Below are 72,089 nucleotides of genomic sequence, written 5' to 3' on the forward strand. Positions count from 1 at the left end.
TGCTGCATTCTAACAAGGTGGCTCTTTTAGTTTTAGGTTCAAGTATACCCCAAATAAAGCGTTTTTATACTTAGCCACAATTCCTGTCTCTAGCCAGGGAGGCGGGTCCTCACTCCCCAGCTTGGCCAGCTCCTCTGCCGTCACTCCAATCTTCCTGCGCTTTCGGTGCCGCCCCCTCAGCGCCGTTATCGTTTCAAAACCGGCGCCTGCGCTGTGTACTGGTGTCCTGCGCAGACGCAGTAAGCTCTGGCCATCTGATGTCCCAGCCAGGCTTGCACACTGCGCCTGCGCGGGCATCGCGGCCAGCCACCTTTGGAATCCCCGCCCCGCACTGTGTTATGCATTATGCACAGTGCGGGGCGGGGATTCCAAAGGTTCCACCTATACAGAATATTCCGTGTAATGGCTGATACCAGAGAACAAAAGACATCCACAGAACACCAGGATGGATCTGCTGCACAGCAAATAGCTGTAGGACCTGCGATGACGTCACTGCTGTTGTGAATTCCGCTCTTGGGCTCCCTCCGGTGGCTGTAAGTGGCACTTTTGTGAGTTCTGCTCTTGGGCTCCCTCCGGTGGTTTTGAGTGGTATGGCTGCTTCTTGGATTTAGCATCAGCAGCTGCTTCCACTGATCATCTTTCTGGCTCGGCTATTTTAGTCTGGCCTTGCCCTCAATCAATGCCAGTTGTCAATTGTTCCTGCTTGGAGTCACGGCTCTTTTGGATTTCCCTGACACTCTGACCTGTTCAGCAAAGATAAGTCCTTGCTTGTCCTTTTGCAGTCCACTTGTTGTGGACTTTATTGTTCAGCATATTCTATGTTTTTCTCATTTGTCCAGCTTATCAGTATGGATCTATTCAGCTAAGCTGGAAGCTCTGGGCAGCAGATTTTGCCCTCCACACCTTTAGTCAGGTGTGGAGATTTTGCATTCTCTGCGGTGGACTTTTTCTAGTTTTTATTACTGACCGCACAGTGTCTGTCCTGTACTATCTATCTAGCTAGAAGTGGCCTCCTTTGCTACATCTTGTTTCATTCTACGTATGTAATTTCCCTCTCCACTCACAGTCATTATTTGTGGGGGGCTGTCCTATCCTTTGGGGGTTTTCTCTGAGGCAAGATAGCTTTCCTGTTTCTACCTTTAGGGGTAGTTAGCTCTTAGGCTGTGACGAGGTGTCTATGGAGTGACAGGAACATCCCACGGCTACTTCTAGTGTTGTGTTAAGATCAGGAACTGCGGTCAGTATAGTTACCACCTGCTCAGAGCTAGTCGCATGTCGCTCCTAAATCACCAATCCACAACACACTGCCATGTGATTAGGGCAATCACATGGCAGTGACGTCATCGCAGGTCCTACACCTATTTGCTGTGCAGCAGATCCATCCTGGTGTTCTGTGGATGTCTTTTGTTCTCTGGTATCAGCCATTACATGGAATATTCTGTATAGGTGAAACAAATATATACTGGAGAAAACGTTTTCCGGGGATTCGAAAGGTGGCTGGCCGCGATGCCCGCGCAGGCGCAGTGTGCAAGCCTGGCTGCGACATCAGACGGCCAGAGCTTACTGCGTCTGCGCAGGACACCAGTACACAGCGCAGGCGCCGGTTTTGAAACGATAACAGCGCTGAGGGGGCGGCGCCGAAAGCGCAGGAAGATTGGAGTGACGGCAGAGGAGCTGGCCAAGCTGGGGAGTGAGGATCCGCCTCCCTGGCTAGAGACAGGAATTGTGGCTAAGTATAAAAACGCTTTATTTGGGGTATACTTGAACCTAAAACTAAAAGAGCCACCTTGTTAGAATGCAGCATTACTGCTGCACAAGTGGCTCTTTTAGTTTATAATGGCTGGAGGGGGGTGACAGTGGCCCTTTAAGATTAACAAACTCTACATCAGTGTCTTCTTAAGTATTGATTATCATATAAAGAGTCAGTAGGTGACAAATTAGTTTAATTCTTATGCATAGAAAATAAGGTAGGAGGACACCTAATTATTTTACATTCAAAGATAGATTATTTTTACAGAAGCAAGCACTGCCATGGGCACGGCATGGCGCCATCGTATGCAAATCTCTTTCTCAGCCTATAGGAGGAGATTTTCCACAGTAGTCCCCAGGCCACTTCCCACATGCAGTGCTAGTACAGATACATTGATGACCTGTTAAAAATAATAAAAAAAATAAAAATAAATAAAAAATCGAAAAAAGTTTAAATTACCCTCCATTCGACCCATTCAAAATAAAACAATAACAAAATTAAAAATACACATATTTGGTACTGCCACTTTCAGCAATGCCCGATCTATCAAAATATAAATATAATTAACTTGAATGGTAATCGGCGTAATGAGAAAAATAATCGAAACTCCAGAATTACTTTTTTTTGGTTGCCTCAATATTGCAATAAAATGCAATAACAGGCGATCAAAAGATTGTATCTACACCAAAATGGAATCAATAAAAACATCAGCTTAACGCGCAAACAATAAGCCATCACCCAGCCCCAGAGAATGAAAAATGAAGACATTACACGTCTCGGAAAGTGGCGCTTTTTTTTTTTTTTTGCAAACTTTGCATTTTTCTTTTGACCACTAAAATAAAACAGAACCTATACATGTTTGGTATCTGTGAACTCGTAATGACCTGGAGAATCATAACGGCAGGTCAGTTTTAGCGTTTAGTGAGCATGGTAAAGAAAAAAAAACAAAACGAAATTTGTGGAATTTTGCCTTTTAGCAGTTTCACTGCACTTTGATTTTTTTTTTTCCTGTTTTCAATATACGATATGGTAAAACCAATGGTGAAGTTCAAAAGTACAACTTTTCCTGCAAAAAATCAAGCCTTCACGCGGCCATATTGACAGAAAAACATTAAAAAGTTATAGCTCTGGGAAGACGGGGAGGAAAAAACGGAAACTCAAAAACAGAAAATCCCACGGTCGTTAAGAGCTATTTGTCTTACTGCAAAAAACTTGCACATTTTGCAAAATGTCGCAAAGTTTGGCAAAAATGTTCTGCTTTATATAAAATCAATCTTGGTGGAGGCTGCTGTACATTTCCACAAACATTTTAGTGACTTTTCAAAAAGTTTAAAATTAAAAAAAAAAATCGCATGAAAACATCTGTAAAGTCTAAACCCTGCCCACAAATGCTTAAAACAAAACAGACGCACACAAAACAGGGAGTTTAGGAAAGGTACAAATGAAAAGATGATCATGGTGCAAATGGAAAGCTGGCAAAATCTGCCCCAATCAATGGTGAATCGGCCCCTTCATCTCTAATGAGTAAGTCTGTTCTCCGCTGACATCTGCTTATGATCAGTCTGTCTCTGCCATCTCTAATCCATATTTTCCTTTACAGAAGTTCAGTTCTCACATGGCGCGGTCATTGGCCTGGTTATTCCCATCATTCTTGTTCTTGCTGCCATCGACTCTGCAATTTCTTCTACGTAGCAAGAAAGTGATCAGGCCACAAGCATGAAATGGTTTCACCAACAGCTGCAGTGTCTGACAGAACAGGCACAGATTCTGGGTAGAGTGCAAGAGACACCTTCTAGTGGGTAGAAAGACCCTGCGCTAAAGCTGTAATATAACTGATCCGTATGTGCACGATGCGCAGCGACCTTACAGAGGCCTGTAGTATGCCAGCATGCAAGGATGTGTGACAGAGTGGTGAGCGCAGTGCTCGTGCCAGGAGTCCGGTGATGCTACCGGCACATGTGAAACACATTCCCTAGTGGTGTGCAGCTTACTTCTGGTAGCGGTGAGCGCAGTGCATGTGCCAGGAGTCTGGTGATGCAACTATCTGGAGAAGTGGAGAGCACGGTTTGTGTGCTGAGCCTCCGATGGCGCTGCAGGATTACTGCGGAGGGTAGGACGGCAGAAGACCTGGGGAGCGTCCTACCGTGGTGTCAGGTTCCTTCCGTGACCTCCGTAAGCCAATGCAGTAGACTGGCGGTGCGCTTCAGCCGAAAAGCGCAGCCCCGCAGTGGCAAGGTTGGAGGTGGTCATGGTCTGGGTGAGGTCACCAGAACTGGGGGACGGGTGCATGAGAGGGTCAGTAAACCAACACGTTTCAAAGGACTCAGTCCTTCTTTGTCAGGGCTGCTGACCCCACCTTAAACCCGGCCATATATATATATATATACATAGACGTGCGCCCCCCACCATGTCCCACTGTTACTTATTGTTGAAATGCGCATCTAGTTAAATGAGGACATGTGACCCATCTGCATATTCAATTATCTACTTTTCATACCCTGTTTTCCCGAAAATAAGACATCTCCCAAAAATAAGACCTAGCTGTGGTTTTGCAGAACTGCTAATTATAAGGCCCCCCCCCCCCCCCCCCCGAAAGTAAGACCTAGCAAAGTTGTTTTTTGGTAGCATGCCCGCTAGAACACCAGAGCATACAGCTGTGATTCTTTTTCGCCCGCTGCCGTTGTCCCCTACCTTTACTGTCTGTTGCAGGACATGAAGACCGGCCGCCAGCCCCGATGTTCCGTTCTGCGGCCATCACTTGTAAAGGTGCAGGCAAGGCATCAAGAGGCCCGTCGCCTGCAGCCTTCCCTGTTGTCAACTGTCAGTCTGTCGTTAACCCGTCTCCTGCTGCCATACCGTACTGTATTCTCCAGGGCCGGACTGAGCATCGGGCACTTCTGGCAAATGCCAGAAGGGCCGGTGCCTGTAGTGGGCCGCTGGATCTGTTCCTGCTTCCGGGGCACACCACGCAACTACGGGATCTCCCTCCTGCAGTGATGCCACATGGATGTTCCCCTGTACTGTGCATGGGAATGGGATGGCCGCTCTCCATTCAGACAGGCAACACCGGCAGCCTCCGCCCGCAGAGCATGAGCACACCGTCAGGGAACCACGCACAGACAGCACAGAGTGATGACGTGTGAGGGCGCTGCGGTCACCCGACCACGAGGGGGCATGAGCACTCATCCCCTGCAGCGCCGGACAAGTGTGTGAGGTGCCGTGCCGCAATAGTGATTGCAAGACCCCGATGACTCCCACACACATTAGGCCCCACGCACATTAGGCCCCACACACATTAGGCTCCACACACATTAGGCCCCACGCACATTAGGCTCCACACACATTAGGCTCCACGCACATTAAGCTCCACGCCCATTAGGCCCCACACACATTAGGCCCCACGCACATTAGGCTCCACGCACATTAGGCCCCACGCACATTAGGCCCCACGCACATTAGGCTCCACGCACATTAAGCTCCACGCACATTAGGCTCCACACACATTATGCCCCACGCACATTAGGCTCCACGCGCATTAAGCTCCACGCGCATTAAGCTCCGCGCCCATTAGGCCCCACGCACATTAGGCCCCACGCACATTAGGCTCCACGCACATTAGGCTCCACGCACATTAGGCCCCACGCACAGTAGGCTCCACGCACATTAGGCCCCACGCACATTAGGCTCCACGCGCATTAAGCCCCACGCGCATTAAGCTCCACGCCCATTAGGCCCCACACACATTAGGCCCCACGCACATTAGGCTCCATGCACATTAGGCCCCACGCGCATTAGGCTCCACGCGCATTAAGCTCCACGCGCATTAAGCTCCACGCGCATTAAGCTCCACGCGCATTAGGCCCCACACACATTAGGAGCTATCACACACTTTAGGCCCATACACATTAGGAGCTCCCATACATATTAGGACCCACACACATTAGGAGCTCCCATACACAGCGTCAGACTGGAGCACCTTGGGCCCACCAGAGAAAATCATTCTTGGGGTCCACTATGTAGCTTCATAGAAATAAATACAAGACCACCAATTGTGCAAAAAAACGCCCTAATATCAGGGTATAATATAAGGTAGTACACGTCTTAATTATGTAGAAGGGGTTGGAGTAGCCCCCTCATAGAAAATAAAGTAGACCCCTCATAGGGTACAATGTATCCCCCTCACAGAATATAATGTAGCCCCCCCATAGAATATAATGCAACCAGCCTCAGAGTATAATGCAGCCCCCTTAGAGTATAGTGCAACTCCCCTCATAAGGTATAATGCAGCCCCTTCATGGAATATAATGTAGCCCCCTCATAGGTTATCACGCTGCCCCCTCTCATAGGGCATCATGCAGCTCACTCCCCCCATAGGGCATCATGCAGCTCACTCCCCCCATAGGGCATCATGCAGCTCACTCCCCCCATAGGGAATCATGCAGCTCACTCCCCCCATAGGGAATCATGCAGCTCACTCCCCCCTTGCCCCATAGGGCATCATGCATCTCACACTCCCCCTTGCCCCATAGGGCATCATGCATCTCACACTCCCCCTTGCCCCATAGGGCATCATGCATCTCACCCCCCCCCCTTGCCCCATAGGGCATCATGCAGCTCACACACACACACCCTTGCCCCATAGGGCATCATGCAGCTCACCCCCCCCTGCCCTATAGGGCATCATGCAGCTCACCCCCCCCCCCGCCCCATAGGGCATCATACAGCTCACACCCCCTGCCCCATAGGGCATCATGTGGCTCACACACCCCTTGCCCCATAGGGCATCATGCAGCTCACCCCCCACCCCGTAGGGCATCATGCAGCTCACCCCCCCGCCCCATAGGGCATCATACAGCTCACCCCCCCCGTCCCATAGGGCATCATGCAGCTCACTCCCCCCATAGGGTATCATGCAGCTCAATGCCCCCCACAGGGCATCATGCAGCTCACTCCCCCCATAGGGAATCATGCAGTTCACTCCCCCCTTGCCCCATTGGGCATCATGCATCTCACACCCTTCCTTGCCCCATAGGGCATCATGTATCTCACACACCCCCCTTGCCCCATAGGGCATCATGCAGCTCACACACACACACCCTTGCCCCATAGGGAATCATGCAGCTCACCCCCCCTGCCCTATAGGGCATCATGCAGCTCACCCCCCCGCCCCATAGGGCATCATACCGCTCACACCCCCTGCCCCATAGGGCATCATGCGGCTCACACGCCCCCCTTGCCCCATAGGGTATCATGCAGCTCACACCCCCCTTGCCCCATAGGGCATCATGCAGCTCACACGCCCCCCTTGCCCCATAGGGTATCATGCAGCTCACACGCCCCCCTTGCCCCATAGGGCGTCATACAGCTCACCCCCCCTGTGCCATAGGGCATCATGCAGCTCACACACCCCCTTGCCCCATAGGGCATCATGCAGCTCACACACACACCCCCTTGCCCCATAGGGCATCATGCAGCTCACACACCCCCCTTGCCCCATAGGGCATCATGCAGCTCACACCCCCCCCCCCCCTTGCCCCATAGGTCATTATGCAGCTCACCCCCCCACCCCATAGGGCATCATACAGCTCACCCCCCCACCCCATAGGGCATCATGCAGCTCACCCCCCCGCCCCATAGGGCATCATACAGCTCACCCCCCTGCCCCATAGGGCATCATGCAGGTCACCCCCCCCCCCCATACAACCAGGACTCAATAATTAAAAAAAAAAAAAAAAGCACAATACTCACCTCTCCTCCTCGCTCCCACACTGACTCCAGCAGCGGCTCTGCTCCGATGTCAGGAGCTGCGCTGCTGTTGGCCTCACTCACAGCAGGTGCGTGATGAAGTGATGTCATCACGCACCTGCTGTGTGTCAGCGGCGAGGGGAATCATGGGAGAGGGAGCGTCATCTGACGCTCTCTCCCCATTAATGAGCGCTGGGGGGCGGCGTTGGGGCCGGGACCCCTGGCTTACGGCCCCATAGCGGCCGTGTGAGCTGGGGGCCCCTGAGGGAGCAGGGGGGGTCTGCGGGCTCTGATAGCGGGCAGTGTTTAGCTGCAATTTGCGGCAAACGCTGCCCGCTATTGTAGTGAAATGAATTCACTCCTCCCCACGCCCACACACATTAGGCTCCATAGACATTATGGCTTTCACATGTTGAATTTTAACACCCAATACAGTTTACTCTTCTTCCCACACATGCACAGGGCTCCCTGGTATCTGTAGTTCCCCACAGCTCCTCGGGGTCTTGCAATCAGTATTGCGGCACGGCACCTCACACACTTATCCGGCGCTGCAGGGGATGAGTGCTCATGCCCCCTCGTGGTCGGGTGACCGCAGCGCCCTCACACGTCATCACTCTGTGCTGTCTGTGCGTGGTTCCCTGACGGTGTGCTCATGCTCTGCGGGCGGAGGCTGCCGGTGTTGCCTGTCTGAATGGAGAGCGGCCATCCCATTCCCATGCACAGTACAGGGGAACATCCATGTGGCATCACTGCAGGAGGGAGATCCCGTAGTTGCGTGGTGTGCCCCGGAAGCAGGAACAGATCGAGCGGCCCACTACAGGCACCGGCCCTTCTGGCATTTGCCAGAAGTGCCCGATGCTCAGTCCGGCCCTGGAGAATACAGTACTGTATGGCAGCAGGAGACGGGTTAACGACAGACTGACAGTTGACAACGGAGAAGGCTGCAGGCGACGGGCCTCTTGATGCCTTGCCTGCACCTTTACAAGTGATGGCCGCAGAACGGAACATCGGGGTTGGCGGCCGGTCTTCAAGTCCTGCATCAGACAGTAAAGGTAGGGGACAACGGCAGCGGGCGAAAAAGAATCACAGCTGTATGCTCTGGTGTTCTAATGGGCATGCTACCAAAAAACAACTTTGCTAGGTCTTACTTTCTTGGAAGGCCTTATATTTAGCAGTTCTGTAAAACCATAGGTCTTATTTTTGGGAGATGTCGTATTTTCGCGGAAACAGGGTATGAAAAGTAGATAATTGAATATGCAGATGGGTCACTTGTCCTCATTTAACTAGATGTGCATTTCAACAATAGGTATCAGTGGGACACAGTGGGGGGCGCACGTATATATATATATATATATATATAGCCGGGTTTAAGGTGGGGTCAGCAGCCCTGACAAAGAAGGACGGAGTTCTTTGAAACGCGTTGGTTTACTGGCCCTCTTGCGCACCCGTCCCCCAGTTCTGGTGACGTCCCCCAGACTATGCCTCTCTCCAACCTCGCTACTGTGCGGCTGCGCTTCTCGGCCAGATCGCACCGCCGGTCTCCTGCATTGGCTTACGGAGGTAACGGAGGGAACCTGACACCACGGTAGGACGCTCCCCAGGTCTCCTGCCGTCCTACCCTCCGCAGTAATCCTGCAGCACCATCGGAGGCTCAGCACACAAACCGTGCTCTCCACTTCTCCAGATAGCAGCATCACCGGACTCCTGGCACGAGCACTGCGCTCACCGCTACCAGAAGTAAGCTGCACACCACTAGGGAATCTGCTTCACATGTGCCGGTAGCATCACCGGACTCCTGGCACGAGCACTGCGCTCACCACTCTGTCACATCCTTGCATGCTGGCATACTACAGGCCTCTGTAAGGTCGCTGGGCATCGTGCACATACGGATCAGTTATATTACAGCTTTAGCGCAGGGTCTAGACTCTACAGACACTTTGCTGACCTCAGCCATATTTTAAAATAAAGAATTATTTGTTGTCATTTTTTGTTCTATTTATATTTTTGCTATATTTTTTATGTAACGATTTTATAACCCTAACCCAATCTCTAACCATACCCCTAACCTTAGCCATAGAACCATCCCAAATACAACTCCAAAGCCTAGCCTTAAGGTACCTTCACACTAAACAACTTTACAACGACAACGATCCGTGACGTTGCAGCGTCCTGGATAGCAATCTCGTTGTGTTTGACACGCAGCAGCGATCAGGATCCCGCTGTGATATCGCTGGTCGGAGCTAGAAGTCCAGAACTTTATTTGGTCGTCAGATCGGCGTGTATCGTTGTGTTTGACAGCAAAAGCAACGATGTCAGCAATGTTAAACAAGGAGCTAACGACCTGTGAGAACGATAAGTGCGTCACCGTTACGTCACAGGATCGCTCTTGCATCTATGTGGAGCTGCTGTGTTTGACATCTCTACAGCGACCTAAACAGCGACGCTGCAGCGATCGGATCGTTGTCTATATCGCTGCAGCGTCGCTGAGTGTGACGGTACCTTTAGTCTGAATTCTAAATATAAGGGTACCGTCTCACAGTGGCACTTTTGTCTCTACGACGGTACGATCCGTGACGTTCCAGCGATATCCATACGATATCGCTGTGTCTGACACGCAGCAGCGATCAGGGACCCCGCTGAGAATCGTACATCGTAGCAGATCGTTTGAAACTTTCTTTCGTCGCTGGATCTCCCGCTGTCATCGCTGGATCGGTGTGTGTGACACCGATCCAGCGATGCGATCGATTGTAACCAGGATAAACTTCGGGTTACTAAGCGCAGGGCCGCGCTTAGTAACCCGATGTTTACCCTGGTTACCACTGTAAATGTAAAAAAAAAAAACACTACATACTCACCTTCTGAGGTCTGTCCACATCCCTCGCCATCTGCTTCCCGCACTGACTGAGCGCCGGCCGTAAAGTAAAAGCAGAGCACAGCGGTGACGTCACCGCTGTGCTGTGCTTTACGGCCGGCTCTCACAGTCAGTGCGGGAAGCAGACGGCGAAGGACGTGGACAGACAGCGGAATGTAAGTATGTAGCTTTTTTTTTTTTTTTTTTTTTTTTTTTTACATTTACAATGGTAACCAGGGTAAACATCGGGTTACTAAGCGCGGCCCTGCGCTTAGTAACCCGATGTTTACCCTGGTTACCCGGGGACTTCGGCATCGTTGGTCGCTGGAGAGCTGTCTATGTGACAGCTCTCCAGCGACCACACAACGATTTACCAACGATCACGGCCAGGTCGTATCACTGGTCGTGATCGTTGGTAAATCGTTTAGTGTAACGGTACCCTAACTCTAAACCAATCTTTAGCTCCAACACTGTTCAAGGTCAGACAGAATATACAATTGTAAATTCAGTTCTTCATACTGATTGAACACAGTATTGAATCATATGGACTGCACTTAATTAAATTCTGTCATCATCCATGTGCTGCTCATCTCCTGCCATTACTTCTGCTGCTTCTGCACAGAGCAGCAGGCAAGATGAGCCTGTCATCATTAGCTATTGCGGTTTGCATAGGCAGCGACTAAAAAATAAAACAAAGGTCAGTTCATTATATTGAGCTTTGTCATTTTATTCATTGCCTATGCACTGCATGGTAGGTGATGTCAAACTGATTTTGCCTGCTGTGCTTTGCAGAAGTAGCGTCAGGCGTGCATTGACTGCACCACACACACACAACAGTGGAGCTTGCGGACACTGATCATTTGACAATTGGGTTGAATGGGGATGGGACTACTTTTTGCGGCCCCAAAACCCACAAGAAACAAAATGAGCAAAAACCCTGCTTTAGCTAAATAAGTAAAAAGCAAAAGTGCCTTTAAATAACAGGGTTCTGAGTAATACTGTTTTTGATTAAAAATAGCAAAAAAAATGCCATCCCACCATCAACAAAGTGACCCAGATTTTGACGACTCCTACCCGGTCTAATGTTAAAACCTTAGCATGTGTCAGAGTTGACCTCAGTGTGTGAATAAGGGCAGACAAAAGGACCGGGTCACAACTTATGGACACCAGTCTGGGGATCACTTTTAAATGTAATTTCCAGCTCAGGAGAGGGAGGCCACACCCGGCTTGCACAGAATGCACAAACATTGAGCTTGGTCTAAGTTGGTATACATGCAGCACATAAACACATGTTCACATTGGCCATAAAACATACAAAACTTTTGCGGCCCCGTAGACTTTTGCTTTGGGGGTCAACGGCCTCAGTGCCCCCTCATCCCCCTTCCACACTATGTCATTGCTTGGCACGGAGCTATATGATTAATGCAATGCTGGAAGAGAAAACAAATGTGACGTAACACATTGCTTAGCCAAAGGACCAACTAGTAAGTTAACTATCAGACCACTTAGTATCACCATCCTATTTTATACTTGCCCACAAAGTAACAAATGATGAATCCCCTAGTGTATTCTAGACCATCAAGTGTTATTCCTCTCATCTGCTATAGACCACCAGGTTAAACAACTCAAATTTCATACATCTCAAAAGAAGGGGAGCTCAACCTGACAACCAGAGAAAATGACATTTACCCATTGTAAATAGTGTGGGTGCATTTGGTGGTAGCTTACAATCCTCCTTCAGAATGTGTAGCTGTAACAGAACACCTGGCTCCGCAGGGGGTCAGCCTTTTCAGCTGCAAAGTCCAAGAAGTGTCGTTTCTCCTTGCGGAGATTGACATGCTAAGCATGCCGAGATGAGGAGACTTAGGCTATGTTCACACTTTGCGGGTTTTGCCGCGGATCCGCAGCGGATTTGACACTGCAGATCCGCAGCAGTTTTCCATGCAGGGTACAGTACAATGTTACCCTATGGAAAACAAAACCCGCTGTGCACATGCTGCGGATTTCCGCGGAAAAAGCCGCGCGGCTTTTCTGCGGAAAAAAAGAAGGAGCATGTCACTTCTTGGTGCAGAATCGCAGCGATTCTGCATCCATAGAAATGCATTGATCCGCTAACTTCCCGCATGGGGCTGTGCCCACGTTGCGGGAAGTTAAGCGGATAATGTGCAGATGGTACCCGGGGTGGAGGAGAGGAGACTCTCCTCCAGGCCCTGGGAACCATATTTTGGTGTAAAAAAAAAAGAATTAAAATAAAAAATAATGCTATACTCACCTCTCAGCGCTGCCCGCGGCGTCCGGTCTCAGTTGCTGTGCCGAACAGGACCTGTGGTGACGTCGCGGTCACATGACCGTGATGACGCCGCGGTCACATGACCGTGACGTCACGAAGGTCCTTGTCGGCACAGCCGCTTGCAGCGCCGAGGAGATCGCGACGTCAGAGGGTGAGGATAGCCAATTTTTATTATTTTTTACATTACTATTGATGCTGCATATTGCTGCATATGCAGCATCAATAGTACAGGAGTAATCCCGCAGCGGAAACCGCGGAACAAACCGCGATAAATCTGCAGGGATAACCGCAGCGGTTTTGCCCTGCAGATTTATCAATTCCGCTGCGGGATTAACCCGCAGAGGAACCCGCAAAGTGTGAACGTGGCCTTAAAGCCGCTCATCTGGGAAATATGCTAATTATGCAAATTGTCTCTTCAGAGAGGAAGAGAACTAGAACTCTAATGCCACCTATTGGACGGTAGCAATCCTACAAGTCAATGTCGACGTTTTAACGAGGATTGTCACATGACTTAGGATAATAGCAAAACCAGAATCTCAATTTGCAGACACTGTGTTTCGGGGTACTGCCCCTCGTCAAAACTCACAGCCCAACCAGCTTAGCTAGCATCCACAGGTGGTCTTACTGTGTATCTGTTTTGTTCAGTCAAATAGGATTTCACAAGAAGAATTTGGCGTTATCGTACATCCTAACCACACACCGGTTACTGTTTTAATTTCTTATTCTTTTGCTTGTTTGTCACACTTAAATGTGTCAGATCACCAGACAAATGTAAATATTAGACAACAATAACACAAGTAAACACAATATGCAGTTTCTAAAAGAAAGTCTGTATTATAAAGGGAAAAAGAAATCCAAAGTTATAGCTCCATTTTAACGCCTTAATGACCAAGCCAATTTTGACCTTAATGACCAGGCTAAATTTTACAATTCTGACCACTGTTACTTTATGAGTTTGTAACTGTGGAATGCTTCAATGGATCCCACTGATTCTGAGAAAGTTTTTTCGTGACATATTGTGCTTCATGATGGTGGTAAAATTTCTTCAATATGACTTGCGTTTATTTGTGAAAAAAACTGAAATTTTGCGAACATTTTAAAAATTTCACAATTTTAAAACTTTGAATGCTTTTGTCCTTAAATCAGAGAGTCATGTCACACAATATAGTTAATAAATAACCTTTCCCACATGTCTACTTTACATCAGTACAATTACACAGGTCTGCGACTAAAAAGCTGTTTGATTATTTTCATCTAATTGCCATGTATTTTGGTGTGCTGAAAATGAAAAAAAACATTGAAAAAAATCCTGGATGTCGGGATTTGCCACAAAATGCAAAATTCTCTTCAAATTTAGTATATTTTTCTCAATTTTGGTATTTTTATCTTAGGGTTTTGAAAATCAAAATGACAATTAATTAATTCACATCAATGCATTGAAGATATACAATGCCAAAAAAATATAACTTTCAAAGAAAAGAACTTTCAGAGTGAGCTAATGAAACCAGCATCAACAATGTTGCAAGCTGAGCGAGCAGACTCTGACATGCCCGGGCTTGATTCGATTGTTTTATCTTGGTTCTCGCCTGTTCACACTATTTCATCTCAGTTCGTGTTAGCTCATCATATTCAACTGTGTTTCCCAAAATTAGCATTATGGCTCAGCGGAAGTGTATTAATTCGCCTGACAGTTTCTGTTACATTTGTGGTGAATATCCTCAAAAAGAAGGGTGGTTTGCAGTTCAAGCGGTTGTGGAGAAATTTTTAGGCAATAACAAAGACCCTGACTACAAAAAAATCGTCGGATGAATGCTGAAAGCATTTCAAGCTTTAGGTTGCCTGATGAGTTTGAAAGTGGATTTCCTCCATTCCGACCTTGACAACTTTCCTGAAAATGTGGGAGCTGTTAGTGAAGAGCAAGGTGAGCGATTCCACCAGGACATTAAAGAGATGGAAAGAAGATACCAGGGAAGATGGAGCATTACAAGAATGGTAGACTACTGTTGGACGCTTCAGAGAGACCTTCCAGATGCTCCTCACAAGAGTAAATGTACCAAGAGAAGCCTCGCAGGGAAGAAGAAGCGATGTTAGTGTGTGTTAGTGAGCTCATTGCAGTTAGAAAATGATTTTCATGAAACATTTGTAATAAAAAATTAATTTTATGAGTCTATTTACATTTATTTTGAGGTATTGTCTTATTTAACATAGTTACTTAAATTGTCAGAAAACGTGATGTCCTATGACAAAACGGAGGTCATTTTCAGATTCAGCGCACTTAAAAACAAAGATTATGTGGAATAACCAAAACGGCTCTTGAAAGCATTTTTTTTGCAGACCTGTGTTATGGCAGCAATTTTTTTTCAGGAAGTTATAAGGGTTAAAAGTTGACCTGCGATTTCTCAATTTTCCAACAAAATTTACAGGACCATTTTTTTTAACCCCTTCATGACCCAGCCTATTTTGGCCTTAATGACCTTGCCGTTTTTTGAAATTCTGACCAGTGTCCCTTTATGAGGTAATAACTCAGGAACGCTTCAACGGATCCTAGCGATTCTGAGATTGTTTTTTCGTGACATATTGGGCTTCATGTTAGTGGTAAATTTAGGTCGATAATTTCTGAGTTTATTTGTGAAAAAAACGGAAATTTGGCAAAAAATTTGAAAATTTCGCAATTTTCACATTTTGAATTTTTATTCTGTTAAACCAGAGAGTTATGTGACACAAAATAGTTAATAAATAACGTTTCCCACATGTCTACTTTACATCAGCACAATTTTGGAAACAATTTTTTTTTTTTGCTAGGAAGTTATAAGGGTTAAAATTTGACCAGTGATTTCTCATTTTTACAACAAAATTTACAAAACCATTTTTTTTAGGGACCACCTCACATTTGAAGTCATTTTGAGGGTTCTATATGGCTGAAAATACCCAAAAGTGACACCATTCTAAAAACTGCACCCCTCAAGGTGCTCAAAACCACATTCAAGAAGTTTATTAACCCTTCAGGTGTTTCACAGCAGCAGAAGCAACATGGAAGGAAAAAATGAACATTTAACTTTTTTGTCACAAAAATGATCTTTTAGCAACAATTTTTTTATTTTCCCAAGGGTAAAAGGAGAAACTGGACCACGAAAGTTGTTGTCCAATTTGTTCTGAGTACGCTGATACCTCATATGTGGGGGTAAACCACTGTTTGGGCGCACGGCAGGGCTCGGAAGGGAAGGAGCGCCATTTGACTTTTTGAATGAAAAATTGGCTCCAATCTTTAGCGGACACCATGTCACGTTTGGAGAGCCCCCGTGTGCCTAAACATTGGAGCTCCCCCACAAGTGACCCCATTTTGGAAACTAGACCCCCCAAGGAACTTATCTAGAAGCATAGTGAGCACTTTAAACCCCCAGGTGCTTCACAAATTGATCCGTAAAAATGAAAAAGTACTTTTTTTTCACAAAAAAATTATTTTAGCCTCAATTTTTTCATTTTCACATGGGCAACAGGATAAAATGGATCCTAAATTTTGTTGGGCAATTTCTCCTGAGTACACCAATACCTCACATGTGGGGGTAAACCACTGTTTGGGCACATGGTAAGGCTCGGAAGGGAAGGAGCGCCATTTGACTTTTTGAATGAAAAATTATCTCCATCGTTAGCGGACACCATGTCGCGTTTGGAAAGCCCCTGTGTGCCTAAACATTGGAGCTCCTCCACAAGTGACCCCATTTTGGAAACTAGACCCCCCAAGGAACTCATCTAGAGGCATAGTGAGCACTTTAAACCCCCAGGTGCTTCACAAATTGATCCGCAAAAATGAAAAAGTACTTTTTTTTCACACAAAATTTCTTTTAGCCTCAATTCTTTCATTTTCACAAGGGCAACAGGATAAAATGGATCCTAAAATTTGTTGGGCAATTTCTCCTGAGTATGCCGATACCTCATATGTGGGGGTAAACCACTGTTTGGGTGCACGGCAAGGCTCGGAAGGGGAGGCGTGCCATTTGACTTTTTGAATGGAAAATTAGCTCCAATCGTTAGCGGACACCATGTCGCGTTTGGAGAGCCCCTGTGTGCCTAAACATTGGAGCTCCCCTACAAGTGACCCCATTTTGGAAACTAGACCCCCCAAGGAACTTATCTAGATGCATAGTGAGCACTTATAACCCCCAGGTGCTTCACAGAAGTTTATAACGCAGAGCCGTGAAAATAAAAAAATAATTTTTCTTTCCTCAAAAATGATTTTTAGCCCAGAATTTTTTATTTTCCCAAGGGTAATAGGAGAAATTGGATCCCAAATTTTGTTGTCCAGTTTGTCCTGAGTACGATGATACCCCATATGTGGGGGTAAACCACTGTTTGGGCGCACGGCAGGGCTCGGAAGGGAAGGCACGCCATTTGGCTTTTTGAATGGAAAATTAGCTCCAATCATTAGCGGACACCATGTCGCGTTTGGAGAGCCCCTGTGTGCCTAAACATTGGAGCTCCCGCACAAGTGACCCCATTTTGGAAACTAGACCTCCCAAGGAACTAATCTAGATGTGTGGTGAGCACTTTGAACCCCCAAATGCTTCACAGAAGTTTATAACGCAGAGCCGTGAAAATAAAAAATGTGTTTCCTTTCCTCAAAAATATTTTTTTAGCCCAGAATTTTTTTATTTTTGCAAGAGTAACAGGAGAAATTGGACCCCAAAAGTTGTTGTCCAGTTTCTCCTGAGTACGCTGATACCCCATATGTGGGGGTAAACCACTGTTTTGGCACACGTCGGGGTTCGGAAGGGAAGTTGTGACGTTTTGAAATGCAGACTTTGATGGAATGCTCTGCGGGCATCAGGTTGCGTTTGCAGAGCCCCTGATGTGCCTAAACAGTAGGAACTCCCCACAAGTGACTCCATTTTGGAAACTAGACCCCCAAGGGAACTTATCTAGATGTGTGGTGAGCACTTTGAACCCCCAAGTGCTTCACAGAAGTTTATAACGCAGAGCCGTGAAAATAAAAAATGTGTTTCCTTTCCTCAAAAATATTTTTTTAGCCCAGAATTTTTTTATTTTTGCAAGAGTAACAGGAGAAATTGGACCCCAAAAGTTGTTGTCCAGTTTCTCCTGAGTACGCTGATAACCCATATGTGGGGGTAAACCACTGTTTTGGCACACGTCGGGGTTCGGAAGGGAAGTAGTGACGTTTTGAAATGCAGACTTTGATGGAATGCTCTGCGGGCATCAGGTTGCGTTTGCAGAGCCCCTGATGTGCCTAAACAGTAGGAACTCCCCACAAGTGACTCCATTTTGGAAACTAGACCCCCAAGAGAACTTATCTAGATGTGTGGTGAGCACTTTGAACCCCCAAGTGCTTCACAGAAGTTTACAACGCAGAGCCGTGAAAATAAAAAATCATTTTTCTTTCCTCAAAAAAGATGTTTTAGCAAGCAATTTTTTATTTTCACAAGGGTAACAGGAGAATTTGGACCCCAATATTTGTTGCCCAGTTTGTTTTGAGTACGCTGATACCCCATATGTGGGGGTAAACCACTGTTTGGGCGCACGTCAGGGCTCGGAAGGGAAGTAGTGACATTTGAAATGCAGACTTTGATGGAATGGTCTGCGGGCGTCACATTGCATTTGCAGAGCCCCTGATGTGCCTAAACAGTAGAAACACCCCACAAGTGACCCCATTTTGGAAACTAGACCCCCGAAGGAACTTATCTAGATGTGTGGTGAGCACTTTCAACCCCCAAGTGCTTCACAGAAGTTTATAACGCAGAGCCGTGAAAATAAAAAATAATTGTTCTTTCCTCAAAAATTATGTTTTAGCAAGTAATTTTTTATTTTTGCAAGGGTAACAGGAGAAATTGGACCCCAACAGTTGTTGCCCAGTTTGTCCTGAGTACGCTGGTACCCCAAATGTGGGGGTAAACCACTGTTTGGGCGCACGTCGGGGCTTGGAAGGGCGGGAGCACCATTTGACTTTTTGAACGCAAGATTGGCTGGAATCAATGGTGGCGCCATGTTGCGTTTGGAGACCCCTGATGTGCCTAAACAGTGGAAACCCCTCAATTCTAACCAACACTAACCCCAACACACCCCTAATCCTAATCCCAACTGTAGCCATAACCCTAATCACAACCCTAACCCCAACACACCCCTAACCACAACCCTAACCGCAACACACCCGTAACCCTAATTCCAACCCTAATCCTAACCCTAATCCCAACCGTAACCCTAATCCCAACCCTAACCACAACTGTAACTCCAACACACCCCTAACCCTATCCGTAACCCTAACCACAAGCCTAATCTTAACCCTATTTCAAACCCTAGCCCTAATTCCAACCCTAACTCTAATTCCAACCCTAACCCTAAGGCTATGTGCCCACGTTGCGGATTCGTGTGAGATTTTTCCGCACGATTTTTGAAAAATCTGCAGGTAAAAGGCACTGCATTTTACCTGCGGATTTACAGCAGATTTCCAGTGTTTTTTTGTGCGGATTTCACCTGCGGATTCCTATTGAGGAACAGGTGTAAAACGCTGCGGAATCCGCACAAAGAATTGACATGCTGCGGAAAATACAACGCAGCGTTTCTGCACGGAATTTTCCGCACCATGGGCACAGCGGATTTGGTTTTCCTTAGGTGTACATGGTACTGTAAACCTGATGGAAAACTGCTTCGAATTCGTAGCGGCCAATCCGCTGCGGATCCGCGGCCAATCCGCTGCGGATCCGCTGCGGATCCGCTGCGGATCCGCTGCGGATCCGCTGCCCATCCGCTGCGGATCCGCTGCGGATCCGCTGCGGATCCGCTGCGGATCCGCTGCCCATCCGCTGCGGATCCGCGGCGGATCCGCGGCCGATCCGCAGCCGATTCGCTGCGGATCCGCTGGCCATCCGCTGCGGATCCGCGGCCGATCCGCTGCCCATCCGCTGCGGATCCGCTGCCGATCCGCTGCGGATCCGCTGCGGATCCGCTGCGGATCCGCGGCCGATCCGCTGCGGATCCGCTGCGGATCCGCGGCCGATCCGCGGCCGATCCGCTGCGGATCCGCTGCGGATCCGCGGCCGATCCGCTGCGGATCCGCGGCCGATCCGCTGCGGATCCGCAGCCGATTCGCTGCGGATCCGCGGCCGATCCGCTGCGGATCCGCGGCCGATCCGCGGCCGATCCGCTGCGGATCCGCGGCCGATCCGCTGCGGATCCGCGGCCGATCCGCTCTGTGTGCACATGCCATAACCCTACCCCTAACCCTACCCGTAACCCTAACCCTACCCCTAGTTCTAACCCTAGTTCTAACCCTAACCCTAGTGGGAAAAAAAAAAAAAAAATTCTTTATTTTATTATTGTCCCTATGGGGGTGATAAAGGGGGGGGGGGTTATTTATTATTTTTTTTATTTTGATCGCTGTGATAGAACCTACCACAGCGATCAAAATGTACCTGTAAGGAATCTGCCGACTGGCAGATTCGGCGGGCGCACTGAGCATGCGCCCGCCATTTTCCAAGATGGCTGCGCCCAGCGAGGAGACGGCCGGACACCGGGAGGATCGGTAAGTATGAAGGGGTGGTGGTGGGGTGGATCGGGGCACGGGGGGGGGGGCGTCGGAGCACCGGGGGGGTGACATAGGAGCAGGGGGGGGAGCGGGCAGGAGGACGGGGGAGCCGGCAGGCGGACGGAGGGGACCGGAGAACTAACGGAGGGCTGGGGGGGCGATCGGTGGGTGTGGGGGGGGGGTGACTTCAGGTTTTCCAGCCATGGCCGATGATATTGCAGCATCGGCCATGGCTGGATTGTAATATTTCACCAGTTTTTTAGGTGAAATATTACAAATCGCTCTGATTGGCTGTTGAAAGTGAAACTGCCAATCAGAGCGATCGTAGCCACGGGGGGGTGAAGCCACCCCCCCTGGGCTGAAGCACCACTCCCCCTCTCCCTGCAGATCGGGTAAAATAGGAGTTAACCCCTTCACCCGATCTGCAGGGACGCGATCTTTCCATGACGCATACGCTGCGTCATAGGTCGTTTTGGCACTGACTTTCATGACGCAGCGTATGCGTCAAAGGTCGTTAAGGGGTTAAGGACCACATCACATTTGAGGTGACTTTGAGAGGTCTTTATGAAAGAAATTACCCAAAACTGACACCATTCTACAAACTGCACCCCTCAAGGTGCTTAAAACCACATTCAAGAAGTTTATTAACCCTTGAGGTGCTTCACAGAAACTGAAGCAATGTGGAAGGAAAAAAAATTAACATTTAATTTTTTGCCACAAAATTTTTTTTTTATTTTCACAAGAGTAACAGGAGAAAATAGACCCCAAAATTTGTTGTGGAATTTCTCCTGAATACGCCAATACCTTAATTGTTGGGGGGGAAAACTACTGTTTGGCGCACTGAAGGGCTTGGAATAGAAGGAACATACTTTGATTTTTTCAATGTAAAATTTGCTGGAATTATTAGCCAATGCCATGTTGTGCTTAGAGAGCCCCTGATGTGCCTAAACAGTGGAAACCCCCCACACGTGACCCCATTTTGGATGCCACACCCCTCAAGCATTTTATCCAGAGGTATAGTGAGCATTCTGAATTCACAGGATGACACAGAATTTGATAACATTAGGTCGTCATACTGAATATGTCGTCATTAGTGTTGAGCGCAAGTGCTCGCTACTCCAGTTTGCATCGGGTGCTCGGATATGCGCGGTTGCTCGGGTCCTTGCGAGCATGGGATCAGGGAAATGTGGTAGATATAGTAAATCTCAACTTCAGCAAAGCATTTGATGAAGTATCTCATGTCATCCTTATTGAAATGACCAAGTATGGGATTGACAAGGCTACGGTTAGGTGGATTCATAACTGGCTCCGTGATCATACTCAAAGAGTGGTGATAAATGGTTGTACATAAAATTGGAAAAGTGTTTCAAGTGGGGTACAACAATTCCAGGCAACTGAAAGTAAACTAACCAAATTTGCAGATGATGCAAAGCTAGGAGGGTTAGCTAACACTAGAGTAGACAGAGAAAGGATTCAGAAGGATCTAGATAAAGTTGAACAATGGGCAGCGATTAATAGAATGGTATTTAACAGGGAGGAATGCAAGATTCTACATCTGAGCAAGAAAAACAAAAATTACATCTATAGGATGGGAGGAATAGAACTAAGCAACAGCATGTGTGAAAAAGACTTGGGTATACTAAAAGATCACAGACTGCACATGAGTCAACAGTGTGATGCAGCAGCAAAATAGGCAAACAGTTCTAGGATCTATTAAGAGAAGCATAGAGTCTAGATCATGTGAAGTAATTCTCTCCCTCTACCCCTCCTCGGTCAGGTCTTATCTGGGATCCTGTGTCCAGTTCTGGGCACCAAATTTTAAAAAGACATTGAAAAACTGGAGCAAGTTCAGAGAAGAGCGACCAGGATGGTCAGCGGACTGCAAAGTATGTCCTACCAGGAACGGTTTAAGCAACTTGGAATGTTTAGCTTGCAAAAAAGATGGCTAAGAGGAGACTTAATAGCTGTCTACAAATACCTGAAGGGCTGTCACAGTGTAGAGGGATCATCATTATTCTCATTTGCATACGGAAACTCGAGAAGCAATGGGATAAAACAGAAAGGTAGAAGTTACAGGTTAGATATTAGAAAAGCTTTTTGACAGTTAGGGTGACCAATGAGTAGAACAGGCAGCCACGATAGGTGGCGAGTTCTCCTTCAATGGAAGCCTTCACACAGAGGCTGGATAGACATCTGTCTGAGATGGTTTAGTGAATCCTACATTGAGCAGCGGTTCGGACACGATGACGAGGTCCCTTCCAAATCTAACATTCTAGGATTCTATGAAGACCCTCTATATACCAGGAACACCCCACAAGACCTGCCGCATACCAGAAAGACCCCACAAGACCCTCTATATACCGGGATCGCATCATTGCTCACATTCCTCCATGTTTGTGGATTGCAGTGGATCACTGACTGATCACTTACTATTTCCCCATCCCCGGGCAGTGGTATTAATGTTCTGGCTAGTGGTGTATGGTAGCGATGTGACCGCTCTGAAGGTAAATCTTCCATTGAGGAGCTGGTACTGTACCAGCCACAGTGCCCCCCTCAGTCACAGTATCCATCAGTACCAGCCACAGTGCCCCCTCAGTCACTGTCCATCAGTGCCAGCCACAGTGCCCCCCACAGTCACAGTGTCCATCATTATCAGCCACAGTGCCCTCCCTCAGTCACAGTGTCCATCATTATCAGCCACAGTGCCCCCTCAGTCACAGTGTCCATCATTATCAGCCACAGTGCCCCCTCAGTCACAGTGTCCATCATTATCAGCCACAGTGCCCCCTCAGTCACAGTGTTCATCATTATCAGCCACGGTGCCCTCCTCAGTGTCCATTATCAGCCACAGTGCCCCCTCAGTCAGTGTTCATCAGTACCAGTCAGTGTTCATCAGTACCAGCCACAGTGCCCCCTCAGTCAGTGTCCATCATTATCAGCCACAGTGCCCCCTCAGTCACAGTGTCCATCATTATCAGCCACAGTGCCCTCCTCAGTCACAGTGTCCATCATTATCAGCCACAGTGCCCCCTCAGTCAGTGTTCATCAGTACCAGTCACAGTGTTCATCAGTACCAGCCACAGTGCCCCCTCAGTCAGTGTCCATCATTATCAGCCAGTGTCCCCTCAGTCACAGTGTCCATCATTATCAGCTACAGTGCCCCCTCAGTCACAGTGTTCATTATCAGCCACAGTGCCCTCCTCAGTCAGTGTCCATCATCATCAGCCACAGTGCCCCCTCAGTCAGTGTTCATCAGTACCAGCCACATTGCCACCTCAGTCAGTGTCCATCATTATCAGCCACAGTGCGCCCCTCAGTCAGTGTTCATCAGTACCAGCCACAGTGCCCTACTCAGTCACAGTGTCCTTCATTATCAGCCAGTGTCCCCCCTCAGTCACAGTGTCCATCAGTACCAGCCACAGTGCCCCCTCAGTCACAGTGTCCATCATTATCAGCCACAGTGCCCCCCTCAGTGTTCATCAGTACCAGCTACAGTGCCCCCTCAGTCACTGTGCATCATTATCAGCCACAGTGCCCCCCTCAGTCACAGTGTTCATCAGCACCAGCCACAGTGCCCCCTCAGTCAGTGTCCATCATTATCCGCCAGTGCCCCCCCTCAGACAGTGTTCATCAGTACCAGCCACAGTGTCCATCATTATCAGCCACAGTGTCCCCCCCTCAGTCACAGTGTTCATCAGTACCAGCCACAGTGCCCCTTCAGTGTTCATCATTATCAGCCACAGTGCCCCCCTCAGTGTCCATCAGTACCAGCCACAGTGCCCCCGTCAGTCACAGTGTCCATCAGGGCCAGCCACAGTGCCCCCCTCAGTCAGTGTCCATCAGTACCAGCCACAGTACCCCCCTCAGTCACAGTGCCCCCTCAGTCACAGTGATCATCATTATCAGCCACAGTGCCCTCCTCAGTCACAGTGTACATCTGCGGCGCCCCAGGGTCCTGGTCGTCGCAGTGGTATTGCTTTCCTCTCGGGGAGAGTGATACTACGTTTGGAGGCAAAGAAGGATAACTGCATCCAGGTACCACAAACATGCAACACAGTGTACACTCCAGGCCACCAGGGGGAGCTTCTGCTCCTATTTATTAGGTCACTCCCCACACATAGGTAAAACTGGTAGTTTGGAGGGAAAGTTAGTTAGTTGCTGGCTGAGCTCAGTTAGTTGGTCCCTGACAGGGGTGGGATCCTGTCAGAGAACGAAGGAGAAGGACAAGGAGCTGTGCATGCCCTCAGAGCTGCAGCTCCCAGAAAGAGACATTGAAAGCTGAACTGGATTGCAGTGAGCGTGAAGGAGAGGAAGCAAAAGGAGAGGATACCAGAAGGGAACCAGCCCCGAATAGGCTGCCTCCTTCTGAGGCGCAGGATCCGAGTAGCCGGAACACCGAGGGGGTAAGGACCTCTATGCTTTACTCCAGAGACCGTCAGGACAGATAATTCCACGTTACCTGTCCGACATTATACCCAGGAGGCACGGTGGCACCCCTCAGTGGCCGGGGCATGCTAGAGTCCCTGTAAAAAGCCTCAAGCCACCAGTCATACGGGTTTTGTCCTACCCAACCAGGGGACAGAGAAAGACATAACATCTACAACAGTTGTGAGGACCTTATGAGAAGCTTAGCAGTAAGGGACTACAACACCACGGCACTAGAGGAAGGCTTCTATTTCCCACCTGCACAAGGGAACTCTGGACTTGCCTCCAAACCGGCCGGACTCTACCTGCCCTGTGGTCTGGTGCTCTGGACTGTGGATGCTGAAGTCTTCAGTAAAGGTAAAGAGACTGCAACCTTGTGGCCTCGTTCTTCTCTGTACCGCTCACCATTCCACCATCTACACTGGGCAGCCCTGGGGATACACTTCACCTGTGGGAAGGTATACCATCTAGCTGCCATAATATCACCCCAGCGGACCCCTTAAAGCAGCGTCGGTCACCCTGACCAAATACCACAGGTGGCGTCACGAACACAAACTCTATCCCTTTAAAGACCTTTCCCTTGGACGTCCCAGGGCTATGGACTGGGTCAGCCACCGTGACATCCCCCCATGAAGTACCGGACCCGGTACAGAGTATCCCATTGCCCACTGGGGGAGCTCCACATCAGTACCAGCCACAGTGCCTCCCTCAGTCACAGTGTCCATCAGTACCAGCCACAGTGCCCCCCCCTCAGTCACAGTGTCCATCAGTACCAGCCACAGTGCCCCCCCTCAGTCACAGTGTCCATCAGTACCAGCCACAGTGCCCCCCTCAGTCACAGTGTCCATCAGTACCAGCCACAGTGCCCTCCTCAGTCACAGTGTCCATCAGTACTAGCCACAGTGCCCTCCTCAGTCAGTGTCCATCAGTACCAGCCACAGTGTCCCCTCAGTCAGTGTCCATCAGTACCAGCCACAGTGTCCCCTCAGTCACAGTGTCCATCAGTACCAGCCACAGTGCCCCCCTCAGTGTCCATCAGTACCAGCCACAGTGTCCCCTCAGTCACAGTGTCCATCAGTACTAGCTACAGTGCCCCCTCAGTCACAGTGTCCATCAGTACTAGCCACAGTGCCCTCCTCAGTCAGTGTCCATCAGTACCAGCCACAGTGCCCCCTCAGTCACAGTGTCCATCAGTACCAGCCACAGTGCCCTCCTCAGTCAGTGTCCATCAGTACCAGCCACAGTGTCCCCTCAGTCACAGTGTCCATCAGTACCAGCCACAGTGCCCTCCTCAGTCAGTGTCCATCAGTACCAGCCACAGTGTCCCCTCAGTCACAGTGTCCATCAGTACCAGCCACAGTGCCCTCCTCAGTCAGTGTCCATCAGTACCAGCCACAGTGTCCCCTCAGTCACAGTGTCCATCAGTACCAGCCTCATTGCCCCCCTCAGTCAGTGTCCATCAGTACTAGCCACAGTGCCCTCCTCAGTCAGTGTCCATCAGTACCAGCCACAGTGCCCCCCTCAGTCAGTGTCCATCAGTACCAGCCACAGTGCCCCCTCAGTCAGTGTCCATCAGTACCAGCCACAGTGCCCCCCTCAGTCAGTGTCCATCAGTACCAGCCACAGTGCCCCCCTCAGTGTCCATCAGTGCCAGCCTCAGTGCCCCCTCAGTCAGTGTCCATCAGTACCAGCCACAGTGCCCCCTCAGTCAGTGTCCATCATTATCAGCCACAGTGTCCCCTCAGTCAGTGTCCATCAGTACCAGCCACAGTGCCCCCTCAGTCAGTGTTCATCAGTACCAGCCACATTGCCACCTCAGTCACAGTGTCCATCAGTACCAGCCACAGTGCCCTCCTCAGTCAGTGTCCATCAGTACCAGCCACAGTGAGCCCCTCAGTCACAGTGTCCATCAATACCAGCCACAGTGCCCCATCAGTCAGTGTCTATCAGTACCAGCCACAGTGAGCCCCTCAGTCAGTGTTCATCAGTACCAGCCACAGTGCCCCCTCAGTCACAGTGTCCATCAGTACCAGCCACAGTGCCCCCCTCAGTCAGTGTCCATCAGTACCAGCCACAGTGTCCCCTCAGTCACAGTGTCCATCAGTACCAGCCACAGTGCCCCCTCAGTCAGTGTCCATCAGTACCAGCCACAGTATCCCCTCAGTCAGTGTCCATCAGTACCAGCCACAGTGTCCCCTCAGTCACAGTGTCCATCAGTACCAGCCACAGTGCCCCCCTCAGTGTCCATCAGTACCAGCCACAGTGTCCCCTCAGTCACAGTGTCCATCAGTACTAGCTACAGTGCCCCCTCAGTCACAGTGTCCATCAGTACTAGCCACAGTGCCCTCCTCAGTCAGTGTCCATCAGTACCAGCCACAGTGCCCCCTCAGTCACAGTGTCCATCAGTACCAGCCACAGTGCCCTCCTCAGTCAGTGTCCATCAGTACCAGCCACAGTGTCCCCTCAGTCACAGTGTCCATCAGTACCAGCCACAGTGCCCTCCTCAGTCAGTGTCCATCAGTACCAGCCACAGTGTCCCCTCAGTCACAGTGTCCATCAGTACCAGCCACAGTGCCCTCCTCAGTCAGTGTCCATCAGTACCAGCCACAGTGTCCCCTCAGTCACAGTGTCCATCAGCAACAGCCAGTGTCCCCTCAGTCAGTGTCCATCAGTACCAGCCACAGTGTCCCCTCAGTCACAGTGTCCATCAGTACCAGCCTCATTGCCCCCCTCAGTCAGTGTCCATCAGTACTAGCCACAGTGCCCTCCTCAGTCAGTGTCCATCAGTACCAGCCACAGTGCCCCCCTCAGTCAGTGTCCATCAGTACCAGCCACAGTGCCCCCTCAGTCAGTGTCCATCAGTACCAGCCACAGTGCCCCCCTCAGTCAGTGTCCATCAGTACCAGCCACAGTGCCCCCCTCAGTGTCCATCAGTGCCAGCCTCAGTGCCCCCTCAGTCAGTGTCCATCAGTACCAGCCACAGTGCCCCCTCAGTCAGTGTCCATCATTATCAGCCACAGTGTCCCCTCAGTCAGTGTCCATCAGTACCAGCCACAGTGCCCCCTCAGTCAGTGTTCATCAGTACCAGCCACATTGCCACCTCAGTCACAGTGTCCATCAGTACCAGCCACAGTGCCCTCCTCAGTCAGTGTCCATCAGTACCAGCCACAGTGAGCCCCTCAGTCACAGTGTCCATCAATACCAGCCACAGTGCCCCATCAGTCAGTGTCTATCAGTACCAGCCACAGTGAGCCCCTCAGTCAGTGTTCATCAGTACCAGCCACAGTGCCCCCTCAGTCACAGTGTCCATCAGTACCAGCCACAGTGCCCCCCTCAGTCAGTGTCCATCAGTACCAGCCACAGTGTCCCCTCAGTCACAGTGTCCATCAGTACCAGCCACAGTGCCCCCTCAGTCAGTGTCCATCAGTACCAGCCACAGTATCCCCTCAGTCAGTGTCCATCAGTACCAGCCACAGTGTCCCCTCAGTCACAGTGTCCATCAGTACCAGCCACAGTGCCCCCCTCAGTGTCCATCAGTACCAGCCACAGTGTCCCCTCAGTCACAGTGTCCATCAGTACTAGCTACAGTGCCCCCTCAGTCACAGTGTCCATCAGTACCAGCCACAGTGCCCTCCTCAGCCACAGTGCCCCATCAGTCAGTGTCTATCAGTACCAGCCACAGTGAGCCCCTCAGTCAGTGTTCATCAGTACCAGCCACAGTGCCCCCTCAGTCACAGTGTCCATCAGTACCAGCCACAGTGCCCCCCTCAGTGTCCATCAGTACCAGCCACAGTGTCCCCTCAGTCACAGTGTCCATCAGTACCAGCCACAGTGCCCCCCTCAGTCAGTGTCCATCAGTACCAGCCACAGTGTCCCCTCAGTCAGTGTCCATCAGTACCAGCCACAGTGCCCCCCTCAGTGTCCATCAGTACCAGCCACAGTGTCCCCTCAGTCACAGTGTCCATCAGTACTAGCCACAGTGCCCTCCTCAGTCAGTGTCCATCAGTACCAGCCACAGTGCCCCCTCAGTCACAGTGTCCATCAGTACCAGCCACAGTGCCCTCCTCAGTCAGTGTCCATCAGTACCAGCCACAGTGTCCCCTCAGTCACAGTGTCCATCAGTACCAGCCACAGTGCCCTCCTCAGTCAGTGTCCATCAGTACCACCCACAGTGTCCCCTCAGTCACAGTGTCCATCAGCAACAGCCAGTGTCCCCTCAGTCAGTGTCCATCAGTACCAGCCACAGTGTCCCCTCAGTCACAGTGTCCATCAGTACCAGCCTCATTGCCCCCCTCAGTCAGTGTCCATCAGTACTAGCCACAGTGCCCCCCTCAGTCAGTGTCCATCAGTACCAGCCACAGTGCCCCCTCAGTCAGTGTCCATCAGTACCAGCCACAGTGCCCCCCTCAGTCAGTGTCCATCAGTACCAGCCACAGTGCCCCCCTCAGTGTCCATCAGTGCCAGCCTCAGTGCCCCCTCAGTCAGTGTCCATCAGTACCAGCCACAGTGCCCCCTCAGTCAGTGTCCATCATTATCAGCCACAGTGTCCCCTCAGTCACAGTGTCCATCAGTACCAGCCACATTGCCACCTCAGTCACAGTGTCCATCAGTACCAGCCACAGTGCCCTCCTCAGTCAGTGTCCATCAGTACCAGCCAGTACCAGCCACAGTGAGCCCCTCAGTCACAGTGTCCATCAGTACCAGCCACAGTGCCCCCTCAGTCAGTGTCTATCAGTACCAGCCACAGTGAGCCCCTCAGTCAGTGTTCATCAGTACCAGCCACAGTGCCCCCTCAGTCACAGTGTCCATCAGTACCAGCCACAGTATCCCCTCAGTCACAGTGTCCATCAGTACCAGCCACAGTGCCCCCCTCAGTGTCCATCAGTACCAGCCACAGTGTCCCCTCAGTCACAGTGTCCATCAGTACCAGCCACAGTGCCCCCTCAGTCAGTGTCCATCAGTACCAGCCACAGTGTCCCCTCAGTCACAGTGTCAATCAGTACCAGCCACAGTGCCCCCCTCAGTGTCCATCAGTACCAGCCACAGTGTCCCCTCAGTCACAGTGTCCATCAGTACCAGCCACAGTGTCCCCTCAGTCACAGTGTCCATCAGTACCAGCCACAGTGTCCCCTCAGTCACAGTGTCCATCAGTACCAGCCACAGTGCCCTCCTCAGTCAGTGTCCATCAGTACCAGCCACAGTGCCCCCTCAGTCACAGTGTCCATCAGTACCAGCCACAGTGCCCATCTCAGTCACAGTGTCCATCAGTGCCAGCCTCAGTGCCCCCTTAGTCAGTGTCCATCAGTACCAGCCACAGTGCCCTCCTCAGTCACAGTGTCCATCAGTACCAGCCACAGTGCCCTCCTCAGTCACAGTGTCCATCAGTACCAGCCACAGTGTCCCCTCAGTCACAGTGTCCATCAGTACCAGCCACAGTGCCCTCCTCAGTCAGTGTCCATCAGTACCAGCCACAGTGCCCCCTCAGTCACAGTGTCCATCAGTACCAGCCACAGTGCCCTCCTCAGTCACAGTGTCCATCAGTGCCAGCCTCAGTGCCCCCTTAGTCAGTGTCCATCAGTACCAGCCACAGTGCCCCCTCAGTCACAGTGATCATCATTATCAGCCACAGTGCCCCCCTCAGTCAGTGTCCATCAGTACCAGCACCAAAGCTGCCATAATCCCACCTCTAGAGCTGCCCCCTCCATCACCAGAGCTGCCGTCTCACCACCCCCGTAGTGGACACCTCACCAGCACCGTAACTGCTGCAACCCACCAGTTTACTGTCTCTTTCCCCATTATGCTGTAGACTTTACGCCCCCCAGGGCAGGACTCTCTCCCCTCTGTACCCGTCTGTCATTGTTTGTTCATAATCATTTATATTTGTAATTTTTATGTAACCGTTTATCACATGTATAGCAGCCGGGAATCACAGGGGCTCTGGAAATTATAATAACATCTCGATGGCTGAGTGACAAGATCTCCAAAACGGCCGCTCCTGTTGGGCGTCCCCAGTACACAGATATATTTACTGTAATCCTGCCCTATTCCCAGGGCTGTATTTAGAGTTTCTGCTGCCCTAGGCACTTTTCGTGCTGCCTCCCCCACTGGTGAGTATGACTAATGCAGACACTGTCGGCAGGGACTTAGGCTACTTTCACATCAGCGATTTTTACCATTTGCGGCAGATCCGGCAGTTTTTATGCATCTGCCACGGACGTAACGCATCACTTACGGCAACACTGTTTTCGGCCTCATCATTCATTCCCTATGGGACTTTCGGACATGTGCAGCACTTGCAGGTTTTGTCGCGATCCGGCAAATGCGATACTTGCAGCAACGGAAAAAAAATGCTGCTAGCAGTGTTTTTTTGTCTCATCGTAAGTGCAAAACTGCAGGTGCTGCACATGTTCGCATGTCCCATAGGGAATGAGTAAGGGGTCCAAATCTATGTATATGCGGTATATGTAGCTCTTTCAAAGACAATTCCAGCAGTAATTTTACATGTTCAGTCCATTCATCTGAAATCGGTTTGCAGACATATGCAAATGAGGGAGTAGATCTGTTACTCCAGCTCTATACCTGCTCAGTGCCACCTCTTCCTGATCAACTTACAGCCCTTATTTCCAGAAGGAAACACAGCATAGAGGCTGTCAGTGAAGCAAAGGAGGTGGCACTCTGTGGGAAATAGAGCTGAGCGATAGAGGGTTAACAGCCACCATAGTCGTTAGGCATTATTTATATATCAATTGAAATGCTGATTTCTGACCATATAAAAGGTATTTGTCTTTGAAAGAGCTACATACATGCACATATAAAAAGTGTGAAGGGGTGAAATCCTGCAGACAGACTGCCTTTAAATAAATCCAAAAAATAATAATATTAAAGGGAACCTGTCACCCCCCCCCACCCAGGCGTTTTTAACTAAAAGAGCCACCTTGTGCAGCAGTAATGCTGCATTCTGACAAGGTGGCTCTTTTAGTTCTCGGTGCTGTAACCGCAGAAATAATCAGTTTTGTAATTTGTCCTAAATACCGATTTTCTTCAGTCCTGGAGGCCGGGCTTTCCCCCCTGCTGCAGATGCCACACAGCCATCACTCAAGTCTTCTTGGCGCCTCCTCCTCTCCTCTGTTTTGAAATGAGCCAGCACCTGCGCTCTTTTCTCCTGCCTTGGGCAGGCGCAGTGAGCGCTGCCTGTCTGTCCTCATATGCAGTCCAGCTGACTGCGCCTGTGCGGCCGCCCTGCCTGTGAATCCCAGCCCCGCAATGTGAATAAATCAGAAGACACTACGGGGCTGGGATTTACAGGCAGGGCGGCCGCACAGGCGCAGTCAGCTGGACTGCATATGAGGACAGACGGGCAGCGCTCATTGCGCCTGCCCAAGGCAGGAGAAAAAGAGCGCAGGCGCTGGCTCATTTTAAAACATAGGGGAGGAGGCAGCGCCCGGCGCCAAGAAGACTTAAGTGATGGCTGTGTGGCGCCTGCAGCAGAGGGGAAAGGCCGGCCACCAGGACTGAAGAAAGGTATTTAGGACTAAATTACAAAACTGATTATTTCGGCACTTACAGCAACCAGAACTAAAAGAGCCACCTTGTCAGAATGCAGCATTACTGCTGCACAAGGTGGCTCTTTTAGTTACAAACGCCTGGGGGGGGGGGGGGGGGGGGTGACAGGTTCCCTATAACATACAAGAACTAGTGCAATTGTAGACTTTCTTTTTAACCTTGCTTATCTACAAAAACGTGGTGAAAATAAATAATCAAAATTAACAATAATATAGTGCAAGAACCAATATATATATATATATTTATATAAATAATAGTAATTAACAATAAACCATAATATTAACATACAATAGGAACTAGTGCAATTGTAAACTTTCTTTTTAACCTTGCTTATCTTCTAAATGGTGGTGAAAATAAATAATCAAGGAAAGTAACTGTGCATTTTGGACACATCTTTAGCATTCTGTGAAGCGGATGTTTTAAAACTTTTTACGCCGTGCTCTTTGGGCTGCAAAATGGTCAATGAGTTTGTCATAATTCAGCGACCTTACAAGATCACTTTCAATGGCCAACATTGCAAGAGCATTTAGGCGATCTTCACGCATGCTAGACCTCAAATAATTTTTAATTCGCTTTAATGCTGAAAAAGAGCGTTCTGCTGAACAGTTAGTTGCTGGTGTGCACAGAAACATTCTCAAAGCAATATCCACATTTGGATAAATGTTATGAAGGTCGACTTTACGAATTTTCCTAAGGATACTCAAAGAAGAATTATATTCTTCCTCCAGAGTCAAAAGGTGTCCACGCAAGTGTAGGCATTCTTCAACAAAGTCAGTTGCCTCAATGTCTGTGTTGTAAAGCTCTCCAAGTTTTTCAGCTTGTTCCCTTATAGCAGAAGCTTCTAGTTTGGTTAAATTTGGCAGAAATTTAAATTTTTCGAAAAACTCCTCATAGGCAGACTTTCTCCGTTCCAGTTCCGATATTAGATTGTCACAGATGACAAAGTAGGTATTCACACGGAAATCTTTTTGTAGGTCTTCTTGACTTTCAGTAGTGTTGCGCTTCTTTTTCCTAAATCGAAGATCATATTCTTTCACACTTGATTTAGCCATGGCACTCGACTCAAATGTGTCAAACATCTCCCTGATCTGCTTCACAAACTGCACAAGAGAATCATACAGTTCTATTACTAAACATATATCTATATCTATTTGTTGTAATTTGCGACTAACAGCTTGAAATCTTTCCAAAATGGACCCCCAAAAATGTGCCATGAATACAGTTTCAAGTTGTTGTAGTTGACTAAGTAGCCCATCAGCAGAACATCGTGTAGCAGCTTTTTCACTGTTGTCTTCTGAGATTGCAGACAGTGCATTTAATATTTGTTCAAAGTCCTTGTTCAAACTGCGACAGGCCTCCTCACGAGCAGACCAGCGGGTCTCTGACAATCTTTTTACAGTTAAAGTTCCTGGATCTGCAGATAATTCTTTTTGTAAAACATCCCAACGGTTTGTGGAGGCTGTAAAAAAACACATACAAATGCTGTAAAAGTTCAAAGAAAGAACACGCTTCCTTACAGCTCTCAGCTGCACATGTACCAATTAAATTCAGGGAATGTGCAGAGCAGGGAATATAGACAGCGAGTGGGTTAATTTGCTTAATTCTTGCTTGCAGACCACTGTAGTGACCAGAGACGCTGTTGGCATTGTCATATGACTGCCCTCGACAATTTCTGATGTCCAAGTCAAAATGCTTCAGTGTGTTAATCACCGCTTCTGTCAGCCTTTCTGATCGATGGCCTGGATTTGGTATGAAGAGTAGAAAACGTTCCATAGGTGTCCCATCATCCTTGACATATCGTATTATAAAAGCAAGCTGGTCAACATGTGAAATATCAGGAGTCGAGTCCACACTGATGGAGAAATATTTCTCAGTTTTGATCTCTTTGATGATATTTTTTGTGACTTCATCAGCCATCACATTGATAAATTCCTCACATGTGGCAAACGATAGGTATGATGTCTTTCCTTTACCCGGGTTCCCAAAACGAGTGATATGATCAGCCAGGAAAGGGTCATACTCTGCTATGACTTCCAGAAGCATTTTGAAGTTCCCACTATGTTTGGAACCAAAGCGGTCATTACTCCCTCTGAAGGCAAGTCCGTGCGTACCAAGTGCCCTTACCACAGACACTTTTCAAAACATTTCTCCAATAATTTATTTCACAAGTCAATTCCTCAGTAAGCAGTTTATTTTTCCCAATTTGCTTCCCCGTGTATGAAAAGCAAGTACACATGTTTTATGCGCCATTGACCGCTCATGTTCATTTAGTCTTGTGCCACTATTTTTCCAGTCATTAAAACCAACTAGTGCAATAGCTGCTTTGCCACCAAATAGTCGACATGGGGCACAAAAAAGCCTGCCTGTACTTTCAGCATATACCAGGTAGGGACGTGTTTTCTTTTCATCACTCACTAGCTCTTTTTCAAACATATTTTTGGTCAGCATCCTGTACTTGGTGCCAAACTGCTTTCTTGATTTGCAGAAGTCAGCATCCATGTTTTGATTAAAGCCATTGATGGCCACATAATCTCTTGTAGCATTATTTAGCAGCCATTCTGCGGGATCATTACTAATCCCTGGAAGTACAGCTGATTCATTTGCACTTGAAACATCTTCTGCAGGAGGGTAAGTCTCCTGATGAACACTGGAACTCCCAGGCTCCTGTCTGGCATCTTCACTGACATCAATAACTTCTTCTGTTATTTCTGCCACAGTGCTACTTGTGCTAGGTGTTCCAGGCTTCGAAAAAAAAGAATCAATTTTCACAGCTTTTTCTGTCTCTTTTGCAGTGAGCAAAGTCTTTTCCTTAGCACGTTTACGATACTCGGCCCCGCTCAGTTTCTTCCTGCTATCGCTCATTTTGGAATAATAAAATTGCACTAAAAACAAAAAAAGAAAGTATTTGTTGGATGCTATGATACTGAGATATATAGCACTACAGTAAAGAGTAGCACACAGAGGAAACCACAGAGTTCTAAAAAAAAAAACACGCCAGATAATTAGTTTTCTACGTGAGCCCAATTGAACAAAAAAATATTAAGGATGTTCGCCATTATTAAGCAGCCATTGGTTTCAAGCAATATGGGAAAGAAAAGGGATCACTCTGCTGCCAAAAAATGTTGAATAGTGCAATGCCTTGGATAAGGTATGAAAATATCAGATATTTCACAAAAAAAGTAGGTGTGATCATTGTACCGTGAAGAGATTTGTGGGTAATACACAGCACAGATGGGTTCATATTGAAGGTTTCTGCCATACAAATTAATCAGTTTAAGAGAGTTGCTGTTAAAATACCATTAGAAAGGGCAAACATTTTCAAAGCTGCTGGTGTCTCTGGAGTCTGGGAACCCCAAGGTGCAGGATTCTCCAGAGGTTGCAGCTGTGCATAAACCTACTGTTCAGCTGCCCCTAACATACCCCTGCGGGTGTATGGGCTGTACGGTCTGGGCCCGGGCGCATGCGCAGTGCGCATATTGAAGCTGGCCCGTACACCTGATAAGCTCCCACAATGCACCGGACCAGAACTGATGTCCGTCTGTGCATCATACTATGAGGAGGTGGGAATTTCAACATAGGGGGCGAGAAGAGAAGGAATGATGACGCACAGCGGGGCGTGATAAGACCAGTGAGGGGGAGAGAATGGAGACTGCCCATCTCAGTCTACGCCGTAACCTGGAGCCCTCATTATCATAGGAATATGTAAGTTAATACGTTGTTTTTCTAAAGCTTTATAGCGCAAACCGTGCTGCACATGTACATATGGAGAACACACTTTGAGGTCCTCCGTGTGCACGGCTGGCCGGCTGGGAAGTAGCGCTAATGTAAGCCGCTCTCCCCGGCGGCTGGTGCTGATGTAGCGCCCCCCACCGCCGCAGGGCCGAGGGGTACCCGGTACCGGGCCTGCGAGTCTCTGCTCTGGGGTTGTCACGGTGGCTAGGCCCCGGTCCGTGACCCTGCCGTGGGGCGCACAGTAGATAGGGGCGGAGTGTGATGATAATGGTGCAGTTGTGGGGTGCAGGTCGCGGTAAATAACGAGGACACCAGGTTGCAGTCTCTTTACCTCTTTACTGAAGATCTCTGGGTCCTCAGTCCAGAATACGGTTCACCAGGCTGCGCAAGTCCGGCCGGTCCAATGGCACCTCCAGAGTTCTCTTCACAAGTGGAAATCTGTGCCTTCCCCCTAGCGCTATGTGTTGTGGTCCTCCCCTGCTGTGCTTACGGAAAGTCCCCACAACTGTTGTGTCTGTTTCTTAAGTTCCCTCACAACTCGATTAGATGATGTTCTGCTAATCCTCCGTCCCTCCCTGATGTTCTGGTTGGGACGGCACCCGTTTGACGGGTAGGATCGGAGCTCTTCCGGGACCCTAGAGTCGCCCCTCTCCACAAGTTGCCCCCCAAGACTGCATAGGTGATTTAAGTGAGACAGCCCGCCTTAGACTGACTGTCCTGCCGCTGTTTAGAGTATTGCTTGAAGCTAGATATTGTGATACTCTCTCGGCGTTCCGGCCACCGGTTGTGCGCCTCAGTAGGATGTTGCCTCGGTCTTACAGCACGACTCCTACTGGTATTCTCCTATTGCTTTGATCTCGTTTCTCACTCAGCACAATCTATCTCGCTTCTGATCCTTCCTTGGGCAACGCCGCTATCCTGAGCAGGCACGGTCCCGTTACGTTCTCTCAAGTTGCCAAGCCTCTGTCAGGATCCCACCCCTGACAGAGACCCTACTGTATCTTCTCCCGCAACACCCTCTGCCACAAGGTGTTGCCTGGTTCCAACCCAGTCAGCTTTCTGATCTAACTTCCTGCCTGACCCCCAGTTTTACCAGTATGTGAGGAGTGGCCTAATGAATAGCACCCTTAGCTAAGGGGAGCTATGGTACGTCTGATGGCACTGAAGGAGTTCATCTGACCAGGTATCACAGACACCAATACATTTCACAGTCGGGCCTCCGGGGGGAGCTAAGGGTTCTATTCACTAGGCCACTCCCCACCATTGTGGGTAAACTGGGGGTCAGGCAGGAAGTTAGGAGAGAAAGCTGACTGGGTTGGACCAGACAACACCTGGTGGCAGAGGGTGTTGTAGGGGAAGATACAGTAGGGTCTCTGTCAGGGGTGGGATCCTGACAGAGGCTTGGCAACTTGAACGAACGTAACGGGACCGTGCCTGCTCCGGGTAGCGGCGGTGCCCAAGGAAGGATCAGAAGCGAGATAGATTGTGCTGAGTGAGAAACGAGATCAAAGCGATAGGAGGATACCAGTAGGAGTCGTGCTGTAAGACCGAGGCAACATCCTACTGAGGCGCACAACCGGTGGCCGGAACGCCGAGAGAGTATTATAACATTCAGCTTCAAGCAATACTCTAAACAGCGGCAGGACAGTCAGTCTAAGGCGGGCTGTCTCACCTAAATCACCTATGCAGTCTTGGGGGGCAACTTGTGGAGAGGGGCGACTCTAGGGTCCCGGAAGAGCTCCGAGCCTACCCGTCAAACGGGTGCCGTTCCAACCAGAACATCAGGGAGGGACGGAGGATTAGCAGAACATCATCTAATCGAGTTGTGAGGGAACTTAAGAAACAGACACAACAGTTGTGGGGACTTTCCGTAAGCACAGCAGGGGAGGACCACAACACATAGCGCAAGCAGGAAGGCACAGATTTCCACCTGTGAAGAGAACTCTGGAGGTGCCATCGGACCGTCCGGGCTTGCGCAGCCTGGTGAACCATATTCTGGACTGAGGACCCAGAGATCTTCAGTAAAGAGGTAAAGAGACTGCAACCTGGTGTCCTCGTTATTTTCCTGCACTGCACCACTACAGCGTCACTACCATCATCCACACTCTACCTATTCCCTGTGCGCCCCAGTGGCAGGGTCACGGACCGGGGCCTAGCCACCGTGACAACCCCAGAGCAGAGACTCACAGGCCCGGTACCGGGTACCCCTCGGCCCTGCGGCGGTGGGGGCGCTACAAACTTGGCGTCACGAACAGGATCTACTTAAGCCTGAAGAATCAGGTCATGTGTGCCTTGGAACTGTGATTTATTGTGCTTGAACTGTACTTTATTGCAAGGACTGTGCTGCGCCACTTGCCGCCAAAATCCGCCGCCATTGCAGCGCTGAGGAGAGCGCGGGAAGAGAAGAGGGGCGTGGAGTGGGCGTAGGCAAGCTGAAAAGCGCGAAAAACAATGGCCGCCCAGTCTAAATATTTCTGCACTGTGAGGACGTGCCCGTCAGCAGCAGAGATCCGCCTCCTAATCCTCAATGGAGGGCGGAGACCGAGAAAACGACACCGCCCACGAAGGAGAGAGCGGGAAAGAGACCAGGAAGCGACCCACGTGGAGGACGCCATGGCCAGCAGCTCTGAACCCGACAGTGGGGTTGAAGTGGAAATCTCCCCCAACTACCCGGATGAGCATAGCAGCCCGTTCTCCGTGGACAGCACTGAATTTCTGCGGGTCGAGATGGAGAGCCTGATCGACCAACTCCTCCAACTGAGCATGAAGGCCCAGGCTCCGCACCAGGCAGCGCCGGAAGAAGGTCCTCAGGCGCTGGATCCTGCACCGTCACCGGAGCAGCCGCTGGGATCCTCGTCGACACCACCGAAGGAATCTGCCGCGGAGGAGGCCCCTGCATCGGCTGGTGAGTCCGCTGACCCCGTCCCACCGGCCGAGGGCTTACTAGTAGGCCCCGTTGCGGCACCCCCTCTCCCCGGGACCCATAGACTCCAACGCCTGTTACCCTGGGAGGAGGCCACGGGCATGGAACACCGCATGAGGGCCCCGATTGCGCCAACCACCCTGCGGTGTGAAGTCCGTGCGGAGCGCACAGTGTGTCGCTGGATGAACCCAGGCTCTAACCTTATGGGGTTCCCCGGGGTGGAGACCCAGGAAGGGGAGGTGGTGCAGGCCTTAAGCTGGGAGGAATACCGGGCCCAGCTAGAGCAACAGTGGAAAGAGGAAGAGAAGACATACCAGGCTGGGCTGGAGGCTCACCATCAACAAGACCTGGCGGTTAAGGACCGGGCCCGCAAGGATCCCGCTGCTCAGCAGGCCCCGCGCAGACAAGGCACCGTCATTGACTTTAAGCTCCGTGGAGGTTGGGGCTTTATAAAGGAACCGGGTCTATATGCCGAAGTTTTTGTTAACCGGCGAGATGTAGAGTCACATCTGAGGGAGGGCCACCCAGGCCGGGATCTTTATCCGGGGGATGATGTCGTTTACACCCAACACCTTGGGGAGAAGGGGTGGTTTGCCCTGAACGTCCACAAGAGGCACAGTTCCATGACCCCCGTGGCCAGGGTACCCCTTTGTGACCGGCGCACAGTTACCACTGAGACCACCGTGGTCACCCCAACAGGCACCATTGTGAAAACCACGACTTGCCGTGTCATGACCTCCACCGCTGTCGTGGCCACGCCGGCACCTCCTCAAGTGACCAGCGTGTCTACTGCCCGCACTGCTGCAGAACTGAGGACTGTGGGTACACAGACCCCCAGATGGGACGACAGACCTCCCTATGCAGTACCGGGCGGATCGCAATACCCAAAGGGGTTGCCTCCGCCGGTGCTGCCCCCTGGGTGGTTCTGAGCAGACGTTCCCGTATACTGCTTTAAAGATGTATATAGTTACTGTTCTCTGCTGTTTTGCTGCTGAACCCGTCCAGGGTTAACTCTTAAGGGGATCCCTTTGTTGACCCGGGATCCCTATTGTTTTGCTTTTGTTTGATTTTTCCAAGTTTTTGCACAAAGTTTCCAGAACTGCTGAAATCATGAACAGTGCATGATCCGAACTTCTTGTATATAGTTTGCACCTTATTAAAGGTGCTCCCTACTGGTTTTACTTAAAGAAGGACTCTTTGTGAAGATACCACACTGGAACCTTTGCTGAGTATAGACTGGTAGCTTGAGAAGATATGCTACCTCATAGAGACTTGATCCCCTCTTAAAGGGGATGTTCATCTGCGTACTTATGAGTAATACTGCCTTAAAACAGTAAAGCGATGATGATGCTTTGAAAGAAGATGATATTGTTTACGTGTAAAAGTTATATGTATTGAACTGGTTAATTGTAAAAGGGAAATGTTGATAATGTTGATAGAAAATGGGGATAGAAGGTAAACCCTGAGTCCACCGTAGAAAGCTAGTTTATTGAAAGGAAGAGTTAATAATGTGTTACCGAGGACAGAAAGTGAACCCGTAGGGGTTAGGTAGTGAGTCCTCCTAGGAGCCATCTGAAGAAGGCTCAGTAGTCCTAAACTGAAAGAATGTTATGTTCTATACTGTGTATAGTAGTGGAAAAGACAGAAGGCTCGGGCTGAAAGGAGCGGTCCTGTAAGAAAGGAGAGGCAGTAGGTCTGGTGCCGTTAGGACAGGCGGTCCTGCAGATTTAAAGAAGGAGAATGTGAAAGTTAAATTACCTTATAATGTGATTATAGGAAGGTCTTTAGTGGATTTAGAGTGTATGTCCTTAAAGGCAAAGTTAAATTATTGTTCAATAATGTTGCACTTAGTAGAATGTCATGATCTCAATGGCAAGAGAACATAGCATCAGCATATACAGGAACTAGCTCTTGGTAGATGGGAACTGAGCTGACCATGAACTAAACCTACCGCACAACTAGCAGTGGCCGGGTAGCATGCCTACGTTGATTCTAGATGCCCAGCACCAGCCGGAGGACTAAATAAAGCTAGCAGAGGAAAATATTAGTCCTAGCTCACCTCTAGAGAAATACCCCGAAAGGAGACAGAGGCCCCCCACATGTATTGGCGGTGAGTTAAGATGAAACAACAAACGTAGTATGAAAATAGGTTTAGCAAATTTGAGGTCCACTTACTACATAGCAGAAGACAGAAAGGACACTTTCATGGTCAGCTGAAAACCCTATCAAAACACCATCCAGAAATTACTTTAAAACTCTGGCATTAACTCATAACACCAGAGTGGCAATTCCTGTTCCCAAGAGCTTTCCAGACACAGTAACGAAACTACAGCTGTGAACTGGAACAAAAATGCAAAAACAGACATGGACAAGAGTCCAACTTATCTAGTAGTTGTCTAGGAGCAGGAACAAGCACAGAGAGGCTTCTGATAACATTGTTGACCGGCAAGCAACTAACAGAGCAGCAAGGTTATATAGCGACTCCCACATCTTGATGGGAACAGGTGAACAGAGAAGATGAGGACACCAGTTCAATTCCACCAGTAGCCACCGGGGGAGCCCAGAATCCAAATTCACAACAGTAGAATACCCGGTTGGGTAAGAAAAGTTGTTTGTAGCATGTTGCTATGATATTTAACCATGTTTGTAACGTTCAAGTGTCCTTACCTCCCATAAAGGGAAGCCTGTTCAAGTATACTTAGTGTTATTACACTCAACAAAATTGTATGTCTTTTTGCTAACCTGTATTGTTGTTTTCTTCCCAGTCCCGGAGTACTGTGTTTAACCAGGGGGGAGTGCAGCGCCCCAGAGTCCTGGTCGTTGCAGTACTATGGCTCCGCCACTAAGGGGAGCTATGTCAACACACTTCATGAAAGGAAACATCACAGGATGTTTTTAAACTATAAATACAATCATGGCGGTACTGTGATGATTATCGCTAAGGACCTAAGACCGAGACCAGTCGCAAAAAGTCAATACCAAAACACGAAAACAACACGACTAAAAAAGCTCCAAGATTATTTATATTAATCCAATATATATATTTTATTAAGGGAAACAGGTACAGATGAAAAACAGAAAAAAGGAGGGGGTACAACAACTAGCACATGCCAGAAATGGACGCTCTACAAGACATGTGATAATGTGACAGGCAGAGAAAATAACGGTATTCAATATACCTATTGCACTGATACCACACAGCCTGACTTAAATATTAACCCAGCACAAGAAGAAATAAATAGGTAAAAGACATGGCACATTAGGGTGGCATATTACCCGTATATACGGCCAGAAAATGTCCAGGAGCGTCCTCCCCGACGCGCGTTTCGGCGCTGTAGCCTTTCTCATACTGCCCCTATGTACAAGAATATTACTACTATAATACTGCCCCTATGTACAAGAATATAACTACTATAATACTGCTCCTATGTACAAGAATATAACTACTATAATACTGTCCCTATGTACAAGAATATAACTACTATAATACTGCTCCTATGTGCAAGAATATAACTACTATAATACTGCCCCTATGTACAAGAATATAACTACTATAATACTGCCCCTATGTACAAGAATATAACTACTATAATACTGCTCCTATGTACAAGAATATAACTGCTATAATACTGCCCCTATGTACAAGAATATAACTACTATAATACTGCTCCTATGTACAAGAATATAACTACTATAATACTGCCCCTATGTACAAGAATATAACTACTATAATACTGCTCCTATGTACAAGAATATAACTGCTATAATACTGCCCCTATGTACAAGAATATAACTACTATAATACTGCTCCTATGTACAAGAATATAACTGCTATAATACTGCCCCTATGTACAAGAGTATAACTACTATAATACTGCTACTATGTACAAGAATATAACTACTATAATACTGCCCCTATGTACAAGAGTATAACTACTATAATACTGCCCCTATGTACAAGAATATAACTACTATAATACTGCCCCTATGTACAAGAGTATAACTACTATAATACTGCCCCTATGTACAAGAATATTACTACTGTAATACTGCCCCTATGTACAAGAGTATAACTACTATAATACTGCCCCTATGTACAAGAATATTACTACTATAATACTGCCCCTATGTACAAGAATATAACTACTATAATACTGCCCCTATGTACAAGAATATAACTACTATAATACTGCTCCTATGTACAAGAATATAACTGCTATAATCCTGCTTATTGACAGTTTCCATCTCTGTATTTGTCTTACATTACACGGTAATATCAGCAGTTGATGTGAGACACTTTGGAGATCTAGAACTTTGTTACTGACGGTAATTTCCGGTGACTTATATTATGTCCTTTTTCCTATTAGGCGAAGCTGCCGGAGTCGATGTCTCGGAGAATCCGGGGCTTTTTTGGGGCGGCGAACTTCTGGGCTATTATATTGTACAACATCTTAGCCCTGAACAGTCTGGATTTCGCTCTGCTGGTTGCCAAGAGGATTCTGATCACAGGTGAGTGACGGGTGAATATATGGTACCGGCTGTATATATGGCAGTTGGTCACTGTAAGTCCGGCTCTTGCCAGGAGGAAATATTATCTGTGTTATATTTAGTATAATATGAATTGTGAGACAACTAAGACATGGAGCGCTCAATACTTTTTCCGTAGAAGCAGAATAAGGTCCCCCCCCCTCCCCCCCAGCTATGGTATCCAGGTGCGTTCTTTTAGACAACCCCTGTTATCTTGCACAATGCTTTTAGTAATTTTACTCTTTGGACACTAGATGGCAGCAAAATTCAAGACAATTTTATCATACACTGACATACTCATAGGGTATGTGCACACGCTGCGGATTCCATTGCGGAATTTTACACAGCGGATTTGATTAAATCCGCAGTGTAAAAAGTACTGCGGATTTATCGCGGTTTTTTGTGCGGTTTCCACTGCGGTTTTTGACACCTGCATTTTTTAAATATGGAGCAGGTGCCAAACCGCTGCGGATTCCGCACAAAGAATTGACATGCTGCGGGAAAAAACCCGCAGCATTTCCGCGCGTTTTTTTCCGCAGCATGTGCACAGCGGTTTTTGTTTTCCATAGGTTAACATTGTACTGTACACCGCATGGAAAACTGCTGCGGGTCCGCAGCGTCAAAAACACTGCGGATCCGCAGCAAAAACCGCAACATGTGCACATAGCCATACAGAAGTTGTTCTCCAGGCTGGGCCGGACTGGCCATCTGGCAAATGCCAGAAGGGCCAGCATGGTTGTGGACTGCATTGTCTGCAACATTGTTAACAGAATCGGTGTTCTCAAGATGCCCATACTATTAAGTTGTGACGGAGCACAATGTCGCTGACTCAGTCACTTACCCCACCAGGCCATCGGTATCATTAGAAATATTGCTCTTGTAGTAAATCTTGCTTTTCTCCATTTAGGGTAATATTAGTAATATATCCCATCAAGTGCTTGGGGATGGGGACAGCATTGGCATGTGTGATTTCAAATGCCAGGGCTGAATTTCAGCCCCAGTCCGCACCTGTCTCCAGGATTAGGGGGGCAGGCGCCACCTCTGCGCCCCTATAGCTGCACCTCTGTGCCCCCTATAGCTGCACCTCTGTCCCCCTATAGCTGCACCTCTGTCCCCCCAATAGCTGCACCTCTGTCCCCCCTATAGCTGCACCTCTGTCCCCCCTATAGCTGCACCTCTGCACCTCCTATAGCTGCACCTCTGTCCCCCCCTATCGCTGCACCTGTCCCCCCTATCGCTGCACCTCTGCACCCCCTATAGCTGCACCTCTGTCCCCCTATAGCTGCACCTGTCCCCCTATAGCTGCACTTCTGTCCCCCTATAGCTGCACCTCTGTGCCCCCTATAGCTGCACCTGTCCCCTATAGCTGCACTTCTGTCACCTATAGCTGCACCTCTGTCCCCCCTATCGCTGCACCTGTCCCCCCTATCGCTGCACCTCTGCACCCCCTATAGCTGCACCTCTGTCCCCCTATAGCTGCACCTCTGCATCCCCTATAGCTGCACCTCTGTCCCCCTATAGCTGCACCTCTGCATCCCCTATAGCTGCACCTCTGTCCCCCCCTATCGCTGCACCTGTCCCCCCTATCGCTGCACCTCTGCACCCCCTATAGCTGCACCTCTGTCCCCCTATAGCTGCACCTCTGTCCCCCCTATAGCTGCACCTCTGTCCCCCCTATAGCTGCAACTCTGTCCCCCCTATCGCTGCACCTGTCCCCCCTATCGCCGCACCTCTGCACCTCCTATAGCTGCACCTGTCCCCCCTATAGCTGCACCCCTGTGCCCCCTATATCTGCACCTCTGTCCCCCTATAGCTGCACTTCTGTCCCCCTATAGCTGCACCTCTGTGCCCCCTATAGCTGCACCTCTGCGCCTCCTATAGCTGCACCTCTGTCCCCCTATAGCTGCACCTCTGTCCCCCCTATAGCTGCACATCTGTGCCCCTCTATAGCTGCAACTCTGCGCCCCCTATATCTGCACCTCTGCGCCCCTATAACTGCACCTCTGCACCTCCTATAGCTGCACCTCTGCATCCCCTATAGCTGCACCTCTGTTCCCCTATAGCTGCACCTCTGTCCCCCTATAGCTGCACCTCTGTGCCCCCTATAGCTGCACCTCTGCGCCTCCTATAGCTGCACCTCTGTCCCCCCTATAGCTGCACCCCTGTCCCCTTATAGCTGCACCTGTCCCCCTATAGCTGCACTTCTGTCCCCCTATAGCTGCACCTCTGTGCCCCCTATAGCTGCACCTCTGTCCCCTATAGCTGCACCTCTGTCCCCTATAGCTGCACCTCTGTCCCCCTATAGCTGCACCTCTGTCCCCCTATAGCTGCACCTCTGCATCCCCTATAGCTGCACCTGTCCCCCTATAGCTGCACCTCTGTCCCCCCTATAGCTGCACCCCTGTCCCCTTATAGCTGCACCTGTCCCCCTATAGCTGCACTTCTGTCCCCCTATAGCTGCACCTCTGTCCCCACTATAGCTGCACCCCTGTCCCCTTATAGCTGCACCTGTCCCCCTATAGCTGCACCTCTGTGCCCCCTATAGCTGCACCTGTCCCCTATAGCTGCACTTCTGTCACCTCTATAGCTGCACCTCTGTCCCCTATAGCTGCACCTCTGTCCCCCTATAGCTGCACCTGTCCCCCTATAGCTGCACCCCTGTCCCCTTATAGCTGCACCTGTCCCCCTATAGCTGCACTTCTGTCCCCCTATAGCTGCACCTCTGTGCCCCCTATAGCTTCACCTGTCCCCTATAGCTGCACTTCTGTCACCTCTTTAGCTGCACCTCTGTCCCCTATAGCTGCACCTCTGTCCCCTATAGCTGCACCTCTGCTAATCTGATAGCTTCTTCTTCTTATATTATCATCCTGCCCTTACTGTGATGGAAATCATATCTCCACATCCCAACTTCTTCCTGAGCCAACCTGAAAAAGCAGAGCTGCAGTGTAAAGCATGGGCTGGGCAGGGACTAAAGTCCAGACCTGGGATTGAAAAGCGCACTGGTCCATCCTGCCCCCTCCACTTCTACAGATCGGGGGTCACTATGGCTCCACGACAGTTGTTAATGGTATCTGTGTCCGGAGGGTGTGGCGGCCCACCTCTCTTTGGCCAGATGGGCAGTCCGGGTCTAGTGCAGAGCAATAATAAGGAGCAGAGGATCCGATGGGGACGAATGTGGACTGGGGACGGTCAGAACAGCAACTCGAGGCTCTGGCAGCGGTTGGGCTGAATTTTGGGTTTCCTCAGATAATGTTTCTGTAGTCACTGGTCTTAGTTGTTTGCTAATGGTGTAAAGCTGCAGTGTAAAGCATGGGGGATATACACTGTGTTCCAAATTATTATGCAAATAATATTTCCTCATATTTTCTCTAAATTACCTATCTGAATTGCAGTCATTGTTATTTTCCAGTCATCTACTATTCTAGTATAATTACAATGTTTTGGAACAAACTGCCTATGAAAACAGTATCTTTTTAAAAAAATAAACACTCAAAATGCATGTTCCAAATTATTATGCACAGCAGAGTTTTCAACCTTTTTTTTTTTATTTTGAACAAAATAATGGTGAATTGTGAAGTTACAAGCATTATCAGCTTATTACAAAATGAAATCAAACAGTTTTCAAGTGAAAACTTTATTCTAGGTGATGTTACATTTGCACATAGGACCCCTTGTTGGAAAGAAGCCTCAGAACTCTCTCGTCCATTGAATGTGTCAGTTTTTGGATGGTTTCTGCTTCAATTGTTTTGCATGTGGACACAATACCCTCCCAGAGCTGTTGCTTAGATGTAAACTGCCTCCCGGCATCATAGTGTCACGGGGGTACTGGGTAGACTAAGGCTGGTTACCCGGGCCCCTGCGATATCCCTCAGGCTAGGAAAACCCTGTCTGTCCCTCTCCCAGAGTTTACACTGATGGTGTGCTTGTCTGGGCCACCAGGCCTGACCCTGACTCCTGTTTCAGCCCTATGCTGAAACCACCACCCGCCACCCAGTGATTAGACCACACACCAACCCCCACAGAAAGCACAGACAGGGAAAACTAAAAACGCACCACGCCGCAGACACACAGGAAAACACTATAATGTGCACAGGGCAAAACAAATACAAATATAGGAAGGAGAAATATGACAAAGGATAATACACCACCAGATACGATATTTCCTCTCCTAGACCACCACTCCAGACCGGAATCACCAGGCATGAGGCACAAGCTATAATCGGCGACGCCCAAAGTCCAGCAGAACTATTTAAAGGCAGTGGGCGCGTGACCCAGCCTTCAGCCCGAGTACCAGCTAGATTAACCCCGGACAACCTAGATAAAATCTAGTCGGCGCCACTGAGCGTATAGTGGACAAATGTGGAATTACCGCTGTCTGTCGGACGCCCTAGTGTGAATAGCGTCCGACATGACAGTACCCCGCCTTCTACGAGGGACCCCAGGGCCCTCACAACTTATAGGACCCGGCTTGTCCGGATGGCGACGGTGAAACATACTGACCAGCCGGTCCGCATGAATGTCCGAGGCTGGTACCCAAGACCTCTCCTCCAGCCCATAACCACGCCAGTGTACCAGGTACTGTAATGTGCGGCGCACTACTAGAGAGTCAACCACCTTGGAGACTTCAAATTCCAAATTGCCATCCACCAAGACTGGAGATGGCGTCGGCGTCGCGTCCACGGAACCCACCACCTTTTTTAATAACGATCTGTGGAACACGTTGTGTATCTTATAAACTGTAGGAAGCTCCAATCGGTAGGCTACCGGGTTAATGATGGCGGCGACCCTAAATGGACCAATAAACCTTGGACCTAATTTCAGGGATGTTATTTTGAGTTTTATGTTTTTTGTGGACAACCACACCCAGTCACCCACACTCAGGTCCGGACCTGGCACCCGTCTACTGTCAGCCACACGTTTGTACCTAGCACCCACACTCAGCAAGCGCTGTTTCACTCTCGTCCAGACAGATGACAGTTGTGCTCCTAGCTGGTCCTCCTCCGGGATACCAGCAGAGCCCCCCTGATGCAGAGTACAAAATTGAGGATGATGCCCGTAAACACAAAAGAACGGGGACTCCCCAGACGACTCCTGGCGGTGATTATTGATGGCAAACTCCGCCAAAGGAAGGAACGTAGACCAACCACTCCTCCTGATTATCAGAAACAAAGCAGCGTAAATACTGCTCCAAATTCTGGTTCATATGCTCGGTCTGACCATTTGACTGAGGATGAAACGCCGAAGAATGCGATAACTTGATCCCCAGCCGTGAGCAAAATGCTTTCCAAAATTTTGCCACAAACTGAGTACCTCTATCAGACACGATGTCAGACGGAACCCCGTGAAGTCTGACCACCTCCTGCACAAATACCTGAGCCAGAGTCTTAGTGTTAGGCAACGAAGGCAAGGACACAAAGTACGACATCTTTGAGATCCGATCAACAACCACCAAGATGACCATGTTCCCAGCTGAGGAGGGCAGGTCTGTAATAAAATCCATGGAGATCTCAGTCCATGGCCTACTGGGTACCCCTAGAGGATGTAATGTGCCAGCAGGATGGGAGCGAGGCGTCTTAGCCCTAGCACACGTGGTACATGTTGATACGTACGAGACCACGTCCTGTCGGATTTTGGGCCACCAAAACTGACGTGACACCAACTCCAAGGTACCCCTAACCCCTGGATGGCCAGCCAGAACAGCATCATGATGCTCACCCAACACCTTTAGGCGAAGATAGAGCGGTACAAATGATTTGTTAATGGGAAGCTCTGGTGGTACTTCCTCCTGAGCCTCGGCAATCTCAGCCTCAACCTCTGTCGTGAGAGCCGAGACCACTACACCCTTTTGGAGGATGGGTACCGGATCTTCCCGAGGTTCTCCCCCCGGAAAACACCTGGATAAAGCATCTGCCTTAGTGTTCTTAGACCCCCATCGGTAAGTAACAAAAAAGTTGAATCGCGTGAAAAACAACGCCCAGCGAGCCTGCCTGGGGGACAGACGCTTGGCTGACTCTAAATAAAGCAGATTTTTATGGTCGGTGATAACTGTAACCTGGTGGACCGACCCCTCCAAGAAGTGTCGCCATTCCTCAAAAGCCAACTTGATAGCCAACAACTCCCTGTTGCCGATATCGTAGTTACGTTCGGCGGGCGACAGCTTCTTGGAAAAGTAGGCGCATGGACGCAACTCGCCCAAGGATGAGCCGTGTGACAGCACCGCCCCCACTCCAACCTCAGACGCATCAACTTCCACGGTAAATGGTTTTGATACGTCTGGTTGCACCAGAATGGGGGCCGAAGCAAAACTGTTCTTCAGAAGTTCGAATGCGCGCACAGCAGCCTCAGGCCAGGCGGAGAAATTGGTACCATTTTTCGTCATGTCAGTGAGCGGTTTAGCAATGGTAGAAAAATCTTTGATAAACTTCCTATAGTAGTTATAAAACCCAAGGAACCGCTGAAGCGCTTTTAGGTTATCATTCCGTTCCCAACGCAGCACCACTTGCACCTTAGCGGAGTCCATTTTAAACCCTGAAGCAGACACAATATAACCCAAGAAAGGCAACTCCTGGACCAAAAATACACATTTCTCCAATTTAGCATAGAGCTTATTTTCCCTGAGTAGCTGTAACACCTGCCTAACATGCTCTAAATGAGTATCACGGTCTCATGAATAAATGAGAATGTCATCTAGGTACACAATAACGAATTTCCCCAGGACATGCGAGAACACATCATTTATGAAATGTTGAAATACTGCAGGCGCGTTTGTCAACCCAAATGGCATCACCAAATTTTCAAAATGACCCTCAGGGGTATTAAAAGCCGTCTTCCACTCGTCATCACCTTGACGGACTCTTATGAGGTTCTACGCCCCCCTGAGGTCAAGCTTGGAGAACCACTTAGCACCAGCCACCTGGTTGAACAAACCAGGTATCAGTGGCATAGGGTATGGATCACGAACCGTAATCTGGTTTAACTCCCTGAAATCCAGACACGGGCGTAGTCCGCCATCTTTCTTCTTAACGAAGAAGAACCCTGCTGCTACCGGCGAGGGCGAAGGCCTGATGTGCCCTTTGCTCAAACTCTCAGCAATGTAGTCTTTTAAAGCTTGTCTCTCCGGACTGGAGATGTTAAACATCCTTGCTTTCGGCAATTTGGCCCCTGGTTTAAACCTAATAGTACAGTCATAGGGGCGATGTGGTGGCAACTCTGAACAACCCTTCTCTGAGAACACATCCGCAAAATCCAGCAGTGACTCAGGAATGCTTGGAGTCACAGCGAACACACATGTGGCCAGGCAATTCTCCTGGCAAAATCCACTCCACTGGATTGTTTTCCAGTTAATCACCGGGTTGTGCATAGATAACCACGGAAAACCCAAAACCATTTGTGCAGGAAGATTACCGACTACCTAACATGTAACCTGCTCGAAATGTAGGACCCCAATGTGGAGTTTCACCTCAGCCACAAACTCAGTAATCTCCCCCTGTGGAAGAGGAGCAGAATTGATGGTAACCACCCGGGTAGGATGAGGCAGTTTTTCGACCGTGAACCCGGCCGTGCACGCAAACTCCTCATTAATGAGATTAGTGGCCGACCCACTATCCACAAAAACAGTGATTGGCAGCTCTCTGCCAGCGACCTTAACCCTGGCAGGGAGCATACATTGAGAGACCACAATGGAAGATATGCATAAGCTCAGATTAGCCTCTTCCACACCCTCTGAGCTTAGTAGTTTTCCGCCGTTGCGCTTTTCTTAGATAACAGAGGACAAGCATTTACATAATGCCCATTTTTACCACAGCAAAAACAGGCTCCCTGCTTCCTGAGTGAGGGGGCTCGATGATATGACACCCTTGCGATGTGCATAGGCTTCGTGGTCTCACCTGCAGCAACCTCATGTGTACCTACGCCCTCCCCCATAGGCGGCGTCTCTTGCACCCCCTGACGCAAACGGAGATCACTGCGGACAAGACTCATAGCAGACTTTAGAGAAGCAGGAGTCTCGTACATCAGGAGGGCTTGTTTAACCCTTCTCGAAACCCCATGAACAAACTGACTCCGCGGCGCGGGGTCATTCCATTGTGTGTCCACCGCCCAGCGGCGAAATTCAGAACAGTAATCCTCCGCCATTCGCTCCCCTTGGCAGAGAGCGCAAATTTTAGATTCTGCTAGAGCCATTCTGTCAGGATCATCATAAATGAGCCCAAGAGCAGAAAAAAAAATCTCCAGAGTTAAATGCAGCTGAATCAGATGGGAAAGAAAATGCCCAAGCTTGGGGGTCTCCGTTCAGTAATGACAATACCAGGCCCACACGCTGAGCCTCATTACCTGAGGAAACCGGGTGCATACGAAAATATAATTTGCAAGCTTCACGAAAAACAACAAATTTACTGCGTTCCCCAGCAAACCTCTCAGGTAAAGGGATCTTTGGTTCTGCAACTCTACCTGCAGTTTCAGCTTGCACATTAGATACTACAAGACCCTGTTGTTGAACCGCCCCCTTCAACTCAGTAACCTGAAAGGACAGCGCCTCCAACTGGCGGGTTATGGAAGTCATGGGATCCATGGAATACAAAATTTTGGGGCCGATTATAATGTCACGGGGTACTGGGTAGACTAAGGCTGGTCACCCGGGCCCCTGCGATATCCCTCAGGCTAGGGAAAACCCTGTCTGTCCCTCTCCCAGAATTTACATTAATGGTGTGCTTGTCTGGGCCACCAGGCCTGACCCTGACTCCTGTTTCAGCCCTATGCTGAAACCTCCACTCACCACCCAGTGATTAGACCACACACCAACACCCACAGAAAGCACAGACAGGGAAAACTAAAAACGCACCACGCCGCAGACACACAGGAAAACACTATAATGTGCACAGGGCAAAACAAATACAAATATAGGAAGGAGAAATATGACAAAGGATAATACACCACCAGATACGATATTTCTTCTCCAAGACCACCACTCCAGACCGGAATCACCAGGCATGAGGCACAAGCTATAATTGGCGACGCCCAAAGTCCAGCAGAACTATTTAAAGGCAGTGGGTGTGACCCAGCCTCCAACCCGAGTACCAGCTAGATTAACCCCGGACAACCTAGATAAAATCTATTCGGCGCCACTGAGCGTATAGTGGACGAATGCGGAATTACCGCTGTCTGTCGGACGCCCTAGAGTGAATAGCGTCCGACATGACACAGACACTCCTTTTGATGATGCTCCAGAGGTTCTCAATGGGGTTGATGTCAGGGGAAGATGGTGGCCACACCATAAGTTTGTCCTCTTTTATGCCCATAGCAGCCAGAGATGCAGATGTGTTTTTTGCAGCATGAGACGGTGCATTATCATGCATGAAAATGATCTTGCTGCGGAAAGCACAGTTCTTCCTCTTGAATCATGGCAGGAAGTGTTGTTTTAGAAACTCCACATAGATTATGGAGTTCATCTTTACCCCTTCAGGGATCATAAAGGGGCCAACAATCTCTCTCCCCGTGATTCCAGCCCAAAACATTACTCCACCTCCTCCTTGTTGGCGCCTTAGCCGTGTTTTCATGGGGTGTCCATCAACCAGCCATCCTCCACTCCACCCATCTGGACCATCGAGCGTTGCATGGCACTCATCGGTGAACAAAACAGTTTGGAAGTCAGTCTTCATGTATCGTTTGGCCCACTGGAGCCGTTTCTGCTTGTGTGCAGTGGATAGAGGTGGTCGACAGGATGGCTTACGCACCTCTGAAGAACCCTGCATCTTGTTGTTCTGGGGACGTTGGAGGCACCAGCAGCTTCAAAAACTTGTCTGCTGCTATGACAAGGCATTTTTGCAGCTGCTCTTTTAACCTTACACAATTGCCTGTTGGAAAGAGTCCTCAATTTGTCCTTATCAGCACGCACACGTGTGTGCTGGGAATCAGCTACATACTTCTTGATTGTGCGATGATCACGATGAAGTGTCTTGGCAATGTTGATTGTAGTCATGCCTTGACCTAAATACTCCACAGTTTGTTGCTTCTCAGCAGCCGACACATCCTTTTTCTTTCCCATTTTGGCAAAAAATATAGGCTGCTTAATAATGTGGAACAGCCTTCTTAAGTAGTCTTGCCTTTATTTGGACACACCTGCCAAACTAATGTGCACAGGTATCTGCAATTGCTGTCAGTGATATAAAGAGCCCTGACACACATCACCATCAATGAGTGTACATGACAAACCAAAAAATTCTAACCTTATCACTCCTAAACTCTCTGTGCATAATAATTTGGACACAGTGTAGAGCATCAGCCTGGGATTCTTAAGAGACAGGCGTGGCTTTTTTTACTACCGTAGACTCCAATAGACAGGGCCTACTTAGTGCTGGAGCATGTAGAATGCACTTCAGTGATTGAGGAGCCTGAAGACCCCCAGAGTAATGTTTGGGGGGCTGAGGTAGAACTGACCCCATGCATCTCCTCCGCTTCCAGGCTTCCCGGTCAGCACGCTGTCCATCCTGTTTGTGACGTACTGCGGAGTTCAGCTCATCAAGGAGCGGGAGCGCGTCCTGGCCCTAGAGGAGGAGAGGAACGAGAAGCTGAAAGCCGCCTGACCCTACACCCAAAGACCCCCAGATCCCGACCCCCCGCAGATCAGTGCTGCAGGACGCCCCCTGCACAGGAGCTGTGAATCTCCACCCAGAACCAATAAATATTTTATATAAGGATGAATTCTGTTACTTTGTATCAACAGGTGGAATCATTTAAAGGGCCAGCGTCCAGACTTCATCATCACACACAACTGGGCAGCTGTGTACTTTGTATTTCAGCTTTTCATTCTGTGCAGGATCTCTGCTTGCTGTCATTGATTGAGAATATTGCATATCGGAGGACAAAAATCCTTTCTGACCTAATACTTGTCACTGCTGAGGGTTTGCTACAGTTGTGTCCAGTGCAGCCAATCCTCTGTGTAAACTATCAGGATAATGTTGCTGATGCCTAGACAAGTGTAACAAATCCTCTGCTGTAATAAGTATTAAGTCTGTGCAGGTTTTTAGCCTCTAGATGGAAACAGGAATGTTCTCGTTCACTGACAGCAAGCAGATTTATGGAACAGAAATCTGAAGTATTTCAGACAAGTAACCTGGAATCCCCATGATTATTGGGTCTGCAGGATGTTTTTCCGGAGTATTGGACTCAGTCCCATAATCTGCCATACAGGTAGTGATGGAGCGTCGCCAGCAGAGGTTGTCAGCTGACAACATCCTGGCTCAGAGATATCTCAGATCCCGGCTGTTTAACTGTTTGTGTGCTGCAGTCTTGAGTATCACAGCTTGTAAACGCTTTGTATAGATCACATAAGAAAACCTCGCATTGCCCTCGCTACAATGTTATTCAGTTAGGCAGTGCTCATCTCTGAGTATTTCCTCACCTCGAATTGGAGGAAAAATTTGCAGCTTGCTGCGATCGGCCACATGAAACTGCCGAGACTCGTACGGCCCACGGACCATGTGTGTGCACACCCATCTCATGGGAAACCCAATATTTCATCAGCCGAGTACTGTAAATTCACAGCGTAACCCATTAGAATAGAAGAGATAGAATAAAAGAAAAAAAATGGCTTTGGGTCCCCCATATTATTCCTAACCAGCTGAGAGAAAGGCGACAGCTGGGGGCCGATGTTTATAGCCTGGAAAGGGGGTAATAAACATGGAACTTCCCAGGCTATTAATGCCAGCTCACAGCTGTATACTTAGCCTTTTCTGGCTATTAAAGTGGGGGAACTCCCCAAAAAAGATGAAGGATTTTTAAGAACCAGCATGATGTGACTGCAGCGCCCCAGAGTCCTGGTCGTTGCAGTAATGTCGTTCTTCCACCAGGGGGAGTGATGTTACGTCTGAAGGCAATAAAGGAGATCTTCCTACCAGGTATCACAAACCATACACCACACTTCACACTCCAGTCCACCAGGGTGGCCTTGCTCCTATCTACTAGGGCACTTTTCACAATTAGGTAAAACTGGTGGGCTGGATAGAAAGTTAGTCAAGCTGACTGGGCTTCACCCAGGCAGTATCCAGGAGCGAGATGCTGACTGGGCCTCTCCCAGGCAGTTCCTGTCAGGCAGACAGGGGGAAAAGAGGAACATCAGAGCTGCAGACAGAGAGGTCCCTGACGGGTGGGATTCTGTCAGAGGCCTAGATAGAGTGCCACGGAGCTGCGCCTACCCCACGTGCGGCAGCATCCTAAGGAAGGACACGAAGAGAATTGTATTGTAGCGGGTGAGAAACGAAGTCATAGCACAAGGAGAGGAATCCAGAAGGAGTTCTGCCCTGCAAAAGGCTGCCTCCTTCTGAGGTGCAGAATCCGGTAGCCGGAACACCGAGGGAGCAATTGTCTCCAAGCCTTGCTTTAGAGACCGGCAGGACAGTCAATTCCACGTTGGCTGCCCGACCATATACCCAGGAGGCACAGTGGCAACTTGTGGGGGCTGGGGCGTCTCTAGGGTCCCTGTAAAAAGTCTCATTCCACCAGTCATACGGGTTTGTCCTATCCACACCATCTGGGGGACAGAGAGGAAGACATAACATGTAGAACATCTACAACAGTTGTGAGGACCTTACCGAGAAGCTCAGCAGGGAGGTACTACAACACACAGGTGCTAGTGGAAGGCTATTGATTTCCACCTGGATAAGGGGACTCTGGATTTGCCTTCGGACAGGCCGGACTCTGCCTACCCTGTGGTCTGTACCCTGGACTGTGGATGCTGAAGCTTCCAGTAAAGTTAAAGAGACTGCAACCTTGTGTCCTCACTCTTCACCGCATCTTACATCATCCACCATCACCACCTACACCTCTGGGAAGCCCTGGGGATACATTTCACCTGTGGGAAGGTATACCATCTAGCTGCCATCACTTCACCCCAGCGGACCCCTAAGCAGCGTCGGTCACCCTGACCGAACACCACAGGTGGGTGGTTGGTGAGGTGGCAGCTCTGGCGGCTGGTGAGGTGGCAGCTCGGGTGGTTGGTGAGGCGGCAGCTCGGGTGGTTGGTGAGGCAGCAGCTCGTGTGGTTGGTGAGTCGGCAGCTCGGGTGGTGGTGAGGCGGCAGCTCGGGTGGTTGGTGAGGCGGCAGCTCGGGTGGTTGGTGAGACGGCAGCTCGGGTGGTTGGTGAGGCGGCAGCTCGGGTGGTGGCGAGGCGGCAGCTCGGCTGGTTGGTGAGGCGGCAGCTTGGGTGGTTGGTGAGACGGCAGCTCGGGTGGTAGTGAGGCGGCAGCTCGGGTGGTTGCTGAGGCGGCAGCTCGGGTGGTTGCTGAGGCGGCAGCTTGGGTGGTGGTGAGGCGGCAGCTCGGGTGGTTGGTGAGGCTGCAGCTCGAGTGGTGGTGAGGCTGCAGCTCGAGTGGTGGTGAGGTGGCAGCTCTGTTGGTGGTGAGGCGGCAGCTCGGGTGATGGTGAGGCGGCAGCTCGGGTGGTTGGTGATGTGGTAACGGCTCGGGTGGTTGGTGGGGTGGCAGCTCGGGTGGTTGGTGAGGAGGCAGAGTGGTTATTGCAGGCTGTAGGCTTTCCTGAAGAGATGGGTTTTCAGGTTCCGTCTGAAGGATCCGAGGCTGGGGGATAATCGGACATGTTGAGGCGTGAAATTCCAGAGGATGGGGGATATTCGGGAGAAATCTTGGAGGCAGCCGTGCGAGGAACGAATAAGTGTGGAGGACAGTAGGAGGTCTTGGGAGGATCGAAGATTACGTGAGGGAAGATAGTGGGAGATTAGTTCAGAGATATAGGGAGGGGACAGGTTGCGGATGGCTCCGCAGATCAGTGTCAGTAGTCTGAACTGGATTTGCTGGGGAATCGGGAGCCAGTGGAGGGATTCGCAGAGGGGAGAAGCAGGGAAGTAGTGAGGAGAGAGGTGGATTAGCCGAGCAGCAGAGTCGAGGACAGACCGGAGTGGTGCAAGAGAGCCAGCGGGGAGGCCACAGAGGAGAGCGCCACAGCAATCGAGGCGGGAGACGATGAGGGCATGCATAAGAGGCTATCTATTATCTATTATTTACAGGTGGGTACGGAAAGTATTCAGACCCATTTAAATGTTTCACTCTTTGTTTCATTGCAGCCATTTGGTAAATTCAAAAAAGTTCATTTTTTCTCATTAATGTACACTCTGCACCCCACCTTGACTGAAAAAAACAGAAATGTAGAATTTTTTGCAAATTTATTAAAAAAGAAAAAATGAAATATCCCATGGTCATAAGTATTCATACCCTTTGCTCAGACACTCATATTTAAATCACATGTTGCCCATTTCCTTGTGATCCTCCTTGAGATGGTTCTACTCCTTCATTGATTGGGAAAGGCGCACACCTGTCTATATAAGACCTCACAGGTTACAGTGCATGTAAGACCGAATGAGAATCATGAGGCCAAAGGAGCTGGCCAAGGAGCTCAGAGACAGAATTGTGGCAAGGCACAGATCTGGCCAAGGTTACAACAGAATGTCTGCAGTACTCAAGGTTCCTAAGAGCATAGTGGCCTCCATAATCCTTAAATAGAAGAAGTTTGGGACCACCAGAAGTCTTCCTAGACCTGGCCGTCCAGCCAAACTGAGCATTCGTGGGAGAAGAGCCTTGGTGAGAGGTAAAGAAGAACCCCAAGATCACTGTGGCTGAGCTCCAGAGATGCAGCAGGGAGATGGGAGAAAGTTCCACAAAGTCATCTATCAGTGTAGCCCTCCGTCAGTCGCGCCTTTATGGCAGAGTGGCCCAACGGAAGCCTCTCCTCAGTGCAAGACATATGAAAGCCACATAGAGTTTGCTAAAAAACACATGAAGGACTCCCAGACTATGAGAAATAAGATTGGTCTGATTAGATGAAGATAGACCTTTTTGGTGAAAATTCTAAACGGTATGTGTGGAGAAAACCAGGCACTGCTCATCACCTGCCCAATACAATCCCTACAGTGAAAACCTCTTCTAGAGTACTCTGGACCTCAGACTTGGCCAAAGGTTCACCTTCCAACAAGACAATGAGCCTAAGCACACAGCTAAAATAACAAAGAAGTGGCTTCAGAACAACTCTGTGACCATTGTTGATGGGACCAGCCAGAGCCCTGACCTAAACCCAAGGTTTTTTTTAGTCAAGGTGGAGTGCAGAGTGTACATTAATGAGAAAAAATGAAAATTTTAGAATTTACCAAATGGATGCAATGTGTTGTGAATTCTATTATTGGGCTTCCTCCGGTGGTTATCAGTGGTAGCGCTGCTGTCTGTTCTTCACAGCAGTTATCAGGTGTGTCCTCTCTGGACTGGGCTATTTAGTCTGGCTTCACCCTTTAGTGAGTGCCAGTTGTCCATTGTATCTGGAGGATTCACATCTCTTCATGGTCTCTCCTGCTTCCTGGTCTTTTCACCAAGATAAGTCCTGCTTGTTTTGCAGCCCACATTTTGTGGGCCTAAAGGTACCGTCACATTAAACGACGCTGCAGCGATAGCGACAACGATGCCGATCGCTGCAGCGTCGCTGTTTGGTCGCTGGAGAGCTGTCACACACACCGCTCTCCAGCGACCAACGATGCCGAGGTCCCCGGGTAACCAGGGTAAACATCGGGTTGCTAAGCGCAGGGCCGCGCTTAGTAACCCGATGTTTACCCTGGTTACCAGTGTAAAATGTGAAAAAAACAAACAGTACATACTCACATTCGCGTCCCCCGGCGTCCGCTTCCTGCACTGACTGAGCGCCGGCCCTATCAGCACAGCGGTGACGTCACCACTGTGCTGTACTTTCTCTTTACGGCGCTCAGTGTGGGAAGCGGACGCCGGGGGACGCGAAGGTGAGTATGTACTGTTTGTTTTTTTCACATTTTACACTGGTAACCAGGGTAAACATCGGGTTACTAAGCGCGGCCCTGCGCTTAGTAACCCGATATTTACCCTGGTTACCAGTGTAAAACATCGCTGGCATCGTTGCTTTTGGTGTCAAACACGACGATAAACGCCGGTCTGACGACCAAATAAAGTTCTGAACTTTGTTCAACGACCAGCGATATCACAGCAGGATCCTGATCGCTGCTGCGTGTCAAACTAAACGATATCGCTATTCAGGACGCTGCAACGTCACGGATCGCTAGCGATATCGTTTAGTGTGAAGGTACCTTTATTGTTCAGTGCATTTTATGTTTTTTCTTGTCCAGCTTAATCTGTGTAAGGATTTATGCAGTTAAGCTGGAGTCTCTGGAGAGGCAGATATGCCCTCCATGTCTTTAGTTAGATGTGGATTTTTTGTATTTTCTGTGGTGGATATTTCCTAGTAGTCTTCCGAGCACAGTCCTGAGCCTATGCAATGTGATAGGATTGTGTCTAGAGCTGAACAACAAGGATTCAGACGTCAGAATAGGTTGTGTTTTTATTGCGGCGATTCTGCTCATGTTATTTTTGATTGCCCTAAGCGTACCAAGAGAATCGCTAGTTCCGTTACCATCAGTTCTGTACAACCTAAATTTCTGTTATCTGTGACCCTGATCTGCTCATTATCGTCGTTTTCTGTCATGGCGTTTGTGGATTCAGGCGCCGCTTTAAATTTAATGGACTTAGAATTTGCCAGACGTTGTGGGTTTCCCCTACAGCCTTTGCAGAATTGGCTAAAAATAAACCTCAGTTCTGGACACAGGTGACCATGTGTATGGCGCCAGCCCATCAGGAAGATTGTCGTTTTCTGGTGTTGCATAATCTGCATAATGTTATTGTGCTGGGGTTTCCATGGTTACAGGTGCATAATCCGGTGTTGGATTGGAAATCTATGTCTGTGACTAGTTGGGGTTGTCAGGGGGTTCATGATGATGTTTCTTTGATGTCAATTTCCTCCTCCCCCTCTTCTGAAGTTCATGAGTTTTTGTCAGATTTCCAGGATGTTTTTGATGAGCCCAAGCCCAGTTCCCTTCCACCGCATAGGGACTGTGATTGTGCTATTGACTTGATTCCAGGCTGTAAGTTCCCTAAGGGCCGACTTTTCAATCTGTCTGTGCCAGAACATGCCGCCATGCGGAGTTATGTTAAGGAGTCTTTGGAGAAGGGGCATATTCGGCCATCTTCTTCTCCATTGGGAGCAGGTTTCTTTTTTGTTGCCAAGTAGGATGGCTCCTTGAGACCCTGTATTGATTATCGCCTCTTGAATAAGATCACGGTCAAATTCCAATACCCTTTGCCTTTGCTCTCTGATTTGTTCTCCAGGATTAAGGGGGCTAGTTGGTTTACTAAGATTGACCTTCGAGGGGCATATAATCTTGTTCGTATTAAGCAGGGCGACGAATGGAAAACTGCGTTTAATACGCCCAAGGGCCATTTTGAATATCTTGTGATGCCATTCGGACTCTCTAATGCTCCATCTGTGTTTCAGTCCTTCATGCATGATATATTTCGGAATTATCTTGATAAATTCATGATTGTATATTTGGATGATATTTTGATTTTTTCGGATGATTGGGAGTCTCATGTGAAACAAGTCAGGATGGTATTTCAGATCCTTCGTGATAATGCCTTGTTTGTGAAGGGGTCTAAATGCCTCTTTGGAGTACAGAAGGTTTCTTTTTTGGGCTTCATTTTTTCTCCTTCATCTATAGAAATGGATCTGGTTAAGGTTCAGGCCATTCATGATTGGATCCAGCCCACATCCGTGAAGAGCCTTCAGAAATTTTTGGGCTTTGCTAATTTTTATCGCCGTTTCATTGCCAACTTCTCCAGTGTGGTTAAACCCCTGACCGATTTGACGAAGAAAGGCGCTGATGTGACGAATTGGTCCTCTGCGGCCGTTCTGCCTTTCAGGAGCTTAAACGCTGATTTACTTCTGCCCCTGTGTTGCGTCAGCCGGATGTTTCTCTTCCTTTTCAGGTTGAGGTTGACGCTTCTGAGATTGGGGCAGGGGCCGTTTTGTCTCAGAGGAATTCTGATGGTTCCTTGATGAAACCGTGTGCCTTCTCTCGAAAGTTTTCGCCTGCGGAACGCAATTATGATGTCGGTAATCGTGAGTTGTTGGCTATGAAGTGGGCATTTGAGGAGTGGCGACATTGGCTTCTGTGTTGGCTGGCCATCCTGGGATTTTTGGTACCAGAGATTTGGTTAGGTCATTTTGGTGGCCTTCTTTGTCATGGGATGTGCGTTCCTTTGTGCAGTCCTGTGGGACTTGTGCGCGGGCCAAACCTTGCTGCTCACGCACCAGTGGGTTGCTTTTGCCTTTGCCGGTCCCTGAGAGGCCTTGGACGCATATTTCTATGGATTTTATTTCGGATCTTCCGGTTTCCCAGAGGATGTCGGTTATCTGGGTGGTTTGTGACCGGTTTTCTAAGATGGTTCATTTGGTACCTTTGCCTAAATTGCCTTCCTCTTCTGAGTTGGTTCCGTTGTTTTTTCAGCATGTGGTTCATTTGCATGGCATTCCGGAGAATATTGTGTCCGATAGAGGTTCCCAGTTTGTTTCCAGGTTTTGGCGGGCCTTTTGTGCTAAGCTGGGCATTGATTTGTCTTTTTCTTCCACATTTCATCCTCAGACAAATGGCCAAACTGAGCGAACTAACCAGACTTTGGAAACTTATTTGAGATGCTTTGTGCCTGCCGATCAGGATGATTGGGTGGCTTTCTTGCCATTGGCCGAGTTTGCCCTTAATAATCGGGTTAGTTTGCTACCTTGGTTTTACCTTTCTTTTGCAATTCTGGGTTTCATCCTCGTTTTTCTTCGGGGCAGGTTGAGCCTTCTGATTGTCCTGGGGTGGACTCTGTGGTTGACAGGTTGCAGCAAATTTGGGCTCATGTTGTGGACAATTTGGTGTTGTCTCAGGAGGAGGCTCAGCGTTTTGCTAACCGTCGGCGGCGTGTGGGTTCCCGGCTTCGGGTTGGGGATTTGGTCTTGTTGTCTTCCCGTCATGTTCCTATGAAGGTTTCTTCCCCTAAGTTCAAGCCTCGGTTTATTGGTCCTTATAGGATTTCTGAGATTATCAATCCAGTGTCTTTTCGTTTGGCCCTTCCAGCCTCTTTTTCCATCCACAATGTTTTTCATAGATCTTTGTTGCGGAAATATGTGGTACCCGTCGTTCCCTCTTTTGATCCTCCTGCCCCGGTGTTGATTGATGGGGAGTTGGAGTATGTTGTTGAGAAGATCTTGGATTCTCGTTTTTCAAGGCGGAGGCTTCAGTATCTTGTCAAGTGGAAGGGTTATGGCCAGGAGGATAATTCGTGGGTTGTTGCCTCTGATGTTCATGCTGACGATTTGGTTCGTGCCTTCCATTTGGCTCGTCCTGATCGGCCTGGGGGCTCTGGTGAGGGTTCGGTGACCGCTCCTCAAGGGGGGGTACTGTTGTGAATTCTGTTCTTGGGCTTCCTCCGGTGGTTATCAGTGGTAGCGCTGCTGTCTGTTCTTCACAGCAGTTATCAGCTGTGTCCACTCTGGACTGGGCTATTTAGTCTGGCTTCACCCTTTAGTAAGTGCCAGTTGTCCATTGTATCTGGAGGATTCACATCTCTTCATGGTCTCTCCTGCTTCCTGGTCTTTTCACCAAGATACGTCCTGCTTGTTTTGCAGCCCACATTTTGTGGGCCTTATTGTTCAGTGCATTTTATGTTTTTTCTTATCCAGCTTAATCTGTGTAAGGATTTATGCAGTTAAGCTGGAGTCTCTGGAGAGGCAGATATGCCCTCCATGTCTTTAGTTAGATGTGGAGTTTTTGTATTTTCTGTGGTGGATATTTCCTAGTATTTTAATACTAACCGCATAGTACTCTGTCCTATCTTTCCTATCTAGCTAGATTGGCCTCCTTTGCTAAATCCTGTTTTCAGCCTGTGTATGTTTATTCCTCTCCTCTCAGTCAATATTTGTGGGGGGCTGCCTATCCTTTGGGAATTGTCTCTGAGGCGAGATAGCTTTCCCTTTTCTTTCTATAGGGTTAATTAGTCCTCTGGCTGTGTCGAGGTGTCTAGGATCAGTAGGTACATCCCACGGCTACTTCTAGTTGCGGTGTTAAGTTCAGGGTCCGCGGTCAGTACAGATACCACCATCTCCAGAGCACGTCTCATGCTGCTCCTAGGCCACCAGTTCATAACAGCAATGAAACAAAGAGTGAAAAATGTAAAGGAGTCTGAATACTTTCTGTACCAACTGTATCTATTATTATCTATCATCTATTATCTATCTACATTACGCGTCTCGGAAAGTGGCGCTTTTTTGTTGTTGCAAACTTTGCATTTTTCTTTTGACCACTTAAATAAAACAGAACCTATACATGTTTGGTATCTGTGAACACGTAATGACCTGGAGAATCATAACGGCAGGTCAGTTTTAGCGTTTAGTGAGCATGGTAAAGAAAAAAAAAAAACGAAATTTGTGGAATTGCCTTTTTGCAGATTCACTGCCCTTCGATTTTTTTTTTCCTGTTTTCAATATACGATATGGTAAAATCAATGGTGAAGTTCAAAAGTACAACTCGTCCTGCAAAAAAAAACAAGCCCTCACGCGGCCATATTGACAGAAAAACATTAAAAAGTTATAGCTCTGGGAAGACGGGGAGCAAAAAACAGAAACTCAAAAACAGAAAATCCCACGGTCATTAAGAGCTTTTTGTTTTACTGCAAAAAAACTTGCACATTTTGCAAAATGTCGCAAAGTTTGGCAAAAATGTTCTGCTTTATATAAAATCAATCTTGGTGGAGGCTGCTGTACATTTCCACAAACATTTTAGTGACTTTTCAAAAAGTTTAAAATTAAAAAAAAAAAAAAAATCGCATGAAAACTTCTGGAAAGTCTAAACCCTGCCCACAAATGCTTAAAACAAAACAGACGTACACAAAACAGGGAGTTTAGGAAAGGTACAAATGAAAAGATGATCATGGTGCAAATGGAAAGCTGGCAAAATCTGCCCCAATCAATGGTGAATCGGCCCCTTCATCTCTAATGAGTAAGTCTGTTCTCCGCCGACATCTGCTTATGATCAGTCTGTCTCTGCCATCTCTAATCCATATTTTCCTTTACAGAAGTTCAGTTCTCACATGGCGCGGTCATTGGCCTGGTTATTCCCATCATTCTTGTTCTTGCTGCCATCGACTCTGCAATTTCTTCTACGTAGCAAGAAAGTGATCAGGCCACAAGCATGAAATGGTTTCACCAACAGCTGCAGTGTCTGACAGAACAGGCACAGATTCTGGGTAGAGTGCAAGAGACACCTTCTAGTGGGTAGAAAGACCCTGCGCTAAAGCTGTAATATAACTGATCCGTATGTGCACGATGCACAGCGACCTTACAGAGGCCTGTAGTATGCCAGCATGCAAGGATGTGTGACAGAGTGGTGAGCGCAGTGCTCGTGCCAGGAGTCCGGTGATGCTACCGGCACATGTAAAACACATTCCCTAGTGGTGTGCAGCTTACTTCTGGTAGCGGTGAGCGCAGTGCATGTGCCAGGAGTCCGGTGATGCAACTATCTGGAGAAGTGGAGAGCACGGTTTGTGTGCTGAGCCTCCGATGGTGCTGAAGGATTACTGCGGAGGGTAGGACGGCGGAAGACCTGGGGAGCGTCCTACCGTGGTGTCAGGTTCCCTCCGTGCCCTCCGTTAGCCAATGCAGTAGACTGGCGGTGCGCTTCGGCCAAAAAGCGCAGAAGCGCAGTGGCGAGGTTGGAGGTGGTCATGGTCTGGGTGACGTCACCAGAACTGGGGGACGGGTGCATGAGAGGGCCAGTAAACCAACACGTTTCAAAGGACTCAGTCCTTCGTCAGTGCTGCTGACCCCACCTTAAACCTGGCCATATATATATATAGACGTGCGCCCCCCACTGTGTCCCACTGATGCCTATTGATGAAATATGCACTTAGTTAAAGGAGGACAGGTGACCAATCTGCATATTCAATTATCTACTTTTCATACCGTTTCCCCGAAAATAAAACATCTCCCGAAAATAAGACCTAGTTGTGGTTTTGCAAAACTGCTAGATATAAGGCCTCCCCCGAAAGTAAGACCTAGCAAAATTGTTTTTTGGTAGCATGCCCGCTAGAACACCAGAGCATACAGCTGTGATTCTTTTTCGCCCGCCACCGTTGTCCCCTACCTTCACTGTCTGTTGCAGGACATGAAGACCGGTGCCCAACCCTGATGTTCCGTTCTGCGGCCATCACTTGTAAAGGTGCAGGCAATGCATCAAGAGGCCCGTCACCTGCCGCCTTCCCCGTTGTCAATTGTCAGCCTGTCGTTAACCCGTCTCCTGCTGCCATACCGTACTGTAGTCTCCAGGGCCGGACTGAGCATCGGGCACTTCTGGCAAATGCCAGAAGGGCCGGTGATTGTAGTGGGCCGCTCGATCTGTTCCTGCTTCCAGGGCACACCACGCAACTACGGGATCTCCCTCCTGCAATGATGCCACATGGATGTTCCCCTGTACTGTGAATGGAGAGCGGCCATCCCATCCCCATGTAGAGAAGCAGCACCGGCAGCCTCCGCCCGCAGAGCATGAGCACACCATCAGGGAACCACGCACAGACAGCACAGAGTGATGACGCTGCGGTCACCCGACCACGAGGGGGCATGAGCGCTCATTATCCCCTGCAGCGCCGGACAAGTGTGTGAGGTGCCGTGCCGCAATAGTGATTGCAAGACCCCAACGACTCCCACACACATTAGGCCCCACACACAACAGATGGAAATTATTGGCAATTATCAAGACACCCTCAATAAAGGAGAGGTTCTGCAGGTGAGGACCACAGACCACATCTCGGTACCAATGCTTTCTGGCTGATGTTTTGGTCACTTTTGCATGTTGTTTGTGCTTTAACACTCGTGGTAGCATGAGACGGACTCTACAACCCACACAAGTGGCTCAGGTAGTGCAGCTCATCCAGGATGGCACATCAATGCGAGCAGAGGCAAGGTTTGCTGTGTCTGTCAGCTTACGGTCTAGAGGCTGGAGGTGCTACCAGGAGACAGGCCAGTACACCAGGAGACGTTGATGGGGCCATAGAAGGGCCCCAGCAGCAGGACCACTACCTCCACCTTTGTGCAAGGAGGAACAGGAGGAGCACTGCCAGAGGCCTGCAAAATGACCTCCGGCAGGCCACAAATGTGCATGTGTCTGCACAAATGGTTAGAAACTGACTTCATGAGGATGGTCTGAGTGCCCGACGTCCACAGATGGGGGTTGTGTTCACAGCCCAACACCGTGCAGGACTCTTGGCATTTGCCACAGAACACCAGGATTGGCAAATTCGCCACTGGTGACCCGTGCTCTTCACATATGAAAGCAGGTTCACACTGAGCACATGTGACAGACGTGACAGAGTCTGGAGACGTCGTGGAGAGCGATCTGCTGCCTGCAACATCCTCCAGGATGACCGGTTTGGCAGTGGGTCAGTAATGGTGTGGGGTGGCATTTCTTTGGAGGGCCGCACAGCCCTCCATTTGCTCGCCAGAGGTATCCTGACTGCCATTAGGTACCGAGATGAGATCCTCAGACCCCTTGTGAGTCCATATGCTGGTGTGGTTGGCCCTGGGTTCCTCCTAATACAGGACAATGCCAGACCTCATATGGCTGGAGTGTGTCAGCAGTTCCTGCAAGATGAAGGCATTGAAGCTATGGACTGGCCCACACGTTCCACAGACCTGAATCCGATCGAACACATCAGGGACATCATGTCTCGCTCCATCCACCAACATCATGTTGCACCAGACTGTCCAGGAGTTGGTGGGTGCTTTAGTTGAGGTCTTGGAGGAGATCCCTCAGGAGACCATCCGCCGCCTCATCAGGAGCATGCCCAGGTGTTGTACAGTAGGGAGGTCACACAGGCACGTGGAGGCCACACACTATACTGAGCATCTTTTCCTTGTCATGAGGCATTTTCACTGAAGTTGGATCAGACTGTAATTTGATTTTCCACTTTGATTTTGAGTATCATTCCAAATGAAGACCTCCATGGGATATTCATTTTGGTTTACATTGATAATTATGTTTTATTGTTCTGAACACATTCCACTATGGAATGAATAAAAATTTGCAACTGGAATATTTCATTCAGAGATATCTAGGATGTGGTATTTTAGTGGTCTCTTTATTTTTTTGAGCAGTGTGTATATATATATATATTGTGATGCAGTGACCAATGTTACAGCTAGGGGGCGCTGTGTGTGCTCCTTGGGATATGCATGGAGGCATAGCTGTTGTGATAATGGTGGTAAAACAGTGACTGGCAGTGTTGTGAATGGCCGATATGTGTCGCAGAGGGAGTCTGCGTGGTAAGTCTGATGTAATGTGGTTGTTCTGGAACTTGTCCCTCAAGAGTTTGTGTAGTGTTGTATAATAGTCAAGGGAGACTTACTAGGCTAGTTGTGTGAGATGGGCAGGACAAACTAGCCACACATCCACACTGGTGGGAGTGGTTAAGGGTATATAATGTGACCAGGGTGTGGGTCACATGTCCCTCTATGGTTCCAGTGTTTGGACCTGAGTGGTGAAGGTCCTGGAAGTATGTGTTGGATTTCCTGGGAGGAGGAATCCTGAAGAGCACAAGGTGGGACTTTGTTATTGGTGGCCCGGGTATTGGACGTCCTGAATAGTACCCGGACTGGCCACCTGTGTGATCCTGTGTAACATGGGTGTTGGCAGGTCCTGGGAGTAGGACCAGATCCCTGAATAGCACGAGGTGAGGACCAGGATCTGCAGAGCCAGTGACAGCTACTGTGTGGGGAAGCTACAGTCCTTTGGTGGGTCTGGACTGACTAATGTGTGCCGGCCAGGCAAGTTGGTGATCCCTGTGAGGCAGCTTACCCGGAGGAGTGGACTGACAAGGAGTCAGCAGGTGGAGCAGGAGCTCCCGTCAGGTACTATATAGACTGTTTGCGCCTGTGATGTTCTATGAACTGTGTGGTCTCCCATGGAAACTGAACGGAGTGAGGTTCAGCATATTTACAGACCGCGACCCAGGGTCATATGCGCTGTATGTGACTTGGGACATTGGTGAACTGTTCGGCGTACGGACACCCATGGTAACTGGGCGAAGTGAGAGGTCCAGCATGTTTAGTGTCCGTGAGTCAAAGCCGTAAATGAAGTGTTTGAGATAAAGTTGCAAGTTAATATCACCAGTTGGTGCCTATTGTGTTCTATGGAATGTATATAACAAACTGTGCATAACCCGGTTTATGACATTTTAATAAACCGTATGGACTGTGTTTAAGCGAAAAATCGTGCCTGACTACGTTATCCCATGCCAAGCGAGTGTCCCCCAATACACTCAGTGAGAGCAATCCTACAATATATACATATGCCTGCCTTAACCTTTTTGGATAAGTATTTGCTAGGACTGGTATATACCTGTGAGGCGTCTGTTCTCTACCTCTTAACTGTGCTTTTTTTCTAATATATATATATATATATATATAGTATATGTACTACCAACCAGTCAAAATGTGAAAAGAGCATGTATTGAATGTTGTTGCAAAATATTATTGGTGTATATCGCAGCAGTGAAGTAGTGGCTTACAAATGTATTAACCCCAACTCCTGGCATTTTTCGTGTTTTACTACCTCACAACCTGGAATTAAACAGTTTTTTTGAGGGTTTGCGTCAGTTCATGTAAAGAACATGCCGACAACTGTGAACATTTGATTTTTTTTTTTTTATTGTGAAGCAAACAACAAATAGGACAAAATAACTGAAAACTTCAGTGTGCAAAGCTATTCACCCCCCTAAAGTCAGTACTTTCTAGAGCCTCCTTTTGCAGCAATTACAGCTGCAATTCCCTTTGGGCAAAACTTTATAACAGGGGTCTCAAACTCGTCTGGGTATATGGGCCGCACACAGAAAAACATTTAATTTCGGGAGCCGCATTATTTGCATGTCAAAATGACATTTTTAGTGATACCATTTTTTTCTCTATACACCTTTTCAACTGGTCCCTATCTTGTAGTAATGCCCCATGCCGGTCCCTATCTTGTAGTAATGCCCCATGCCGGTCCCTATCTTGTAGTAATGCCCCATGCCGGTCCCTATCTTGTAGTAATGCCCCATGCTGGTCCCTATCTTGTAGTAATGTGCCCCATGCCGATCCCTATCTTGTAGTAATGCCCCATGCTGGTCCCTATCTTGTAGTAATGCCCCATGCTGGTCCCTATCTTGTAGTAATGTGCCCCATGCCGGTCCCTATCTTGTAGTAATGCCCCATGCTGGTCCCTATCTTGTAGTAATGCCCCATGCTGGTCCCTATCTTGTAGTAATGTGCCCCATGATCCTTCTCACCTCTCCTCTGTTCCCTCGGTGTCCTTTCTGCTCCTGTGGCCCGCAGGCACATAGACCCCTTGATGATCGCAGCCCGCTCCAGCAGCTGCCGACATCCGCGCTGTAGTGCAGTGTATTGCCGCGCAGAAACCGGCTCTCCGCACAGCATTACTGGTGTCAGGCGCCGGCCTATCAGGGGCCCACAGCTGACATCTGCGTCCCGGCGCAGCGGCGTATGACGTCACTACCACGCGCAGATGTCAGCTGCTGGGCTCTGATAGGCCGGCGGCTAACACTAGTATTTCTGTGCAGAGAGCCGGTCTCTGCGCAGCAATACACTGCACTACAGCGTGGATGTCGGCGGCTGCTGGAGCGAGCGCGATCGTTACAGGGTCTATGTGCCGGCGGGCCGCATGAAGCAGCCGGAGGGGCCGTGTGTTTGAGACCCCCTGCTCTATAAGCTTTCCACATCTTGCCACTGGGATTTCTGGCCATTCCTCAATGCAAAACTTCTCCAGTTTATTCAAGTTAGATGGATTCCTTTAGTGAACAACAATCTTCAGGTCTGACCATAGATTCTCAGCTGGATTAAGGTCTGGGCTGTGAATAGACCACTCCAAAACTATTACATGTTTCCCCTTAAACCACTGGAGTGTTGCCTTAGCAGTATGCTTTGGGTCACTGTCTTCTTGGAAGGTGAACCTCCGTCCCAATCTCAAATCACTGATAGACTGAAACAGACACTAAGGCCGGTTTCACAAGTCTGTTTTTTTCCGGTACCGGAGTCCAGGTGTTTAATACTTGCGGCAACCGTGTCCACACGGATGGGTGCCAGGGAAGAAGCGTTGCAGTAAGCCCCAGGCGCCTGGTGCTGAAGACGGCTCTCATCATCCCCCTGCTCTGTTGGTGATCAGCGTGAGCAGGGGAGAATGATGAGAGTTTGGCCCGGGGTCACACATGCGTGTTTTACGGACGTAAGAGCGCAGAAACTACGTCCGTAAAACTCCCATAACATACGGCACAATGATTCTCAATGGGTCTAGTCCTATCAGGCGTATATTACGGATCCGTAATATACGGCGTTGTACGGGCGTAGAAAATCGCAGCATGCTGCGTTTGTCAGCGTATTGCGCAAAAAAATCGCCAATGAAAGTCTATGGGGGCGAGAAAAATACAGATTCCACACGGACCAGCAGTGTGACTTGCGAGAAATACGCAGCGGTGTTAGTGAAAAGTCGGTAATTCAATTGCCGGCTTCTCATTTCTCCTGCACAAACCCGACAGGATATGAGACATGATTACATACAGTAAACCATCTCATATCCCCTTTTTTTTTGCATATTCCACACTACTAATGTTAGTAGTGTGTATGTGCAAAATTTCAGCGCTGTAGCTGCTAAAATAAAGGGTTAAATGGCGGAAAAAATTGGCGTGGGCTCCCGCGCAATTTTCTCCGCCAGAATGGTAAAGCCAGTGACTGACGGCAGATATTCATAGCCTAGAGAGGGTCCATGGTTATTGGCCCCCCCGTGGCTAAAAACATCTGCCCCCAGCCACCCCAGAAAAGGCACATCTGGAAGATGCGCCTATTCTGGCACTTGGCCACTCTCTTCCCACTCCCTGTAGCGGTGGGATATGGGGTAATGAAGGGTTAATGCCACCTTGCTATTGGAAGGTGACATTAAGCCAGATTAATGATGGAGAGGCGTCAATTATGACACCTATCCATTATTAATCCAATTGTTTGAAAGGGTTAAAAAACACACACACACACATGATTTAAAAGTATTTTAATGAAATAAACACAGCGGTTGTTTTAATAATTTATTGCTCTCTCAATCCATTTTCAGACTCTCGCTTGGCAAAACAATAAATGCACAAGATACATACCTTCTGATGTCCTATCACGTCCCACGAGGTAATCCATCTGAAGGGGTTAACTAATATTACAGGCACGAGCTGCGATAAACCACTCGCTCGTGCCTGTAATCCCCGGGTGCTGAAAGGAAAGCAGAGTGATCTGTACTTACATTGAGTCGCGGTGATGCGCCCCTGCTGGATGTTCTCATGAACTGCAGCCTGGGAACTTTTTCCCACGCTCCAGGTCATATGAGGACATCCACCAGGGGGCGCATCACCGCGACTGAAGGAAATGTAGGTCAATGACCTACATTTCATTCATTCGCCGGGGAATTACAAGCACGAGCACACAGCTGCATTAGCAGGGCTCCTGCCTGTAAAATATTTTAACCCCTTCAGATGGATTACCTCGTGGGACGTGACGGTTCAGCTGAGGGTATGTATCTTGTGGGTTTATTGTTTTGCCAAGCGAGGGCCTGCAAATGGATTGAGAGAGCAATAAATTATTAAAACAACCGCTGTGTTTATTTCATTAAAATACTTATAAATCATGTGTGTGTGTTTTTTAACCCTTTCCTACAATTGGATTAATAATGGATAGGTGACATAATTGACGCCTCTCCATTATTAATCTGGCTTAATGTCACCTTACAATAGCAAGGTGGCATTAACCCTTCATTACCCCATATCCCACCGCTA

At 48.9% G+C, this 72,089-nt stretch overlaps 1 protein-coding gene across 1 annotated transcript; it reads left to right on the forward strand.

Annotated features, from left to right (window-relative positions):
- The first annotated feature begins 8,468 nt into the window (after positions 1–8,468).
- Positions 8,469–54,026, forward strand: LOC143783373 (uncharacterized). The gene is made up of 3 exons (XM_077271788.1): positions 8,469–8,547; positions 43,181–43,322; positions 53,799–54,026. The coding sequence occupies exons 1-3, from the start codon at positions 8,484–8,486 to the stop codon at positions 53,995–53,997; spliced, it is 405 nt and encodes a 134-aa protein (XP_077127903.1). The 5' UTR covers positions 8,469–8,483; the 3' UTR covers positions 53,998–54,026.
- Positions 54,027–72,089: the final 18,063 nt, after the last annotated feature.

This window comes from Ranitomeya variabilis, chromosome 6, assembly GCF_051348905.1.
Source record: "Ranitomeya variabilis isolate aRanVar5 chromosome 6, aRanVar5.hap1, whole genome shotgun sequence".
NCBI classification, from domain to species: Eukaryota; Metazoa; Chordata; class Amphibia; order Anura; family Dendrobatidae; genus Ranitomeya; species Ranitomeya variabilis.

Bases quoted from the DNA above. Each gene is read 5' to 3' on its own strand.
- LOC143783373 (XM_077271788.1), top strand. From the start codon at position 8,484: ATGGCCGCAGAACGGAACATCGGGGTTGGCGGCCGGTCTTCAAGTCCT. The intron at 8,548-43,180 runs GTAGGGGACAAC...TTTTCCTATTAG, and splicing joins TCCTGCATCAGACAGTAAAG to GCGAAGCTGCCGGAGTCGAT. The intron at 43,323-53,798 runs GTGAGTGACGGG...CTCCGCTTCCAG, and splicing joins CAAGAGGATTCTGATCACAG to GCTTCCCGGTCAGCACGCTG.